General features: G+C 38.0%; 2 protein-coding genes across 2 annotated transcripts; both read right to left on the reverse strand.

Moving 5' to 3' along the window:
- Positions 1-1,084: 1,084 nt before the first annotated feature.
- Positions 1,085-7,196, reverse strand: LOC121328103 (leucine-rich repeat-containing protein 58-like). The gene is made up of 4 exons (XM_041272593.1): positions 6,515-7,196; positions 2,798-2,926; positions 2,314-2,591; positions 1,085-1,774 (listed from the first exon to the last, which is right to left on the reverse strand). Exons 1-4 carry the CDS (start codon positions 6,964-6,966, stop codon positions 1,581-1,583), a joined length of 1,053 nt encoding a protein of 350 aa, XP_041128527.1. The 5' UTR covers positions 6,967-7,196; the 3' UTR covers positions 1,085-1,580.
- Positions 7,197-9,342: 2,146 nt separating this feature from the next.
- Positions 9,343-50,160, reverse strand: LOC121327779 (follistatin-related protein 1-like). Its single transcript, XM_041271992.1, has 11 exons — positions 50,045-50,160; positions 49,869-49,925; positions 32,479-32,583; positions 30,153-30,282; positions 27,985-28,017; positions 25,456-25,586; positions 22,025-22,143; positions 21,128-21,240; positions 19,952-20,062; positions 18,987-19,093; positions 9,343-11,510 (listed from the first exon to the last, which is right to left on the reverse strand). Exons 1-11 carry the CDS (start codon positions 50,045-50,047, stop codon positions 11,466-11,468), a joined length of 954 nt encoding a protein of 317 aa, XP_041127926.1. The 5' UTR covers positions 50,048-50,160; the 3' UTR covers positions 9,343-11,465.
- Between the last annotated feature and the right edge of the window lie 21,929 nt (positions 50,161-72,089).

Here is a 72,089-nt window from a genome sequence, read left to right on the forward strand (position 1 = left end):
TTTTTTTTCTATTTACAAAAATAAAAATAAAAAGTGGGTGCATAGAAGGTTAGTTTCTACTAAGTTTTCCCCTTTAACATGCAAGGTGAAAATTGGCCACTGGAATGTTGAAAAACAAATTTCAATGGCGAAACTGGTAAGTAACGTCAGCCTTTACAAACATATAATGTATTGATATCCAGTGGTTGAGCATTCATTTGTGCCAGATGTAATCCTCGGTGGGATGTAAGTGAACAATGTAATGCGATACAATGACTTATCCTAGAAAATGTAATTATTAGGAATAGGAATAATAAAAACTAACTATCTCCGATAAAAAAAAAGGCATATTGTGCAGGATTGTAATGAAGGAGGATACACCTCCACTACCATTATTGCTCATACACGCCTCCCTCATTCCTTCCATTCACTCTGCCAGCTAAATAAATCGCTGTAATCTGTACCAAAGCGTTTTAACTACGACCCCACTGTGTGTACAATATTAGAAATCCTACAATTGTACTGCATACCTATTTAGATGCTAGCAGTAGTGGATCAAGGTATGGATACACTTGTAAAACCTTGTATTTGTAATGTTACTGAAGAGTAGCAGGGTTCCAAAAAAAAAAAAAAAAAAAAAAAGAGCGTTACACGTCCCTACCTGTTGCTACAAGTGTTTAAATAACATACCTGTCATTTTTCTTGTCATTGTTAACATCCTGACAACTTTTTACGCTTAGAAATTTAAAGTCGGTTTCGAAGCTCTTTTCAAAATGTCCGCTCTAGTGCACTGATAGTGTAAGGATTATTGCCCATATTGTGAAACAGGTAACACAGCAATAATGATCCATGATGTGGTATGGCACAGAAATGCCAGAGCACTTGTTATGCACTAGAGTGGACATTTTGAAAAGAGCTTGAAACAGACACTGGTACACAGTTATTTTTTGGAACCACCATTTAATCCATCTGGGTATGTACAGTACTTTTATTTGGCAGAACTGTCTGCAGCTGTTCTGTTTTGTACTTTTTTGGAAAGGAGAGCTTTCTTGTTTCTAAAGAGATATAGATAAACTGTTAGGAAAAATGCACCACCTTATGCACGTAAAGACTGGCCATGCTTTTACTCGGTATTAGAAAATTCTTTCTTCTGAGGGAACTTTCGACTGGGAATAAAAACAAAGAAAAATCATAAAATAATACTGTTATTTAATGAGCTTCATTTCATTATAAAATGCAATACTCTGTTAAATACTTGCCTAAAGTTTAACAAAGTGTCCCAAACATAGCTGGAAACTCATACTTTTGCATTTTGTGAACAATCACAGCATGCAATCTTTAACTGCAGTAGTACTATTTGAATAAAGCAGAAATTCCTTCAAAGCAGAACACTGTCACCCACTGATTGTTTTTTTTTACAGTTTGTTACCCATCAAACTCACTCTTAAACTGTTCTAAGTGAAAAAAAAAAAAACTAAAGGCATTTTATGGGAGAAAGAAAATGAACGACTGTAACACAATAGCAAAGGCAGCGCTAAAAAACTGGAACATCAAGCGAGTTCGGTGGTGGTAGCAGACCCCCCTGGTGTAACTTGTCCCCCTTAGCCGAGCAGCACTTTCTGCATTCTGTGAGCAGGAACGCTGCTCTCGTCCTCCGAGTCAGCGTCGCTCTGCGGGTTGGAGCTGCAGGGAGAGGAGCACTCAGGGGAGCACAGGTAGTGCATCAGGGGGAGCCGATACTTGCCACAGAAATCTACAAACTTGATGTGACGCACACAGGAGTCAAAGTAGACACCTGCAGCAGGAGCAAAAACAAACAAAAACACAAATTTGTATTATGTTCTATAGGGTCCTGAAAGACAGCTTCACGTATTTATAAAAGAGAAAGAAGCTACAGTCTAACATTATTAGTAAAAAGATGGTAACAGTGCATTTATTCATTTTTAATAAACCCAAAAAAGTTCAAAAATTGCAAGCAACATTGACTGGTTCATGAACAAATGTTAATAGCAAATTATTTGTATATAAAATCATGGATAATGGAGCTTATTCAAAGGATGCGTTTTATATGTCATCAACACATACACACCACATTATTTAAAATTTGGTTTAACATATACATATATTTTTTTTATGTGACATTTTTGGCTAATTTTGTTGTGCACCTCAAGTTTGAGTCATAAAACGACTGGGTCTGAACATTTTGTATTCCATCCATGCCAGTCATTCTATGAATTATATAGCCTTATATGCTATAGACTACAAGTCAGCAGAACATATGATTAACATTTAACATTGTTCCTGATTAAGAGCTTGACAAAAGAATGAAAATACCTCCACATTTTGGGTTGGGGCACTTGCTGGCCAAATCCAGGTACCTGACGAGGTTCCCTGGCAAGTCCTCTGGCTTGTAGGGGAGATTTCGGGATTTGACCGTGCGTCCTGCCAGCTCTAAGAGTGAAGGAGGGTCGTAGGTCATATCTTTGACAAACCGCACAACCAGTGGGTTGCCACGGAGACTGAGCTCCTGCAGTTGGAACAGGCTGAGAATCTCGCGTGGAAGATAAGTGAGCAGGTTGTTATGGAGGCTCAGGGACCGTAAAGAGTTCATCCTGCAACACAAACAACTGCAGATTGAGGATTTGGGACACATGCAACCTTACATGCTAAAGACGTGTAAATTATTATTATTATTACTATTATGCTTGTATACCTGGTTTATAATTAATTTTAGCAGTTATTGCATGTTGAATGTAAGTATGAAAACATTAAAGTGTACTGCAACACAAGAGTAAGATGGAGAGAGAAGAGGACTCACTGTGCTAGCTGTGGAGGGATGCTCTGTATTCTGTTGTCACACAGTACCAGGTAGCTGAGGTACGGGAGATTTGCAAGCTCTGGAGGAATGGAAGTGATGGAATTTCCCCCTAGGTACAGCAGCTCCAGGCTGGAAAAGAACAAATTCACATTATATTTAAGAACAGAAAGTACATTGGCAAAACAGTATATAAGATAGCAAACAACTGTGTTCCGTTTGCTTTTAGTTTCAGGTTTAGCAGATTTTACTTATTCGATATACGGAAACAATTCATGTTTGCCCGTTTAATCTGTGAAAGCTAATAAACCGTGTGTCTTGCTATTCCTGCTTTCTTTGTGAAAACAAGACCAGTAATGAATCCGACGTGGTCTCAGTGGCACCTCTAATATTTTCCAAACCAATTCCCCAGTGACTTGGTGGACCATTTGATGGGTTGGTGTAAAGTGACTGCAATACATACAACCCCAAGTGGACCATTTATTTTTAATTAAAAAAAAAACAAACAAACAAACAAAAAAAAACTTCCAGTCAACTAATATTTACTGTGTTTAAGTAAAAAATCTACATAATGTATTTCTATATATTAGTCGTGGCTATTTTGTTCTAAGGAATTACGTGTTCACTATCAATTGATTCTACTGTATTTTCAGACTTCTGTAAAGATGTATAAATGAACCACAATGTTAAGTCCATGCCTCTCTTGATAAATGCCCAGGTCAGCTTGTATGCCGTATTGTACATGCCACACATCTGTTTCTTTGCACTAAAATTAAAACAAAAAATAAAAGTAATAAAAAATAATATTAATAATATGTTCCCTCTGTTCAGTACCAGCTGAAGTCAGCAATAGTACAGTGCAAAGAGAACCATCTATGAAAATGCAGCCAAACAAACTGTACAGTACTACAATGCACATTGGACAAGCCGGTCTGGGCAAACACCCCAACAAACATTGATTGAAATGTAATGGCAAAAAGTACTTGGGTCTTGTACTGTGTACTTTATTGGTTAAAGATAATTCCATCATCCCACGTGATGCAAACCCTTTTGCAAGCAGGTACTTTTGTGGATTCGTACTGACATGTGTAACGCTGCATGCTTTAGTTTAGTAAAATCAGTTTGAGTCTGAATTATTAAGCTGAAGTGACGTAATATTACATTGCACATTAGACTAAACTGAAGTGCCAATTGCACTGTTATTTGCATATATAATTTGGTGGCACATTCAGGACGAAAGCCATGATGCACCAATACTTTTGAACCACTTGCCCAAATCCATCGGAGACCGAGACACAGTGCCCAAATCCATCAGAGACCGAGGCACAGTGCCCAAATCCATCAGAGACCGAGGCACAGTGCCCAAATCCATCAGAGACCATTTTCAGGTCCATACCGAAGACTTGTTTCCTCAACTAGCATATCACTGACGTAGACTGATAATACATATCCACACTTTTATATTATAATTTTACTTATAGCCTATAGATTTTATTAACAGCTGGTTGACCTTGGTCCTTAAAGCCGTGCCAAAAATCTAATGCTGCTGTTGTAATTGTTATCTATAAAAATAAAAAATAAAAAATGTATCTATACAAATAAAAGCTTTGTGGACATTCAAACATGAAAACATTAATGTTCCTCCAAGTACTTTTTGATAAATACCTGCTTACTGACAGATTTCCTCCTTCTAGAAAGGCATATAAACCTCTTGCTCTGTCTGCTCAATAATACAGAGCAGGTGGAGCAAATAAAAAATGAATACGTGTTGGAAGTGGAAATGTGCCAGTGCAGTATATACTGTACAGGAGCCATTAATTAAACAACAAGTTGTGAAAAGTTGGTTATCTTCATTTTGCTACAGTAATCATATGGATTAGTTGAACCTCAGACGTTGTTGTCGGGTAGTGATTCAGTACTACAATATACTTTGCAGTGTATATACTTACAAGATAAGTTTGAACCCTCTACCCTCATGCGGTGTTCAGAAACTGTGATCCTACAAAGGCTGGGTCCATATTTAGTACTGTAGTACAGACCATTGCCAGTTTTCTTTGTGTAATCAATCAATTAATCTCATCACTCTCTAGTCATAAAAGCTGTATGGTGACATGGATTGTCATGTCACGGCGATACAGACCTACACTATCAATTTTATGACTTTTATCAAGTATTAAAGTACAACGGCTACTATAATTGCACCAGGCATGCATGCCAATACCAGAAAGCCGTTTTTTAAAAGAACAATTAGATAAGGACACTTAATTTCTGTACTGATTAGAACCGATTCAAATGCTGCTACATGCTTTAATGCAGGGGTCACCAGCTCTGGTTCTGGAGAGCGACAGGGTCTTCTGGTTTTCACTTCAGTCGAGCTCTCAGTTACTTTTATTGGTTACAACTATTGGTTCAATTAGTCAAAATTAACAGGTGTTCCAGATCTTCAGCTATTGAGGACATAGACACATAGAAAACCCGAGGATTTAGGGCTCTGCAGTTGGAGACTCCCGCTTTAATGTATCAATATTGTTTCAGGGATGGAAATATGACTCCTATTGCACAGCAGTTTCACACATTCCAGTTTTACTATGACCTTGACTAGCCACATTGTATCTAACAGGCTCAGGTGTGTCTTATGAAACTCATGGCAAAACCAGGAATGGATCAAACTGCTATGCAAAAGGAGTCTTATTTCCACTCCTGTTGTTGGAGTGTCTTAAGTATGTCTTCATGTATGCACACTAGTCTATTTCATATATTGTAGTGTAGTACTGAACACTGCCAGTTTTCTATGAATTATCAATTAACATCGTAACACAGGGCTTATCAAATTCAGTCCTGGTAACCCCTTGTGTCTGCTGTGTTTTTTTTTTTTTTTTTTTTTTAACTTGTTTTCAGCTCTTAAACAGTGGCTTATTTCAAGTTAGCTATAACATTTTATAAGTAGCTTGAACTGCAACTGTTTAACAGCTGAAAACAAGTTTAAAAAAAAAAAAAGTTTAATTAAGCAAATTATCAGTTCAAAAGTTGTAATGAAAACCAGCAGACACAGGGAGTCCCCAGGACCGAGTCTGAGAAGCCCTGTCATAACTACAGTCATGGCGACACTGAAGTAGTTAATTACATTATTTATGGACATCCCGGGCTGTAATTGGACACCACTGTGCCTGATAGCTCATCATGTCATGGTGGCACAGACCTACTCTTACCTCGTGTATCATATATAAAAGTACAGACTGCGACTGTCATCGCATCAGGCATGAACTGCCAATACCAGCCACTACAGTTTGATCAGAACACTTCATTTAATCCAATGCTTCTTAGGAAAAGTGGAAGTGCTTAAAACAATCGTGCATTCCATCAATATGGTATTTAATGTCTTCCAAACAAGTATGTATAGCTAAGTCAAGCGAGTTGAGTGAGTCTTTAGTTTTAAAAATGTGTTCCTCTATGCAAAGTTATAAGGTAAATTAAAGTTTTAAAAAATAAATACTAACACGAATCGAAAAACAGCATAGTAATATGGTTAGATCTATTACCACAGCTATATTTAATTACTTACAACCTGTCCACTTATTTATTTATTTATTTTTTTTAATCGTACCTACCGTATGTATTCATTTGTCAATAAACAACATCTGTGTATCTGACACATCAACATTTGCAATCTAATTTCAAATGATAGCACTCCGGGTTGCTGTTTGTCTCGTTTAACTTTACCTTGTTAATTGCTCTATTTCTGCGGGGATTGATTTGAGTCGGTTTCCTCCCAGGGAGAGGGACTGGAGTCTTTGCAGATTGAGGAACTCGCTTGGGAACTCCTCAAATCTGTTCCCACTGAAGTTAAGCACCTCCAGGGACATGGTCCCGAAGTCCTTTGGAAGGGAGAACTCATCCAGCCTGTTGTTTTTTGCAACAAGGGTCTTGAGCTTGGAAAGCCGGAGGATGTCCTCGCAAATAAAGGCCAGTCTGTTGCAGCTGATGTCAAGAAAGACTAGGTTCGAAAAGTGACAGATCGAACCAGGAAGCATAATAAATCTGTTGTAAACCAGAAACAGCTGTTGAGTGTCCCGTTTCCTTTCTTCTCCCACATCATCTAAATCCAAGTTATCCAAATTCAATCGGGATAAATTCAAGACTTTCTCCCCTTCCAAACCTTCATAGACGTCCATTTTTTTCTTGAAGGCACGGGTGTTGAGAAAATATATATTAAAAAAAACAAAACAAACAATTAAATTAAATACATTAATTAATTAATTAAAGCTGGATAAATGACTGCTTTCCAAACCGAACAGTGGCAGCCTAGTAACAGATTCCACGAACAACTAAAACTATTTCAAGTTTCCTGGGAAAACCATCCCGAAACATGTGTAATTCAAAGTCAGCAGACCCCGATTCAGCAGTTTGTATATTCAGTGCGGGTTCCGGGGTGGTACATTTCCGCCCGGAATCTGGATAACCATCTGGAAGCGAGAGGCTCTGCCTAATATTCATGTTCAGGGTTATCCCTAGCTTGTCGTGCAGGAGGGTGTAGAAAATGTGTGCAAAGTTCAGCAGCATGAGGCACTGTTGGATTCAATGATTTATATTCTGCCACAGTAGAACTGTGAGCCTTTTGTCTATTCAGCAAAGTGCATTTTATTGCATGCTGTTGAATTCTTACATAACTTGTAACATATATCGTGCCGTTCCAGAACCGTAACAAAAAGAATGACCTTATGCAATCCCTGAAGTTGTTACATACACATACTACGGTGCACCAACCGCACCGCTTTAGGAGGGACATTTCGAAGAGAGCCGCCCACGTCATCGTGTGACGATCTTAAGGGCGGTATTGTTGTCATTGCTTGCTACAAATTAAGCATTGCCTATTATAATAAATACAAACAAATAAAATTTGTGACTTACTTGTGTGTCAGTCAGTGTACAACAGGGTACTTACAGTTTCTTTGTTCTGCTTGTTTTTCCTGTTCACAAGTATGTTGGGACAAAACGCTTTTATCCTCTCATAATTGATTCGCATTTGCTAACTTTTAAATCACGAACAACATCCAGTTGTTTAGACCCACTTTTGACCCGATCAATAGCTTTTCAACTTTCTTCTAAGACACTTTTTTTGGACTCTTTATGCAGTAATGGTACTCAGCAGTACCGTAACCATAGTGTTGAGTTCGACTGAAAATTCAACCGCCAAATCAAATGTTTAACTTTCTAATAAGGCTAATTATATTAGTGTTATTTTATTTTTCGTCACATTTAATTTCAACTAGAAGCGAACCGTGTATTTTTCGAAATTGGAAAACGTTGGTATCACCTACACACATAGTTTAAATTAGTTGCATTTTTCAGCTAGCCTTTGTACGTGTGGTTTTAATTGGTCGCATTTGGTCAGCTGTGTAAATGGTTTCATTGGGTGGAAGGGAATCGATGTTTGCCGCAGTCAGTGCCTCTGTACAGTACATGCGTAAGACTGTATCCTGAATTTGCAGTCGGTAATAGTCCAAAACATAAACAGTTGTAATTGCTAGGGGGGGGGGCTCAATGTGTGTGTGTGTGTCTATATAAATAGATATTGAAATGTTTGTCTACCTGACCAGTGTGCATAGTTTTCCTTGGAAACAATACACTGAGTCACCATGAGTAGAATATACCATTATGTTAGCATTTATCAGAGTGGATTCAAGATTTGGACATTAGAAACAGTGAGCCAAACACCAATAACAACCGGACAAATGGAAGGATTGTTGTTGGCTGCCTTAGTTTTCCAAATCCTTAATAACAGAGTCAGGTTGTGACCAGCATACTTTCAACCATTGCTGCTTTGTATTTAACCTGCCTGAGGCTATGCCAAAAATTGTACATTTGTTACACTAAGTCACTGAGATCAGACTAATTTCAACAGACCAAGTTTGTTGTAGTGGTGGATCTGTCATAAAACTTAGAAGTTTGATTTTTAAAACGTCTGGGGTTTGCCCAGTAGTAGATATTGAAGACTGTCAAATGTTACATATTCATGGAATAGCCCTTGGGTCCACACGCCTATTCAACACAGTCCTCTCTTGAATTACAGTGCCCCATTGACAAAGCATGGACTCTTTAGTAATCTTGTAGGTTTCCATACTGGTGTAAGGGCATGATCAGTGGTAAGGAACAATAAAGAGTCTTTTATCAAGTGTTTTTTATCAAGCCATTTTATTGGCATGTATAACAAAAACTCATGAAAAAAATACAAGTAGCAAAATAAAAGTAAACCTAACTAAATTAGTAATACCCTTTCAAAGAATACAACACAATTTAATCCTGTTCAAGTGACAAAAACAAAATGTAAAAAAAAAAAACCCAAAAAACAATGTAAGTAACAAAGATATACTGCCAGCTTCATGCTGTGCTCAATGCTAGTTTGATCGATTGCAGGGTGAAAAAACTACCGCTAAGCCGGCTAGTGTGGTTCTAGGTGTTAAAACACACTGAAGGAGTTCTTTGTTTAATTCCCTTGCTTTTACATTATACTTTAAGGCACTGATTCTGCAATAGTGGGTAGGGTGGTCAAAAACAAAACTGTTAAAATAATGAATGCCATGTAGCTGACATTGAGGCTAATGTCCATTGATATTAGTTCTTGTAAAACAGGTATATCGTTGTTGCTGGGTCCAGAGTAATGAAATGCCTGGAATAATACAGTAACACCAGCTAACGAATCACACATCAGGTTTTGGTTCCAACCTGAGCAGTTAGTTTTCAAGGTGAGATTTGTTTAAAATGTGCCAACTAGTCGTAACGAAAAATGAACATATAGTTTCCCATATTCTTCTAACCTACCAGATCAATCAACTGTCAGTAGTCATGGTTGTCCACCAACATAAACCTCTTACTTGCATTTAACCCATCGTTTTTGTTTTGTATGGTAAATTGCCAGTGCATGTAAACCTATGTCTCATAGCTGGTAAAAACTCTATCCTGTGTTGTTACAAGCTTCTGTTTCAATTCTAGCAATGCACACTTGCTTTTACTTCTGCTAAATCAGAGCCGCATAAGTTTTGAACATTCATTTAACTGCAGTTACAGACAACAGGTCAAATAGCACCATCAAAAATGTATTTTCACACACTACTGTAGACACCTCATATGCTGAAAACTGCCTACCTATGACATGCATTAAAAGAACAAGAAAAGGCTAAAACAGAAAATATAACGCTCTGTTATGCCTGCTAGGTGATTTATAAATGAACACCATATAATGCTAACTTGAAATCAAACCAAAGAATGGGACTTGTTAACTAAAAGTGTGTACATAATTGAAACAAAGCAAGACAACACCCACCACGGGTAAAACATGCTTTTTCGGTATATTTTTAGATTGCCCTCCAAGATACAATCAAATTTAAATAAAAAAAGACTAAAGCTATATAAAAAAGCTACGCAAAATGCAACATACAAATAAAAATATAGCACCTTTGTGAAGTGTCAAATGAGAGCCATGTACACTGGGAAAGACTTGTTGGTGACAGTTCCAATAATTCTTTGCATGAACTGCTATTAAAACCATGATCACAACTGTATACAGTATGGTACTTGTAACATTAGCAACAACATTTTAAAGAATACACCATGAAGTAATTCTTGTTCAAGAGACAAAAACAAAATGTAAAAAAAAAAAAAACAATGTGATACATTTATTATTGTGCTTTACATAAAACACATGGATTACTACCCCATTTATATATTTTTAACATATACATTCATATATTTCTGCATATACATTTGTTAGATGCTGGATATGTAATCCTGTCTTCCTTATGAAATGCCCACTTAAAATAAAGCATCCCAAAGACTATTTTAATACATTTTCATGTGTACTATTTGTAATATTATATGGACCTATAATGACATACACTAAACCTGTGCCTGTTTCAAATGAGCATTACAGAAAAAATAAGTTAAAAAATGTGCATGGGGGAAAAAATCAACTAAATTTTGATACTCTTAACTACACCAAAAGCTTAGTCACAAAACGAGTGTACTGTACTATCTTTTTTTTTTTTAACACAGCTTTGGTATCTGTTGTAAGTGGTTATATATAGCATAATCTATGAAGTAGTTAACTTTTACAGATTATGATTAGAGATATTAACACTGTTACAATATATTTTTGCTATGGCACTTTATGAGACTGTTAAAATATATTTTATTACAAGATTTCATGCATGTAACCATCTATAATGGAACCGTAGAGTAAGATGATAACAACACCTCTTCCTTCTATACATCTGCCTTTTGTTAACAGTTAAGCCATTGGTGCCATGGCACATATATACCAGTTCATGCAAAGCAGGAGAGGTACCTCAGATGGTATTTTCACTTTGCAGCTACTCCTCTTTTTTCCCCCTTCAGAAGATTTAACCTACAGCAACTTCTTTTGACAATCTGTATCCTGCAGTTCTTAATATACTCACAAAGCTTCGCAGTGATACATTGATTACTGTGCTTTACATAAAACACACATGGATTACTACCCCATTTATATATTAAAAAAAAAAAAAATACAAAAACAAACAACAAAAATGTTTTTCTTTCAACTACAGCGGAAAAGGTAAGCATTCGCTCGCTCTTCTTTACAAGAGGATGGGATGATGGATGATGCTCCTGTGTTCCTCTTTCAACTTCTTCATACTTAGATCTCTTTGGTGTTGACTCTCTTGGACTTCTCGACCGTTTCCTGAAAAGATAATAAAAACGTTAGCTGTGTGTTTGTTTTTTTAAACAGCTGGAAATGGCTAAAATCAGTTTGTATAAATGTCAACAAGAATTTAAAATGAAACAGCCTCTGCCAACTACTACTAATAATAATACTGATAACAACAACAAATAAATAAATAAATAACCCACTCATGCACTGAACATCCTGGATCATTGCATATATTCACTGCAGAAAAATGCAATCTAACGCTTATGTTGGTAAATTTTACAATAGAAAAATCCTTTACATAATTTGAATATAAAATGTCTTAAACTGTTCAGATTAGGGACATGTCATTTTCATAAATTCAGAGACTCAAATTCATATTGACTCCCTTCTGTGAGTCCTGTTTATTTCTAATCTCCCATTCCTATCCAAAGTTTTAGAGAAAGTGGTGGTTCATCAACGTAACAAATTTATTGTAGCATGCAACATTGTAGGACATATTCCCTGAATATGATAATACATGAACGTGTATTAGAAATGTAACTGGATTCATTAATGAAACTGTCTTGAGAAACAAGGCAAACTGCTGTGTCTTGAGAAGGGAGCCTCTGCTTTGCAGACATACTGAACTATGTGACCTACGGATTAGAAGACCGGCGATTGAACTGGATTAGGGTGAGCGCACAGTTGAATTATGTACAGATAATTCACATGTGCAACAACAATCGTTTTGACGCAAGGAATAAATAAACTGGCGATGTCCCAGTGGAAAAGAACATTACAACATCAAAGGACTGGGAGTTTAAAGAGGCAAGATACACAAATGACCTCATGAAAGTAGCTACTCAGCAGAGTGAGAAAAAATATAAATATCTAAGTGAAATTGAACATTTTGTGCTCCACATGCTAAACAAGGTGCTGTTGCTCTGCTAAGCAATGCTGCAACTACGGGACTCTGACCTAAAATGGAACCAAGACGGGACTCTGCCTGAACAGACCCAAGACGAGGAAACAAGCTGGAAGAGAGTCAACTATCACAAGCAACGAGACCGAGGCCCGGCTAGAAGACTGCTGTAAAACTTACAAAGACTGTTATCAGACAAACCAGTCTGGGTCTTCTTACACCTAGAAACTGTGCCCTGCTACTGGTGTAGCTAAAGATTCAGCGAAGAGGACAGAGCGGACGAATGCTGCTGTGGATCCTATCCCAAGGACTGAAGACTTTGTTGCAGCTGTTTGTTGATTCTATCGAGAATTGAAACTTTGTTGCCAAGTTTGATCCAACGTGGGATTGAAGACTTTGTTGCAGAGACAAGAATTTTGTACTGGACACTTCAATAGATTGAGCTTCCAAGCCAGCAGACCAAAAGTCTAAGCTTCAAGGAACCGCTGAGTATGATTCCAGTTGCATTTTCCTTTCATGGAACTAAATTAATTCATTGTAACACAATCACATAGATTTGAACTGTTATTTATTTAGTTTGCAAACTACATGTGAACTAACTTTTAGTGAAACTTGATTAAATAACTATAAGTAATCTACCTCTTACTGTTATATGAATAACTTTTTAAAGTTGCCATATGCTTAATCTATATACCATTAATAAGCTTAATGTGATATATTTTTAAGATTGTCTGCATTATCTCAGATGTACTCTGTGCTTGGATGTGGGTGTGTGTGTGTGAGGAGTGACTACAAAATGACTGTATGTATGTAGTCATACAAAAATGACTACAAAATATTTAGAAGTTAGTAGTTTTTCGAGATTTGCGATTATACTGTAAATACAGTATAACCGTAAATCTCGAAAAACTACTCACTTCTAAATCTTTTGTAGTCATTTTTGTATTACTTTAGTATAAATACATGTTAATTTGGATTCATATGTTGTTTTTTTCTGACTTTATGTGAACGAAAATTTTGAAATATCACTGTCCTGGTCACAAAAGCAAAGTTTGTGGGGAATAATAGCCATTTTCTACACTTTTGAGGCATAAGCAGTTAGAAAATAACACTTACTACCCAGGAACAAAAAAAAAATAAAAAATGTGTTACACAGTGTTATCAAGGACTTACGTGGATACAACTAGTGATGAACCTAATGATCCTTGCGAACCCGATCAGACAAACCAGCGCAAGAGAGAAAAGAACCTCAATGGGCACAAGCCTGGAGTTAAATGGCCAAGAGCTTGTGAGAAAACTACGTGGGACACAGTAAACACAGATCTCTGTTTTACTTTGGAAAGGTTAAATGGAACAGTTGAAAAGAAGCTGGATAAATTTGGGGACATCATCTACGCATATGGAAGCGAGAGGTTTGGAATTGAAAAAAGGAAGGAAAAAGTACAAACTATTCCTGGAAAGTCTAGACGGTAGCAGGAGACTGAATGCTTAGTTAGAGAAAGGAGGCAGTTGAGGAAGCAATGGAGATAAGCAGAACACAGTCAGGAGGGACTCCATCTGTTACAAAGGGTCATAAAAGATAAGCTTGCAACATTGTGCAGAGCTGAGCGCCTACGGAAACGCTACAAAAAGAGAGCATGCGAGAACTAACTTTTATAAATATCCATTCAAATTTGTAAAGAAGATATTCACCAGTGAGAAAAATGGCACATTAAAATCATCTAAGCTTGAGCTGGAGAGATATTTGGAGGAAACACATACAGATTCAAAAAGGCAGGAGCCTATGTCAATTCATTCAGACATCCCATCTATCAATCCACCCAAATACCAAATGGAGGACTGTGCACCTAAGTGGAAAGAAGTAGAGCAAGCTGTGAAAAAAGCAAGGGCGTCATCATCACCAGGGCCTAATGGAGTTCCATACAGCATGTACAAGAGTGCTTCTGGAGTTCTACGAATCCTGTGGAAATTGATGAAAGTGGCATGGGAAAAACAGGTTGTACCAAGAGCATGGCGCCGAGCAGGTGGAGTCTTTATACCAAAATAAAAGGATTCTACAAGCATCGATCAGTTTTGTCCTAGTTCCCTATTAAACGTAGAAGGCAAGATTTTCTTCAGCATTATTGCACAGAGATCGTCAACCTACCTATTAAAGTGCTGCTTCATTGACACTTCAGTACAAAAAGCAGGTATTCCAGGTTTCCCAGGATGCTTAGAACACATCAGCGTAATATGGCAACAAATTCAATCAGCAAAAAAGGAGAGGAAGGAGCTCCAAGTGACATTCCTGGATTTGGCTAATGCATATGGTTCAGTGCCACATGAACTTCTTTGGGCAGCATTTGATTTTTTCAGCGTACCGATGACAATAACAAATTTTGTGAAAGCCTACTTTGGAGATTTGCAATTTAGTTTTTCAACTTCACAATTCAGCACTACATGGCAATGCCTAGAATTTGGAATAATGGCAGGATGTACCATTTCTCCACTGGCTTTTACCATGGCAAAGGAATTAATTATTAGGGCATCAAAATAGGTAGTGAGAGGAGAGCGCTTGGCTTCTGGAATGCGAATACCACCAATTCGTGCATACATGGATGACACGGCAATGACTACAACCGTAGCTTGCACTAATCGATTATTGGGCAAATTAACCAATAACATTGAATGGGCACAAATGCAATTCAAGCCCACTAAATCAAGGAGCATCTCTGTAATTAAAAGTCAAGTAGTAGATAACAGGTTCTTCATTAATGGTGAGGCAATACCAACAGTGTCCGAGAAGCCAATGAAAAGTCTAGGGAGATGGTACAACGGGGATCTAAAGGACACAGTTTGTGTGGGAGAAGTTAGATAACAAGCAGTGGAAGGGTTAAAGAGCATAGACAGCAGCACTTTAACAGGCAAACTGAAACTCTGGTGCTTTCAGTTTGGTCTACTGCCAAGACTGCTGTTGCCACTGACTGTGTACGAGGTTTCCTTGACAGCAGTTGAGAAGCTGGAAGCTTTAATCAGTTCATACATCAGGAAATGGTTGGGAGTTCCACGCTGCCTCAGCAGAGTGGGACTTTATGGTAAAGGAATACTGCAGCTACCAATCTCTGCTCTAACCGCTGAGTTTAAGTGCACCAAAGTCCAACTGGAAATGACATTAGTAGATTCACACGACAAATGTGTAAGGGAAGCAGCACCTGTGTTGTAAACTGGAAGAAAATGGACGCTAAAGAAAGCTGTGGAAGATGTTAAGGCTTCCCTTCGAATCGGAGATATTATGGGGCAAGTTCAGCATGGAAAAAAAGGAGGTTTTGGTCTGAGTTCAGCTCCTCCTACATGTCACAGGGCAACCCCAGCTCAAAGGAGGAAGCTAGTAGTCAATGAGATGCAAAACCAGGAGGAAAGAATCAGGTGTGTAAAGACCATGCCAAGCAGGGGAATGGATGAGATGGGAGAGTGTAGAACAAAGCAAGATCGGCTGGCAAGATCTGTGGACAATGGAACAGAGCAGGATCAGTTTCCTCATCAGATCAGCATATGATGTTCTCCCATCACCACGGAACCTAAACTTCTGGGTGGGTGAGGATCTCTCATGTCCTTTGTGTTCATCACAAAAGACAATATTCCTCCGTCCAGGAGAGCAACCACCAAGAAAAGGTGTTAAAACCAAGCTTCGCCCAGGACAACTGGAAGCTGCTAGCGACTGGAAGATGAAGGCAGATGTTGGTCAACGGCTTATTTTTCCACCTGAGATTGCCACCACTGACCTTCAACCAGACATTGCCTTGTGGTCTGGATCAGCACGTCTTGTTCATCTAGTAGAGTTAACAGGGCCATGGGAAGATGCTGTGGATCAGGCATATGAGAGGAAGAAACTTCGGTTTGCTCAACTAGCTGCTAAAGCGGAACAGCGAGGATGGAGAGTCCGTGTTTACCCAGTGGAGGTGGGTTGTCGAGGATTTGTGGCACACTCTACAACCCGGTTTCTCAGAGACGTCGGATTCAGTGGCCAAGAGTTGCGTCACACAGTGAAGAACTTATCTGAAGCAGCAGAAGGGAGCAGCAACTGGCTGTGGTTGAGACAGAAAGATTCAGGATGGGGATCTCAAACACAATAGAAAGAAAGCAACGCTGATGTACAGGTAAGTAAGCTGGGCTGAGCTGAGTGGGGGATGGATGGGAGTGATGCTAGGACGCCAGAATCACTGTTGAGCCCTCTTGAGGTGTCATGGGCTAGTCAACGAAACACCGAGGATGGAAGCTGCCCACTTGAAGACCCCAGAGATGTTCCCTACTTAGCTCAATCCAGACGGTTGTAATGCTGATGCGCTGGGGAGACTGCACTTGGTTGATCCCCGGAGCAAGCATCACAGCCGTTGTGTGTGCTGATGCGCTGGGGAGGCAAAATGAGCTGATCCCTGGAGCCAGCATTACACTTCAGCAATCAACACCAGACAGAAGGATATCTACATCATCAGATGGAAAACAACGCAAATGGATGGAGATGCAGATGGATCACATTAGTTTACTGCAAAGCTACATCTTAGTTGGTGCTTATCTTGGCGAGAGACGAGTTCAAATCAGCATGAAGTTCAACATCTACTCTCATGTAATGGAAATCATTATTGTATTGTTCCTACATTAACTGATGACCCCGACGTGATAAGATTGATTTAGCACAGTAAATGCCAGGTTTATGAACATACAGACACAAAGAATTAAACTTGGAATTTAATTTGTAGTAGTTGTTTTTCCTTTCCAATTGCTTATGACAAACTGGGTTGTAATCGAAAACCAGGGTGCTATAAAATAGTTGTTTTTCCCTTCTAACAGTGTATAACAGTGTTGTTAGAACAGAAAATCATACAGCAGTAATCTTTCTGCAAACCACATTTATCAAATATTATTGCCGCAGTGTTGTTTGATTTCATGTGTATTCTTTTTTTTTAATTTAGTTGTTGCCTATTATTTTTGTTATTTTCTCCCAATTTGAAATGCCCAATTATTTAGGCTCAGCTCACCACTACAACCCCTGCGCTGACTCAGGAGGGGCGAAGCTGAACACATGTTGTCCTCCAAAGTGTGTGCAGTCAGCCGACTGCTTCTTTACAAATGTGGATTCACCATGCAGCCACCAGGAGCTACAGTGTCGGAGGACAACGCAGCTCCCGGGCAGCTAACAGGCAAACCCGCCTTCGCCCGGTCAGATCCTAGGACACCCTGGCAGACCTAAACACCCCCCGTCGATGCTCAGCCAATTGAGCGCCGCCTCCTAGGAGCTCTTGTCCATGGATGGCTGTGGAATAGCCCAGACTCAAACCGGTGATGTCCAGGCTATAAGGCGCATCCTGCACTCACACAGAGCGCCTTTACAGGATGCGCCACTTGGGAGCGCACTCTGGAGTGTATTTTTAACAGTGTATAAAGCAGGCTGTTTAATTTTGACTTAAACCAAGTTAGAAAGTATAGCCATGTCTGTAGTTTCAGATTAGACACTGATGCCATTGTGGAGATGCCTAAATTGGAAGTTGCTTCTGGGCAGGGGCTGTATGAATATTTGGTAGAGGTGATTAAACAGGAAACACCGGGGGCTCACGATCCAGGGGATCCGGTAGTTTCTCCCAAAGAGTTGAATCTCAGGAGGGCTCAGGAAAATATGTTTCAGCAACTTAAAATTAAGACTGTGACACTTGTGAGCGCAATTGCTACTATAGTATGCCTGTTGATTATGAGGCTGGACTTGGCACAGGACAAGAGGACATGAGTCAGGTAGTTTTGAGAAGCCAAAAATCAGGATTTGGTTGGAGAGGTTCAGGCTGTAACTGGAGAAAATCAGGCTTTGAGGCGAGAGCATACTAAGTTGAGGATTTGCCTGAATAGTTGTCAACTGCGTTGAACTTACAAAGCAATGTGTTGGAATAATGAAGTGAATGGTGTTTTGATCAGTGAGAAGGCTGCATTAAAATACAGAATTGAAGAGTTGGAACATGATAGAGCAATGGTAACTTGGGATACACTGCCTCCCCAAAACCCACGGCCTAGTACTCTGGGTTTTCAACATCCCAGAGATATTCGCAATACATTCGCAGAGGAGCCTGCATTGTCAGTGCTGTCTCCACGAGACCAGCACCCGAATACACCTGGCTTTCTTAACACAAGAGACACACACAGAACACAGTTAGGGTCTAAAACGACATTCAGTGAACTGTTAAGCAGGACTGTAAAATTTCCAGTTTGACTCGACAAAAAAGGCTAATTATATAGAAGACTTCATCGCTACAACTAGAGGTTTTGTTAAATCGTCTGGAATTGTAGACAAGGAGCAAAAGTCATTTTTTCTTAAACAAAGGTTAGTGCATGCTGCTTGGGTAAATAATTTACTGGAGGAAATGCAAAATAACTGAGAAATGATGTCTTAAATGAGCTTAAGTGCACATGGTTTTTGTTTGATGTTTAGCGATTGAGAACCAAAGCATTGCAGAATACTCTGACAGGGGCGTACACATTTGCTGTCTGGGTCAAAAGCTGTTAGATATCTGACATAACTTTTGTGCTCTAAGTGCACTGCTGCTCGGGGTTCTCCCCTGTTACTGTGGTGTTAAAAAACGAACCTGGTGCTTGTTGAGCTCCTCCACACGTCGGGTCCACTCTTCCTCAGTCATCTCCTCCTGTTCAGTCAGGTCTGTGTCCTCCTCGGGAGCTTCCTTCTTATCCTTAGCTGGAGACAAAAGAAAAAAAATAATCAATTCGGCAATTCATTCACAACACCGGAACTCCTTGGTACTGCTATAACGTGGCAACAAAATTGAAACACTTTATTTAAATGTTATTTTATCAGAGAAGTTGGTCAGTCAGAAACCAAGATTGACATGGGAGCAGGCTAGGCAGCACTGCACTTAGTTACTCATTCAATTACAATGACTTCTGCCCTTGAAAAAAATATATCCATCCGATCAATTCAGACAGTGTTTTCCATGTCATGTTTTTATCATTTACAGCATTAGGAAGAGCTAGAAACCCAAAACTTACAAAAGGTAACCAACAATGGCTATTTTTTAAAATGGACTACAGTCAAAAGTGAAAAGTAGGTGCAAAATAGGCATTATTGTTTAGTGAATCAGGCCTTTTGTACTACAATGGTTAACTTCAAGGATCACACTACAATAAGCTCTGTTCACAAAACATGTACTGTATGACCTTTAAGGTATAGAAGTTATTGAAGTTCCAAATCAGCTCAGAGATTTGACATGATTCTGAAAGGCAGAGCAACATGTTGCGAGTGTGCGCTTAGGCTTGCAATTCCATGAACATTCCAGCCATGAACATTCCATCATTCTAGGACCACACAGCAGCAGGTCTTCCAAATCAACAGGGGTTTGAAACGCTGATAGAATATTTCTAATTAATTCCAGATTAAACCAAAAACACTGCTCCCAAATAAATGAAGTAAGCAAACAATGTTGCTTTTTGTTTGCCATTAAAGTCAAGTAAGAATTGACCACCTGGCATTTCATGTTTGACTGCAATTTAAGAAATAATGAATTTTACAATAGCGGAGTGTAGCATGTGTCCTTACCATCGCAGGTCATGGCAGTGCACACCCAGTTTCCACAGGCACAGACACAGCGATTACACTCCACTTGAGTCTCCGCTCCATCTTCGTAGGTCTCGTCCTCAAGGGCACACTCTGAGGAAACACAAGGAAGTGGTGTAGCAGCTGAGTTACACTCACTTTCTTTAATATGTTAATGCAGTAATGCCATATTACACATATTTATAATTTAGTCCTGGTCTTTATGAAAAAACAATTAATACAGTAATTAATACAGCTTTGTACAAAGGCCTTCTACACTGGTTGTATATTTTTGACCAGTGCATTTTTACATGACCACGGTTATTATTAAGACAGGACATGGCTACAAACATAATTGCTTTACATAGAAGAGGCTTGGTAGTCCAGTGAGAAAAGGGCTTGATACCAGGAGGTCCCTCATTCTAATCCCCGCTCAGCCACTGACGAACTGTGTGTGACCCTGAGCAAGTCACTTAACCTACTTGTGCTCTATCCTTCAGATAAGACATAAAACCGAGGTCCTAGTGTAAGTGACTCTGCAGCAGCAATTGTGATGAATAGTTCACCCCCTATTCTCTGTAATAGTAATAATAATAATAATAATAATAATAATAATAATAATAATAATAATAATAATTAAAAAGTCTATATATATATTTGGCCCTATTGTGTGTGCATTTTGGTCATATAACAGTTAAAGACATTGTTTCCTCCTCTTTGTTGATAAAGGCTATTGCAATGACCCATCCAGTGTTTACAATTAGAATTATATAATATCCTCAAACAGAACAGAATTCCTATTAGTTGTTCAACCAGAGACAACTCAAATGGGAATAGCTTATCTGCTTTGTTTTAAATGTGTTTAATGTTAACAAAACCATTAGTAGGGACAACCCATAGGACTTGAAAAAGCAGGACAACTGTCAGTTGCCTCATCAAACTACCAACACACATCCTACTGGAGACATTCACTGGCTACGCTCTGGAACTGAACCCCCACTACTTGAGCTATCATATGGAATATGTACAGGCTGGTAAGTCCTGTCAGAAATCCTACTTTCAATGCATGCTTTGTTTTATGTTTCATTAGGGGTAACATGGATTGGGTCTCTCTGAGACAATAATCTTGTGAACAACAAGTCTCATTACATTTAATAATTTACAAGGGTTAATACTCACTCTTCTCAGTGGGGTTAAACCCTGGCTTCAGGCAGTTGAGGAACTCATTAAAGCTCAATTTCCAGTCGGCATTCTCGTCAGAGAGTTCAATCAGGGCATCAACACATAGGCTCCTGATAAACAAATACACACAAATCAGTCTTCACCCAAAGGCAACAAGCAGCACTATTAGATTGTCCTCGTTAGTCAGCTCCATTGAGCCCACAAACAATTTAACAAAGCTAGAGGGGGCTTTGCATTACTCCCTTTTCAATGATGCTTTTTTTGGGTGGCAAATTAATGTCACAATTAGGTGGCACTGTGCCGTGGAAAGGCACTGCTGTATTGTTCAGAGAAGGTGTCATACACTGGAATCGCAATGCGGCAGTTTTTTTTTTTTAAATAGCTATGCATCACTTTACCAGGCCAATAATGGCAAAATACTCGGTAGCTAAAACAGGACATTAAAGGGTCTGCACTGTGGCTGTATTACATGCATTGCAAGTGCTGAATGCCAACAGAGTGGTGTAGCAGACAAGTATTGAAATCAATAAAGAGCTAGCTGCTGCTTGGCTGTTTAAACCGCATGAATACATTCTGATAAACAGGTTTTAAACTAAAGGCCATTGCACTGTGGATCTGTTTTTTTATTCAAGTTTAACCTATCGTACAAATATGATTTCAGACAAGTGCATTTCTGATCTTGCATGCCATGCCCGTATTTTTCGTAGAAGAGAGATGTGTTCAGAGAGATTCCGTTTGTGTTAGGTGTGTTAAAAGTTGTGCTTAATATACAATTATGATTACCCATCTGGTTCGCAGTCAACCTAATAAAAGATTGGGAAACAGATTGCCAGCTATCCTCAGAGGGTCACAGAACCTCATCTAAAGTGGGAGCACAGCAGGAGATATGCATACCTGAGAAGCCTGTTGTTCTCCTCATCCATGTAGTTGGTGATGTTAACAGTTGACTCGTTGTGCTGAATGAACTTCAGGAACTCGTTTGAATCCAAATGGGAGTCCCCATTGTCGTAGTTCTAAAGAAAACACACAGTGCATTGTTTTTAATGCAATTGTTTTACACATAAATTATAAGGTTAACAGGAAGTCCTATGCAAGCATATTGCTGTTTCACAGAAGACTGCAACAACCCCCCCCCCCCCCCCCCCCCCAAAAAAAAAAAAAAAAACATGCAGACTGCTGCATAATTAGAAGTAAAGGGTAAAGATAAAGCTGTTGATTAGCACACAGCTGTTGATTAGCTCAGTATTAATAAACGGAATATCACCTGAGAAGAGGTCACAGTGATGTAGCCCCATCTATCTAAATCACTAACATTAACCCCAGTCCCTCACGATAACACGTTATCTACCTTTCTCCTAATGACATACATGTACTTTGAGATAGAAGGAATAGATTTAACAGGTAAGTATCTTTACCTTATACATGTCAGGAATCTATACTGAAATATGTACACTAGTGTATGAACCACTATAGCCAAAATTTTGAATGAGTTTGCCAGCTTTTATTTTATTACTAAACATGTAATCCACCCAAGACAGATATGTAATATTGTATGTATTCTCCTCATCTTTCTATGCATTCGTGAAATTTGTAACACCACCATTTGCGTGTCAGGAGAATATGCACTGTATGTGAAAATGCCGGATATTCAGCTGGATAACAAAACACCCATCAGAGTGAAACGAGCAGAAACAAGTGTCTCAGTTTCTTAAAAAAAGCCCTCAATTCAGCTTCCAGTTGCTGTTTTTATAATGTTCACAGGATCCAGAACAGTTGCCTGGCGACGGACATCATTAATTTCAGCCCTGCTGACAAGTTTCCAGCTCAACCTTTTTAATCTTTTGTGTGGTCTACTTTAACGCTCCACGTTTTGCTTTGGAGAAATAACAAAAAAAAAAAAAAAAAAAAAAAAAAAAAAAAACTAAAATAACAATTTTTTTTTTTTTTTTTACACCTAAACAAATACAAATTAATGAAAAAGGTTTTGAAAGACTGCATTTCTGTTCCTCAGAGACTGTTAGTGTGATTCCTTTTGTTATAATTTTACAATCAGATCCACACATTGTCCTATCTTGTAGAATTATGGCCTAAAACCTACTGGTACACAGATTTACAAATGTTTACAATGGTTACGTTTCCACTACGAAAGTTGTTGATGTATCTCAGCAATAGCTATATTATTTAGAACAAGTCAACCTCTAAAAAAAAGGATAGGTATTGCACTGTAAAATACTGTAGATCCACAGAATTGACCAAGTCTGTTTCGTAGTCTTATCACCATGACAAGTGTAATTCTGGAGCCTGGCCCGGACTTCAGGAGAAATGCAGACTGCTGCCCAGAAAAGAGTCCCAAAGGTCATTAATATCGGCCACTAATTAACTAGCTTATTAAAGCCGTGAGCCAGGCAAGCAGTCCTGTTTTTAGAACTCAAGTGTTTTCTTGTCAGCATGACTCAGATTATTCTTTTGTTTTGGTAATTCATTTTATAATTTTGCCCTTATTAGATGTGTGGATGTGGGTGTCATCCTAGAGACCATCTCTTATAACCTGTAACTTGTAAGTGATCATATTCTAAGAGTACAGTTTAAAGTTCTAGGAAGTTGAAACTCATCTTGTAAAAGTGTCAAAATTTTTCAAGTTAGTATAGTACAGTATCATTTAGTAATTATTTCATATTTACCACAATTGTATTGCCAGTTTTTTGGAAAGCAGCCTGCTTTTATAACCCCATCTGTTCCTCATTATCTATGTCTAACTGCTGAAAACTATTGGTAAACTTAATTTTCTTTTGGATTTGTGATTTTTTAAAAATCTTTAAAAAAAAAAAAATAATAAAATAACTAGAAACGATATAGCTAGACCACCCTTATAATGTACTCCCTTTTAATTCAGTTGGGTAATATTCATCACAGTGATCACAAATGATTTTGTAGCCATGTCTGACTTTCTTTTTAGCAGTCTCTCTTGGACTGAACTGCAAAATATGCTTGCAAGGGTTAAAAATGGTAAATTGTACTTTGTAAATTGTGTTTCTAGTGTGGAAAATATTAGACTGAGGAGACCAGGTTCAGCTGCACTTTACCTTTAAGAATTTCCTCCTTGATGCTGAGTGAAGGCAGGGTCTTTCTCAATGGGGTAGCCCACTAATTAAAAATAATTGTGGGTGTCTATAACATGCCTGGGACGGCTGTCACACAAATAATCTAGCAACAAAGAAGGCTTTAAGAAGTTAGAGAAAGTAAACCTCAGCACTCTGAAATGAGCACAGCAGACGCCATCCCCTATGAGGGGCATTGCCAAGGTAAACTCACAATTAATAATTAACTCCTGTCATCTACCATTGAAGTCATAATCAGAACCTTCCTGTAGTGGTCTACTCTGCGGTCCAGGTGACCAACTACCCACTGCTAAAAACTCAGCGGCCTGCCTATCATTTCTGGAATATTATACAACAATGAAACCTGACACCTCTACTACATCTGTAGTGCAAGGCATGCTGGTACTTTCTAGAGCCCTTTATTAGCCTTTGTGTAATGCGCCATCCTATTCTAAGTTATCTTTTACATAATGCAAAAATGTCCTACTCAGTCCCCCCCCCCCCCCTACAGATCCAGTGTCCGAGTGTCATCTTGTGCCCTGTTCCTAACCAGAAGCCTGGTCCTGGTCATTCTGGCATTTTGTGTATATATATATATATATATATACACACACACACACACACACACACACACACACATATGTGTGTGTGTGTGTGTGTAGTGTTCTTAGTCTTATTATTAGGGCTACAACATTATAATAACTGTTGCTTTGACTAGCATATGTGTAGACTAAATATTATCATTTAGATTTGTTTTGCCTAACTGTGGTCGGGACCATTGGTCTTTAATATGCACCTCTTAATAAATAACAAGTAAATGTTTATAACAAACATAACTCTAAAACCTTATGTGATTCTTAGTCATTTTAGACTCCTCCACTGACAAGGTGGCAGTATTTGAATGACAGGTTACTGCTATTGTTGTGAGCAGATAAATCTTGATTGCTGCAGTCTTTTGAAAACAACTTGGTGTGTAATCAAGTAGCAAACTGAAAATACACAAAGGATTTGTTCAGGAAACTCAACAAGGAGGCAGGTCTCTCCGAAATGGGAAACGAGAGAACGGCAAAACACAGTACGAAATCGTTTTCAGGTAAGGTAACATTTTTATAAGGATAAACTATAATAGAGAACCTCTCTGCTCTTTTATTTACTGCCACTTGGTAGAAATACCCCAGTTTAAAATATTATACAAAGACACACGCTCAGAACAGAACTGAGCCTCACCTTGAAGTATCTGTGCAGAATTTCAGTGTAGTTGGAGCCCTTGGAGAACCAGCCGTCGGGGACAACTTCAGTCTCCAGCCACTCAATGACACGGCTACGCAGCTCATTACGATCGGCCAGGTAACACACAACTGGAAAAACAGAAAACAGGAATCCATCAACACAAACCCATTACTTCATATATCAGAGGCTGGGCTACTATAAATGCATTCTCGTCACAGCCGGCAGTCAAAGAACGCCACCCGGCAGTATTATAGCATATAACAATATTGCAAACATTTTTAAACATTTAATTTGAATCAGTTTATTACCAGAGGCGAACATTTACAGGCATAGCTGCAGTAAACAGTACATTTCCAGCTCAATTATAAACTCTGTTGACCTAGTTGTGCATGCTTACTTTTTATCCTTAGAGGAAGCATGGATTGATTTCTGATTTTAAATGACGTGATGCAGGCTGGTCATCAGGAAAGAATGTTTCTCCAACAGCGGGAGCATTTTTGCGGCTAAGGGGGAGGTGTCCACAGACTGATGGTGCCAGACATAAGGCATGGCTGAAGAATCTATGACTGCTATGGCTAGTTACAAAATGATGTTTCTTCTGTACAAAATAAAGTGTGCCCTATGGAGTTCGGTGGCAATGGGGTATGGATTCTAAAGTTTCATTTCTGCCCGTGTTTTTTTTATTTATTATTGTTTAAAAGCCATATCAGCTGTTGGCTATGTATAATATGCTCTGGGAATTTCAGTCTCATTTTTAGGGGACAAAAAAATAAATAAAAATAAAGATAAAAAATAAATGCTGAACTGTTCAAAAAGGGTATTAAATCTGAATTACCTTTTTTTTTTTTTTTAAATGGCTTAACGCTTAGATACAAATAATTCCTTTTACCAGTTATAAAATTCAGTGCTCTAATCCGAGTCCAGCTACTGTTTCAGGATCCCTGTCTAGAATGTTACATTCTAGCTGCTCTCCCATCTCTTTCCTGGATGCTGTATTACTCAGGAAAAGACAGCAAAGTGGGTTGCTGATGTATGCAAACACAAGCAGTAACAGTGAAAGGTGGAAAATGAGTCATGCTGAAATTGTCATGTAAAATTAGCAATTTATTTTTCCTGTGTGGGTTCTCCTTTCCTTTTTGAAATATGTTTTAATGGGCACTGGATTGTTTGTGAAAGGGCCCCTCTTTGTCTATTTGCACAGAATTCATGTCACAAAGTTTTTTGCTATGACGCTTGGTTTTGCAAAATCAACAGAAAAGGCAATGAAGTGGTGTTAATGAGTGGCAAGCTCTGGTTGCTGCAAAAAAAGAAACGATAATTGGCTGGGTGGATGCACTGTGTTTAAGCTTCTCACAGTATATATGCCAGTATGTGTTTACTGTATCCTGTTCCTAGTGGACACAGACAAAATGGAATACTTGAAGTAAATTGGGTTAGTTGGGAGCTGCACATGTAGCACAGCTACTGTACTGATGCACCATAAACAGTGAGCTTGTATTGCCTGGGAAAGCACTATGGCAGAGTCTTGAGAACTACATACTAGGGGCTTGGAGGACATGGTGCTAAATCCTAGCACAATCATGGATTCAAAGTCCTATTTATCCTTCTGCCATATTGGTCTAGCCAGTTTGAATCATTGAACTCTGTTCTGAAAAGCACAATACCTCAAATTACACTTGAAGCAATGCAATCAAATTCAGTAAAAAAAAAAAAAATAACACTTTTCCTAGTATGTGTCTGTGTGTGTATATATATATATATATATATATATATATATATATATATATATATATATATATATATATATATTGAATATATTCTACCTGTTATATTTCATAGATATACATATGTGCTTCCCCCAAGGAAACTTAAAAAAAAAAAAATCCATAAAGTGAATATGGGATTACTGTTCCTTATAATAGAAATGAATGATTATGGCTCGAGAAAACTATGTCAGCAGTCTCATCATTTGGAATTGGTACCGACAACTAGCCTCAGGCTTGTTTTATAAAAATCATTTACGATGACTCACAGTTGCAGGCACCTCACAGATTAAAATGTGGGTTTCATAAAACCTTCGCAGAGCTGTGACATCAGCGATTTTCACCGACACTTGCGAAAGCCAGACAGCAACCACAAGTAGCAATATTTTCAGACGCAACTTCTGTGTCTCTCCAATTTCTCGCAGCCGATAACCCACACCCCTATTACACTAACCTCAAATGCATTTAAAAACCTACTTTTTACATGTTTGCTTTCTGAAGACAAGCAAAGTGAAGGCATACTGTTAGAATTATACCATGATATTATTATCAATCATGCTTGAAGCTACAGAGTCCCACAAGCCCCTCCAATATCAAGTTGACAGCTTGGGCTTAAAGATTAGGAGATGATGCAACTTGAGTATTTGGTGATGTCTAAACAGTGGTGGTTCAACAGATCGGTTGGTTGCTCAAATAAAAACAGTGCACACATTTCCTCGAAATAAAGACACCTTATCATATTTGACGACAACCTGTTACTTACTTGGGCTTGCTGCTGCCTTGTCAGTTTTCTTCTCTGGAAGAAAAAAAAAATACATCAAAATATGTTAAAAGATATTGTATATCTGTGTCAATAAGAATGGGTGGAATGTGCACTGCGTTTTCGTAGCTTGTATTTATTGTTCTGCTAGTTGAGCTACTGCAAGTACAGTACAATATCATGGGTATGTTTATATATAGAATCCCAATCCTAGTATTTTTCACAAGGATTAGTGGGACAATCATGCCCCAGTACAAATCTGTCAGTTATAAAAACAATATATGGAGCTGTGCTATGAACACCTTGATAGCTCATCAAACACGCCATTACATGAATAAAGGCAGAGTTAGTTTAGAAAAATAGTTGTGGTACCACTGTCTGTTCAGGAGCGTCACAGCAGTTGGTGTTTATTATCCTGATTTGGGAGCCGAGTCAGTGATTAGTATTTTAGTCATTGCCCAAGACACGCTGTACAAAAGGCAGCCAAAGCATAATGAGTGATAGTTTATATACTAAAGCAAGTCCTGTGGCATCCGTACACCACAGGCACACATCAGGGAGCTGTCAAGCAGTGTCATGGAAACTACATCAAAGGGACTGCTTTTAAGCCCAACAGATGACCACATTTGCAAGTAAATCATGGGTTAGTCAAAAAATGTATGAAGCTGGTCGCCCCTTAGACTGGTATACTGAGTAAGTTATCAGCAGCCCCACCAGATGTCAAATAGCCCCGAATGATCCATTGTGGAATTCATGCTGCTAAATGAACTGTATTAACACTAGGCAAACAGTACACTTGAGGATACTATTTTTTTTTTACTTTTTTGATGACCATAAAAGGGTTAACATTTACATATGGAATTGTCAATTTCCTTTCTGAACTTTCTTTGTAAATAACAAATGAGATACTAAAATGTGAGTCATTTCAATGGGTCTGTGATAAGCTAGAAGTATTTCAGACCACCTGAGAATGTGTCTTTCAAAAGTGGGAAAACATCCGTAAACTTTCAGTGTTTTTTAATAAAATAAAAGGATATCTTCCAAAAATAAATTGTACTTTAACCTTGGTACTTGATGATTATGCAATTCCACCACAAGATACTATTTTTGCCCCCAACATACACCCAGGATTCTCACTGGTAAGCACAGAGCTCCTCGTCACTCCGTGATGGGTCTGGACTAGAACAATCTAAATTGTGAGATAACACCAGGCACCAAGTTTAGTGGTATCCAAAGAGCCCAAATGTAAAAGAGGCTCATGCTTCCAGTTCTATGTATACTCTCTATACTGCAGTATCTCCAGTCCTCTCATCAATTCAACTTTTAATAGTTAGACAGCTTTGTACAGATCTGTGCTTAAACTGTGGTTCAATTGAAGGACATGTAGAAACAATTCATAAGTCCCACCCGGTCTCTTAGGGTTCAGAAAAAAAACAACACTCATTTATTATTTCTATGAGGGGCTCGGCCGACATTACATTCTCAAAACAAACAGCTTACATTCCCAACTCACTACTGTTAACAATACTATCCATTGTTTTCTTAGCCAGCCACGAGAGACTTGGGCGAGACTCCCAGTTTCATGAACACCAAAAAAAAAGAAAAAGCTGCTGTCAATTGAATGCATGTTCTGCAGCAAAGATATGAATTGAAGCATTCTGTGAACAGTGAGCTTTTGTGTTTATTACTTTATTAATTGTAATCAGTTAACACCTCAATGAAAGTATAAAATAATAATGCCCTTTTTACCTAATACCCAAGTCATTCACTCTAAATATGCCCAATCCAGGCACTTTAAGGGCATCATGGACTATTCTTTGCTATAGCTTCAAAGAATATACAGTAACCGTTCACTGTGATGTAGCTGACCTATCTTGGCATTATAATGATATTCTCTGCACCAGAAAGTCAAATGCTTGAATCCTGCCAAGGGAAAATCTGATCCTGCTCCCTCTTAAGATGTAGGTGTGTCAAGAGAGCGCTAATGAATTTGGAAACACATACACAAAGACGCCAATTTGCAAGATTCTGAGCCTAGCAAAACACAAAAATAACATAAAAAATGTTTGAGGTTGACTACATAGCCAGACATTACATACACAGTTTTATGTGTGTTTATATATTTGTGTAGGGATGTGTACAAATCTACCACATGCATTCCTCTCAGTTACCTTCACAGTGTCCATCATGGGAGACCTGGATCTTTAGGCCTGTAAGGCAGGCATCACGGTGCAGCTCACAGTGGTTACGGTAGGTCTTCCCATTGCTGCCACACACAGGTCTCTTGTGGGGTTTACATTGCTGCACAGCAAAGAAGGGAACATTTTCAATAACTGCTAAATGAACTCTTAACACCATTTTGTATTGTTTAGCCACTGACACATCACATTAACAAATGCCTCTGAGTGAAGATTTTAGCCAGCAATCCAAAAGGTTGTAAGATTATTAATTGAAAGGTATTTTAAGAAATGGTGCTTCTTTTTCCTGGTTTTATTTTTTTTTTTTTTTGCGCAGTTATCCTGATCGCTGATCTCAAACGGTCGCTGGCAATGACAGCCGCTCAAAGTTCAGTTGTGCTGCCAACTAGCAGACCCTGAAACCTCTTTAACCAGTGATGCTTTTGTTTTTAATTTCTCAACTTCCTGAGGCTAATCCAATTATAATTTGACATCTTTTAACGCTTTGATGTTGGAAGTTTTAATAACCCCTCTTTGTGGTGTGGCTTTACCCTGCCACACAGTCAGCTGCCTCGTCCCTTAATGGCTTTCCTTGGGAATTTTAACAGCTGTTTTACTTTCAATACTCTGAAAAATGTTCCAGTGCAATGTGTCCCTGTAGTACAAATGACATACAGTACAGTGGTTCCCATCAATAATATTGCCCCGAGTATATAAAATAATTGTGGGATTGATAGAGTACCTGTAACAACGAGGTGTCAATAATATGGGCACCAGTTTATTTATACATATTGATACATCATTTTGGTCGTCATGCAGGTTTTTTTTTTTTTTAATCAAATAGGATCTAAATCCAAGTTAGGCAATCATAAAAAAAAGACTTGTACAGTTCATTTCCTAACATGATTAGTTGCAACCAGTCTTGTAGTCTTCAAGGACGGGGTGTTTCAAATTGATTACTTATAATTTCTCATGCATGAATGTAACTTGTTGGCTTTCTTGCTTCAAAAAAACAAAACAGATCTCATTGAATTTGCACAATGATTTCTATTCTGACGGAAAAAAAACGAAACATTTACTGTCGTTTTTTCTGACCGTTTTTCAAGAGGCAGTAACCAATTGTGTGAATTTGATGAACACTTTACACATTTACTCCAGCTTATCATAATAAAAACAATTGTATGCTTGAGTTTGTCTTCTATATGTTTGCAACACTGACATCTAAATTGACAGTGACATTTAGCTAAAGGCTCCAGGCCTGAGGATCCCTTCCTCAGCCTCAGCCGATGGGGTTTTGGTCTTGAATCCTTGACGCTGTCTGCCACTGTCCAAGTTCATTTTAACAGCATGTGCAATAATCAGGGGACAGCTATGGAGTGTATTAACTGGCAAAGTCATGCTTAATTCAATGACTGAGGCTAAGCATTGCTAGATGTTGTATGAAATGCAGTGTGACTAAACTCTCGCCTTCTGGTCCAGCAGGAGCCGCCATCAACTCAGGTGCAACCTCCGACATAGGTAAGAGGTCAACCAAGGCCAGGTGATGCAGGGCCACCAACCCCTGGAAGGGATACACAGTTGCAAAGGTGGCGGTGACAGATGTGAACAACATTTAGTGAAAGGCAGGCTTGGTCTAGACAGGATTGGGTAGTCAATAGGATTAGTGTAGCGGGCTGAGCCTCATCCCTAGAACTAGCCTAAAACAAGTTTCTGAATAAATGTTATATTTTACTGTTGTCAAAAAATCAGGTCCTATGATAAAAAATGGTAGCTAGTACATGAAGTCACTCACCACTTTGTCAAAAAGTACTTACAAAAGGTTTAACTGTTATGAGAAGTCTTTCATACGAGGGCTTTCCACACAGCAAAGGTTCAATATGATTCTAGAATGATTCCTTGCATACTGCAGGGACACATTTCATAAAGGAAATGTTTTTTCATTAAACATAACTTTTCCTGTGTGGAAGGAAGGCCACTGCATAAATCACTGCTGGTTAATAATGACACATCAGTACAGCGGTTCTAAACCTCCTCGATGATTTTATTTTATTTTTATCTTGCTGCAGCTGCTTACTGATTTGAATCTCAGGTAAGCCCTTAAAATATTTTCAAAACACAGCATTAACTCCCTGTTATGACTAACAGGCTTGAGTAATATCATATGTTTATAAGTATTATGATTAAAAAGCAATACATATACTGTAATGTATGTACAAAGGTTAAAGAGGTCTCTTCTTTGATAAATCTATTTTAATTACAAGAAAAGTTGATTTCTAAATGAATTAAGTGTTCTGTAGCACAGCCACTTTGAACGACTTGCCTCAATGCAGAGGCAGGTGGGCTCCCCCTTCTCTGTCATCGCACACTCCCTTCCAGCACCGCAGAACACATTGGCACAAATCCTGGACTTGCTCTTCATCTCCTGCTGTATAAAGAATGGATAACAGCACATTTAGTACAGTATGAACCACATCATAACCGTGCATGACCAACACAACACTGTACAGTCACCTCAGTGCAAAGTAGAGGGACTTCATCAGATTAACAATTAGTTATTTTCTACAGCATGTAATGTAGGATACAGGGTTAGTAATGACACACAAGCATGCTGTTGTGAGGAAAGCCCAGCTGTTTCTTGATGCCCACTCATAGCTAGAGTCTTAGCACCATCTATTGGTGAGACTCCAACATAGCTAATTCTTTTCAGTTTTCAACACCTAGTTAAGTTTCACACGCTTTCTGGAATGCAGGGCAGAGATTGATCTCTGGTACCACACTACAGTATATTGGATATTACTAATTTCTTGGATGGCTGAATTATGATTTTAGGGTTGATGTGGAGGCAGCTGTGGAATGCAAAGTGATGCTTGACCAATACAGCCAAAAACAGGTTTCTGAATAAATGTTACGGTTTCCTGTTTTATATACACAGACTCGTATGAAAAACTATGGTAGCACAGTTTAGCCCTTCCCTAGTAAGCTGACACTAAACTGTGGAACCACAAACACTGAGTAAAAATGTTTAGATCCCCAACCTTAATTATATCAAATACTGCGTTCACCAAGAGATTGCATTCATATGTACTTTACAAACGAGGACACACAATATGATACCCTACTTAAAACAAAATATTAGTGATCTTTACATAGATAATGTTTTAGAAAAAAAATGTATTACAGGCCCTGCTTAACATGGTATTTTATCTATCTATTTATTTATTTATTTTTATGCAGTAACCAGGAAAGACACAAGGTGGCTCTAGCTGTCTTTTTAAATGTCAAGATCATATTTTTATTTAAAAAAAAAAAAAAAAAAACTGTTAATGGGTTACTGTTAAGCTTAAAAGCAGAACACAAAATGCTTCACAGTTCTCACAATCAAAGGTGGTTCAGTAGTCCCTTTTTTCCCTTCAAACATGCAGATGATTACAGACCCCAGATAGCTTTTATCTTGGTAGATTACAGGGAGAAAGGTTTGGACCTGGTTTGCCAGTAAGCAAGCATTACATGAACTTTTTATCACAGGTAATCATTACCTCTCAACTCCCCCCAAGAATGCTTACAAAAGACTGAAAGTAATAGCCAAGTGTCTTATGCTCTTAAAAAATAATCTGTTTGATGCTCTGTAGAACACCAGCTGCAGTTTGCTACTTTGATGATTCACTTCTGAAAATAAATCTAAGGCATTCTGCAATGAAAGTCACTTTGACAAGGTTTTAAAGGGAAAGGCCACAAAACATTATGAGAGGGAGTAAACCGCTAAAGAGGTCTGTTTGATGGCTCATATCTCCATGAAAACATTTCCTTTCTGCAGTCGTTCCTGTCTCCCTGTGTGAAGATTACAGATGGATTCTAGCTTTCTCTCTTAACCTCTCCTTTCTTGTACTCGCTGTTGGACTCTGGCTCTGCGAGCACTGCTGTGTCGTTACATAACAAAAACAAAAAAGATGCTGTTTAAATTTATGGTTGACAGATGGTTACTCACACAAGCCACAGAAGACAACTACAGGCCATGCACACCCTATTTTGGCAGCCATAGTTCCCACCTGACCTTTACTCCCTGTTAGAAAGTGACACTGGGATACAAAAAAATATATATACTGTGCATCACTGGCAGCTGATGGCAGTGGTTCTCTTAGCACACTCTCTTAGCACTGAGGGAGAAACACCTGTCCCTCATATCAGATGATTTTGAATCTCCAATGCTAAAAACGCTTTCCAGTGTTAACTGAGGACACGGGACTTGGGAGACCCTGGTGTTGTTTTAATGGTCAAAGCATTTCGTCTCCTCCTCTTTTCAACATAATGCTTGCATCTGCTACCTGTGCACAAGGGTACTGCAGTGCATTGCCTTTAGGAAATAGACAAACAGGAATTAAAAAGGTCACTTCTGCCAGCTTTGCAGAATTCCTGTTGCTTCCAGCTTGTTCTGGAGTTTCTCAGGATGAACTGCCTTGATAACTCCTGTGTAGGCATCACTGCACTGGCTTCCAGTGAGTTTTCGAATTGATTTTAAAGTCTTACTATTGACTTATAAAGAGCACTAAATGGCTTGCCACCGGATTACCCAAAAGATATTCTGTCCCCATATAAACCTCTTGTGCCTCCCAAAGGTAAAATTGCAAACGAGAGAAGGAAGTGCATTAGTTACAATGCCTCCAGACTGTGGCACATATTGCCCTTTTCTATTAGAGATGCTGCATCTGTCTATATTTTTAAGTCAAGATAAAAGACTTACTTCTTGTTCTCGTCGATTGTTTTATTTGCTGCTATTGATATTATTATTTTAATTATTTTGTAACTACATCTTGATAGTGCATACTTTTGTTCTGTTTTAACTGACATTTAAAGTGCTTTGAGATACAGTGGTATGAAAGGCACTATATAACTGCCAGCAACAGATGACCTTGGATGTCTTTTTTATATCACAGAAGGCTGTTTCACCGGTGACATGTTAGTTTTAAAAAGCAGTCATTGTTACCCGAGAAGGTAGTTGAAAAAAGAAAAATCACAAGCAAGGGAATTTCAGTCTGATAGATACTTTCTCTACTGAAGTCCCAGGAGACCCTGGTCCTTCTGTTTCTATAGCAACGTGGAGCTCCTATCTCCAGGGTGACTGTGAGCTGAGGGGCTACCTCAGAACGCAGAAACATTTAAAAAAAGTAAAATATAAACTTAAAGGTTATATAAAAGATAAGTTTGTTTTTTTCTTTTCTCAATTCTGCTAAATGGTCTCTAACTATCACCACAGTGGGGGCCTTAGTTAAAACTCACAAAAGTAATACACTGGTTGAGTTTTGTTACCGAGATAACAGCCAGTTCAAAACAAAAGGTTGTTCCCACAGGTCTGTTAAACAACGGTATTTACAAGGAGTGTAAATTATTAGCCAAGACGTTAGTTTTTTATACTTATTCCTTTAATCTCTCCATTCTCATGTATTGTATTATCATGCCGTCTACTGGCTCTACTGGCTATGTAAAGTTTTAAATATGTGAAATGGTGTTGTTTTTTTTTTTTTTAAAGGGCTTGTTTATATCAAGATAAAGGGCTAGGACTCTCATTGCACATCAGTGTGATCCACTCCATGCTCTGTTGTGCATTCAGAAGACAGAGCTGAACTTGTTACCTATAAAATATGTCTGAAATGCTACCTAGTGTGCAAAAAAAAAAAAAAAAAACCATAAAATCTAACTGAATGGAAAATACAGTAATTAAAAAAAATAATAATAATAAATAACTTTTTCTGTCCTTATGAAATAAAGTTTTGACATTTAACACGTATTGTATAACATGGATAGTGTCTAGCTATAATATAAATGCAGTATACAGGTAAATCCATCTCCCAGAAGAGTGGTAAAGAGCTGGCTGTTTAATTGCAGACATTGCTGACCCAAATATTTCTGCACAGCACATCTGTAGAGAGGCTGGAAAGGCAAGCAACTGCATCCACCAGTCACAGCCGTACATGTAGAACAACCGACCAATCAGCAACTGCCAGATACAACCCAAAAAATACAAGAGAGAGCCCCATCCAATTAACCCCCCTTCTCCCCCAAGCCATTTCCAGCACTAAACCCAGACAGACACCAGTTAATGTAATGAAATGCCATTCCATCCAGCTCTAGACTGCTGGCATCTTAAAAGTTTCAAAACTATTACTAAGACAGGAAACAGTTTTCTGTTTAAAACATTGCAGTATAACGCATAATAACTTAAATTATGTAGGAGTAGCATAAAACGCCTGCCATAAGTACTGTATGTACAGTGCATATATTTGAATGTAAAGTTTGTCAAAGCTTAATGATTGAGAGTTTAAAGGACAGGTTAGTCTATATATCCCCAGCTTCTGATACTCTCAATAACTTGTGGTAAGGAATGTTGTACCTAATTTTCTAGCTCTATTATAAACATCTGCGTATGAACAAGTCTTGGGGATAATAAGTGAGGTAAGAGCTCGAGACAGCAGTTGTGTATGAAATCTCTTTTTACAGGCACCTTAACCACGTCAGAGTTCCTTAATTGAGCCTGGATATGCAGGAAAACGCGGTGTTGAGAAATATCATTTTTAAAGTCTGATTCTGCAGTCCTCAACTTGATTTTATGATGTCAGGTTAATCTAACTCCCATACACAAATCAGTCTTTGGGGTTGCATACAGTATAACTGCCTAATAGTGTGACTGGTGAAGGTTCCTTTAAGGCTTCACAAATGGATTATTCCAACATAGGACTGCAGCCTATGGCACTTAAAACAATCAACTGTCATTATCATTAATGTAAGTGTCAAAGCCTACTCAGCTAGCAACACAGACACATACAAACAAACCCCTATTTCCAAACTAATCTATAGCTTTGTTCTTCCCACTCAACATCTGACCTGAGATTTTCAGTAAACTGAGATCAAAGCAGCTTTGGCTGGCAGTAAAATTGAATTGAACCCTCTAAACACTGTGAGCCAAATATGAAACTCTCAGACAACAGCTAGGTTGTGGACAAACAAAAACTGTTAGGCAATTGCTTGTTTCTTTAAAAGAAGGCCACATCTGGCTTCTCAGTCATGCTTTCATTGCTCAGTTCCCACAGACACTGTTATTTCTGTCTCCCTCCCTCCTCTCTCAACCATCACGCCAGTGCATTAGTCATAAAGTCTCCCATCTGATAATGTTAATCTGAGTGCAATTATTATTTCTGAGGCTAGCGGTTCAGCTGGGCCTTAAGGATAGATACTTTAATGGATTTTCAGTAAAAGCTGTTTTAGGTTAAATTATTTTTAAACTGAGCAAAGACACAAATGCTTGTACTGTGAAAACAGAGTTAGAAATGGAAAGGGACCCAGTCTGCTCCTGGATGTTTTGAGCTTTCATTCAATTTACCAGTAATTACTATTGACCACAGAGCAACAAACGCACGCTTATTATCCCTCCTCTGCTGCAGGTTTATTATTTAATTACTTCTGCAGCTCTGGGGATGCAGGGTTTCATTCTTTAATTGTGATCTCTCTGTGGCAAAATTGCCGCCTCAGGGTTAATAAAAAAAGTGGCCTTTTAATCCAAGTTAATTACAATGTATTGAATTTGAATTCTCAAATTTGTAACCACTACCATTTTGTTCTGAATTAGCTGATAATATTAAACTTTGGCTTTATTTATTGAAACTTTGCAAATAATTTGGCAGCTCATTCTGTATTGCATTTTGCTTTGGAAATACAGGTTTTGGCATTATTATTAGCATCCTGTCAGACTGAATTAGAAACTATGATGTACTGATGTTAACAAACGGAGACACTTTCTCTTTGATCTAAGGGGTATTGAGAAAGACTAAAACAAAGAAAGATCTGAAGATGGGCAGGCAAACTCCATGAAGAACTGCAGATGAGACAGCAATGACATCCTCTCACTTTCTGGAGAGGCCATGTGGGATTGCAGTCAATACTAAATCCTTGTCCACTGCTCGTGGCTGCAACAGCAACCCATGTTTTCTTTGGAAATCCCTGGAGTGCAGGATGCTATCCAGCTCTGGTTTCCTGCCTGGAACCTCCAAGGAGCAGTGATAAGCAGTGAAATTGCAAGCTCAACCCTACCTCACTGAGTGTCTGTGTAGTGTTCCAGAGTCATGGGAAGCAGGGCAAAGTATCTAGTCTCCTGGAGAGATTAAAGTCATGAAGGCATTTTAGTCACTATTTGTTTTTTGTGCAGATTGATACTACTGCATATTTAACTGCAATATTGTAGTTCCAACAAACCGTACAATAATATCTTTAAATGAAATGTGTCGCTGAAAGAGCACAGCTGTTGGTGCTGTTTGCCCTTTGACCTGGAACTGAATCTTCTGCACGGCAGGACATCTCAAAGGAAACATTAAAATCATCATACAAGAAAACTGAGGTTCGCTGAAGAGGAAATGAGAGGCTGCCTCCTGAGCCTAGCATAAAACCATTTAATGTGATAATGAGTTGTGCGCTAATCCACAAAAGCAAAAACTAACTGTTCGAATCGTACTCTTAAACAACAAATGAGATCCATGATGGCTAAAACACTTTAAATAATAAAAAAAACACCAATAGTTTTCAGTCATATAGCTGTTTTCAATCAAGTTCACGATAATTTGCTAAACAAAGCTTCTTAAACAAATAATTTAAAGGAAGACATTAGTTTTTTGTTTTCTGTTGTAAATGACTTCAAGTGACATATACAGTCCTGTATAGTACTTTGTTTCAAAGGTTTTACAAGTGGCAGTACACATCCTCTTGTTTTTTTTTTTGTTTACAATATTATGAAACTATGCAACAATGCTGTGTATTGAATATTAAAAGTTCCCTGGTACTGCTGTTTTTTAACCACAGGGCTGCTTTTGAAAAGAATCCCTAAAGTTGAATTTCTGAAGGGTTTTAAAAATACCGTGTACAGCTGCCCCCTCATGCATCTGTGTGCTAGTAAAGCTACAGACAGAATTTACAGCTGAACACCTCTACTTGGTCAAGTTCAGCTTTTGGGAGTCTTTTCTGAAGCAGTCTAGGTGTTTGAAGCAATTATTTTTTCCTGGAATAAACAGCATGCTAAACAACTGTCTAAGAAGAAATAATAATAATAAAAAAATAATAATAATAATAATAATAATAAATAATAATAATAATAATAATAATAATAATAATAATAATAATAATAATAATAATAATAATAATAATAATAATAATAAATAAAATATACATGACAGAGAACACACATTATAGGATAATAAGAATACAGAATGAAATATTCTGATATGAATGCTATACTGGCTAACAAAACTCAAGGCAAAATTGTATATATTATATATATATATATATATATATATATATATATATATATATATATAAAAACACACACACACACACACACACACGTAGTCCAAGTAGTCCTCACACGTAACAGATACAATAAAACAAAAAAAAAAGAGAACCACTCCTTGTATAACTGTTTCCCACAGAGGTCACACAATATATATTCCAATATATATTCTAACACAGGAACCCCCCTTGCGTCTGCAGTGAAGCCAGTGGTTGTACAAACATGGCTAATCTAGAGCAGATGGAAGTGCACATTCCACTTTAATGACAGTGTGGTGGTAAGAGGCACTGATATGTAAACTAAAAAGAAAGGCAGCAGGAAATAAAGCACTATAGTGTAGGCCATTTCTCCAGCAAAAGGCTTCTTCACAGGCTGAGCTTACACAGGGCCACAAAACACGCGGCACAATTAAAATGGGGTTTAAAACCTTGTTTATTTTCAGTGCCCCCTGACAGTCTTTTAATATCTCAGTTTATTCAGGAATATTTTACTTGCATGGTACCATTAGATGTTAGTAATTTAAGGAGAATGTTGGGAGAGATGAAAGAGGCAACTTAACTCAGCAACATGAAATACCACCTTAAATGTTATTGTTGTGCACCTCTTGTATTAGCCTATGTTATAGGTATGCATGTAAATCACATCTGTGTTGTGCTGCTTCAGACTCCCCTTGTGTGTTGATCTTTTCAAGCCAGACGTGGCAATGAAATGTAAAAGTAAATTGCAAAATGACTCTTTTCTTTGTGAATTGCTGTTAAGTGTCTTTGAAACACATTAGGAGCATTTAAACAATCCAAGTGCAGCACTTTTGCATTTCTGCGTTACCCTGCAGTCATAATGAAATTGATCAAGGTCACAGGGGATGTGGAAATACATTGAACCTACAGTGACCCACTGTCAGGCAGACATATTATATCTTTTGTGTGAACAAGTTATTTTGGAGGTTTTTACTAGGAACATATAGTACCTAAAAATACATTTGTTGTAAAAGCAGCGAATGTGATTCTCCACTATCAATTTAAGAGAACTTGGGGAACAATTTCCAAATCAGACGTCTCCATTTACACCCAGATTCTGCCCTCACAGTGTATATGAAAACCAGTGGCTCAGGAGATATACATCAGCAGTACAGGGGACAATAAAACATTCGCATTCCAGTCGAGAATAACTTCTACACCAAGTCTCAAAACGACACCGTTCGATCAGACACACACATCATGAATTATTCCATTTCCCAACTACTGCGCTTGGCATGACTTGAATGTTCTTTTGCACCAAATTATCTCACAATTAATGATTTGTGCCCGATTAGTCAAGTAAAATTGATTTTAAATACGATTGTGCAATATATTCTGAACACATACATGGTTATATCAGCATACTGTACATATGAATGAAAAAAGGCAAATATGTTTCGGGGATAGGGAGATAAGAAACCTTTTTTACTCCCTTCCAGTGAGTACTTCTGTAAAATTAAACCCTCCCACACAAAAGAATCAGGCTCCTCTCTGACAGTTCTGATGTGATGAACATGGGCCTTTATAAATGACAAAGAATCAAGTCTGGGATGGATGACCTTTCAGAAGATGCGCTTGTTGAATAAGAAATTACTTTGATTGGCTTTACAGTTGCGATCTAACTTTGAGAAAATAGAAAGGCTAGTTATCATAAATTACTGCTGGTGCTGGTTGCTTAGCAACGCTGACCTGACCTTTGTAAACCACTTTCCTTACACAGTCATAAGCAGCTTTATTGCAGGTTTCACGGTTATTGGAAATGTTCTTATATTTTTCCAACCGACTGCACACATAATGTTTTTATAGGTTTACCGTTAAATGCTCTTTAAATGGTTGGTAAAACAGCCATTGTAATTACCTTCTTACCACTTTTAACCCTGAAGAAATATTACCTCAACTACTTTATTTGCCTAATAGTATAGTTCACAGCTCTCAACCTGTCAATTTTTTTGCATTGGACGCTCATTAGGTATTTACCTCCATTACAACAAATTCTTTCAGGACTTATTTCAAACTTTTGCTGTCCCAGATCAAACTGCATTGAAGCAACTCATCTACAGCTGGAAAGAAGAGGATTGATTTCAAATCACCGTCATGTCCATCTCAGTGATTGATGGAAATAAAACATTAGTCATTTAAATATTCAACATTTCGTTTTAACCAAGGTTTTGGTTGACACTCTAACAAACAGCATCACAAACTTAGACTACGCAAATAACAAAACTACTGAGAATAGAAAGCATCTGGCCTGAAAAGTTAATATAACACTAGGAAGCCTTGTAACACTGAGCCTAATGTAAAATACCAGCCAGGCTCCAAATCAGAGAGTGTACAGTGTAGCAAGGAACCTGTTCAGTAGTCTTTCAACACTGCCCTTTCTGCCACTTCAATCAGTTCCACCAATAAAATAGCACCCACACATATTTCACGCTCACTAGTGCTGAATTGAAATGTAACTTTTTGAAGATATAGAAGAAGACCTCTAGTCGAAACATTTGCCATCAATAAAATAGAAATGTTTTGCATCCTTCTAAATTAGAGGACCGTTAGCCAGAGTCAGACTTTTTACTTTTTTGATACTGCTTTGGTATCACAAGTGCATCTGGGCAGACAGGAAAAGATTGATTGTGCGCACCAAAGGTCACAGACAGACACTAACCCTCCCTGTAAGGTAATACCTTGATACAGTTACAACTCTGTTCACTTGATTAATGTGAAGCTGTATTAAGAAATTTTCACCTTGAAACCAAGATTCCAGGACTCAGTTCACTAAGAAACTCTATTCACAACGTTTATATCAGCGTGCACAATCTCACAACAGACACACAAACACACATAAAGATCCTTTTTAACAGTTAGACACCTCAAAGGAGCTATGATCTATTTTTTAAGATCATCCCTGATACTTTCTTTTATAAACAATATAACCCCCCCCTCCAAAAAAAACAAACAAATAAACAAACAAACAAACAAACAAACAGTAACTATTCCAAGAAAAACATTGCATTTGCAGATTAAGTTATCCCACTAGTGAGTTGGGGGGTGGTGATCTGCAGAGAATTTAATTGCCCTGCCCTAATGTACTGACCTTCAACTGCAGGCACTAGGGTTGCATTTCATCCAAACCCAAATTGTTCAAAATCACTCAGACGTAGTGGTTGAAGCCAAAGAAGCAAGTCCCAGATTAAGGGTGGGCCTTCTGCAGTCATTAGTTAGAAACACACTTAGAAGGCTTTTGACGACTGAGAATGAACTGGATATATAACTTAACATAAAACAATTACAATGCAGTGCACAAGGTTAGTTAAAATATTTGCAAGTGGAAACATCTGAAGAAACTGACATCTTGTTTCCAGTTTGGTCCTGCTCCTATTTACAAAGGAAAACACCACATATGTCAGTAACCAAGTTAGCATTTGAATCCAGCATCCTATACATGACAGTAGCTACAGATTAATTCCAGGTAGACACAATTGGTAATTATAATCCTAATAGAACGCTGGACACTGCCTCCACAAATCAAGACGCAACATTTCAGGTAGTTATCTGCCAGTGAACTCTAGCAAGTGTAAACAAAAAGCCTCATTACTGTGTTTTAAACAAGGCCTATCAATCCGCTTTAATTAAAAAAATAAACAGAGGGGCTCCCGAGTGGCGCATCCGGTAAAGGCACTTTGTTCAAGTGCAGGATGCACCCTATAGCTTGGAGATTGCCAGTTCAAACCCAAGCTATGCCACCACTGACCGTGGGTGGGAGTTCCCAGGGGGCGGCAGCCTGGGCAGGGTAGGGGTTAGGTTGGCTGTGGAGTCCTTGGGTCACCACACACCAGCGACCCCTGTGGCTAGCCAGGCGCTTGCAGGCCAGCCTGTATACAGTTCAGAACCGCATGGTCCTCTGACACTAAGTTCTGATATGGCCACATGGCAGGCTTGCAGAGCCAACAAAAAAGCGTTCAATTGACGGCACTTGTTTCAGAGGACATGAGTGCTTGGCCTCACTCTCTCGAGTTAGTTCAAGGGCTGCAGTGGTGAGCCAGGTTGAATAACTAACTGGACGTTCCAAATACTTCAGAGAAAATTGGAAAATTAATTAAAAAAAATAAAAGAAAAAAACAGTAAACAGAAAGGTATACCAGAGATTTTGGTGTGAGAAGGTTATTATTTACAGACTCGACAGCTTCGTTGTTAAATGTATTAGAATTCGTCCCAGACCCACCTAATCCATCTTCTCTTTACCTCCTTGAACTGCATTCATACAGTTTGCATGTCCCCAGTTTAACACTTATACTAATTGTCCTGGGTTGATGGAGTCTCCACATCACATTGCGGGAGCTTCTACATGTTAACATATTTAAAATATATTTAAAAGGTAATATTTTCTGTTCAGTGTTGGTCTCTAACTGCCAGATAAAGACCTAAAGAAAGTTTTGAGTGCTCATCCCTTCAGGCTTCAGGCCTAACCACCCCCTTAGCTCATTATCTACTACTTAGAGACTTCCACATTTTTAAATTAACTTAACACTTAATTAGGCTGAACTTTCTCTAGCAGTTCTTAAGGTTCAGAAACTGTGTTCCAGCTTCACATCACACCCAAATTAACCCAAGGCATTATCATAAATCAAAACGATAGAACCAATTACTGTTATAAATATGTTGCTGGTATCAGCAACATTGTGCCTGCTTTAGAACACCTCAGCACAAAAAAAAGACATGCAAAATGAAGATGTCAGACTATAGAGTTGCTGAGTGCAGAATCCATTGATTTGGTCTATAATAATCGCCAGAAGGTCACTTTACCAGCAGCTTTAGTTTTTCTGAGATAAAAAAAGAACTGGAGGTAGCAGAAAATGTGAAATGCTATTTTTCAGTTGTGACAAAATTATTTCCTACCATATAGAAAATGGAGAGGGTCTACCAAGAAATACCATCTATTTGTAGAGTGCAGCAATTGCTAGCAAGGCCATCATGTCTCAGCATTTATATCAGCTAAGGGAGCTTTCCTGGACTAAGGGGAAAAACAGCAACTGCCATTACATTGAAATAGAAAGAAAGGCAAATATTTGAGAAGAAAGCACAGAGCACTTTCTTCATCCAAAAGAATTCAGACCTAAGCAAAGGCTGTCTAGACTGCACCCTTCCCCAGGGGACACTGAGTAATGGTACAGGAACACATTCCCTGCCCCTTTTTCACTGGTATATACATTATGCTGCTCTTGGAAGCCATTTTCTTTTGTCTTAAGGAATGCCACTGCAAGAATTCCAATCTTATCCCATACATTTAGAACAACAACAAAAAAATAAATAAATAAACATGCCTGCATTTTTGAGGATTTTACCTGGAACTGCCCCCCTAATATTTTACGTCAAAAAATATGAAGGAAGTAATCCTTCACTGAAGACTTGAATGCTGTAGCAGAAAATATCTTGAACATTACTACGCAAGATTGAAAACTACAACTGTAGTCATAGAAATATATGCATGTGGCAAGTTTTCCATTTCTGGAAAAACAGTAAATTATGAAATGCACTAGCCATAACTAGGTAAAAAAGAGAACACATGTGGATGTTTTATAAACCCAACCAGCTAATCCTCTGAGTGGAATCGTTTTTACATAATATTAGTGGAAGCAAAATCCAAAGATTTTTTTTCAGAAAATGTTCAGTGATCTGGTTTATTGATTTGAAGGGAATTGCCATGCCAAACCTGGTGAACTATCTAAAGGCTCAGCATTTCTATTATTGCTAGGAGGGGAGTTGGTGTATTCATTTACACTTGTAAACATTGGTTCGTTTTGACAGAGGTGGTGTGGGGAGAGAGGTTCTAATTTTTATAAGAACAACAGAGTATTCAAATAGGTTTTTAGAAATATAAAAGGTATATGAAAATAACAAGTGATTTGTACTAAATGTAATAAGGACGTTACAACACCTTTCCAGCTTTGCTCTTGGAGATAGACAAGATAGAGAATGATGTGAATCGCACATGCAGTACATTCACAGGCTGTGCCATGGAAACCAAGAAAATTAATTATAGAGACGCACACATATTCAAGCAAGAGCTTATGTCAGTTTTATTGTTACGTTTCTTGGGGACTTGAAAGTATATGTCTGTTAATGAGTTTTCCCTGTTTTTGTAAGCACGAAAAAATGTACTGACACTGATAAAGGCAGTGGTCTCCTGTGTCTGCTTCTGTCATAGAAAATAAAGAGTTTTCTTTATCACTAGAATTCACTCTACGTGGGTGAAGAGAAGAGGTTTTAACTGCTGACACTGCTGGAAGAGTTGGGGACCGCACGAACAAAGCAATTATCCAATATTCTCAACAACAATTTTGAATCTTCAAAGATTCATGTTCATTACTGTGTGGACATGGGGGAATTGTTGGGGCTATCCAGGCTGGAATTTGGCCAGGTCAGAAAGTTTATTAAGCTTGTACACATTTTTCAAGTTCCCTTAGCCGTTTGCCTGCCAAAGCCTGCAATTCCATATGTAGTTATAGCATCCTGGTTTTTGAAAGAACACACACAGTATCAAGGTAAATGTGGATATAAAAATAATTCTGGAGGACAGCTACGAATACAAGTTAAACCCTTCCTCCCAGAGACTGCATTTAGTTCTTTATATGAAAGAAAGAAAAAGAGACCCAAGCTTGCTTGGCCTGCAACAAAGACCGAGCACATCTGCTAACAGTTAAAACAGCATGCGAAGCATGCCAACCTCCAGGCTACAATTACTGGGGCCTGAACAATGAGGCTTTCTCCCAGTTTCTGTGCAAACGAGAAAGAATGGTGAACAAAAAAAGGTGTATAAATCTTCAGCTGTAATAAAGACCTAAATGTACTGTAATTGTAGAGAGTATTTCTAAGCCATAATACTGTTGTCTTTTTGTACTAAGGACTTGACCTTTGGGACCCAACTGGCAAGTAGCCAGGTGATATGGGGGTTAGGCACAGGGGGTTGTTTCAGCATTGTCGTTTTACTGAAGACAAAAGTTATTAAAATTGGTTTCAGAAGTGAAAAATTGCGATAAATAAACAATATTTTCAAAACAATGCAGATTCATTTTCAATAATAACCCTTGTTAGAGGGATTTTCTGTCTGGTAGCTGACCACTTTGGAAAGGTACTGTAGAACTACGAAGGTAAATAATAAAAGTTTGATTGGGTTTTGAAACCATTAACAGTGCGTTTGTTGCTGAAGATTGAAATCTTTAAATTAAAGCTGCTTTTCAATGTTTTTTTTTTTTTTCTTTTAAGCTAGACATTTTGTTTCATGGTCATCTTCCGTAAAGGCTGTGCCATCTAATAGAGCTTTCTGATTGGTGGATGAAAGTTGTAAGGGTAATAATATAAGCAATCTGACATTTGACTGTACTGTGTATACTGAACTTGAGGATGGAAAAAAAAACTGTAAATTGAAAAATGGACTTCTCATAATCTAGAGCAAGCCTTTTGAACCACAGTACACAGACAAGGCCTTTTTCAATGTTTTATTTTTGTATCTTGTCAGTAACTACAGTACAGAGGACCAAGGCAAGCTGTCTCTCCGATTGCTAGGCCTCCCATCAACAACATTAGCATCAGCTCCACGCACGAAAATGGCCTTTTTCAGATAGCTCTTTCTCACTACTCTGATTCAACTGCATTCTGTTGGAAATCTTTTCAGACAATCATACTTGCTACATTCCCAGCTTATTCCAAATGAGCTGAACTCTCCTTTTAATTTTATGTGTGGCAATTTTAGCTGTAGGTGGGTTCATGACTTTGAAGCACCATAATCATGTGAGCAACAAAAAATGAGGTAAGAGAGGAATGTCTGATTGGAATTTCAAATTACACCACATAATTGTAAAATAGATCTTATCTGCCCCACAGTGAAGAAATGATGGGTTCCAGCTGTGTCAAGAAACTGTATGTACATTGTGTTGTTAATTAATTTCCTTTTCTGTTAGCTCTACAGAAGATCTTATACAGTACCAGAGTATTAATCGCAGACGTTCCTCTCTATCCAGACTTGAAGCAAGCACACAGCTTTGAGCATCAGCAGTCAAACTGAATACTGTTCTGCAAGTTTACGAATTTATAACATTAATACGCTTTAACGGATGAGTGACACCTAATTAATTTCGCAGAGATTTTTCCCCCATGATCTAAGTACATTAATTTACTCATGGTCCTACCCTCAACCACACTGTTTCAGTTAGTTTATCCAAAACAGTCAGCTTTTCCAGAGAGGGAGGTGTGCAGTGTGCAGAGCACTGTGAAACAAACCTAGATGAGCTCATTTCTGGCTGAAACTTGATCAAAAGTACCTCTGATTTATATTTATAATAAACGGACATTATTAATATATAAAAGTATTGGGCATATTCATTTTAAGTTTGGTAAAAGCTGAAAATACAGTAAAAACAATGCGTTGACTATAGGCCTTATGAGACTTTTCGGCATAAAAGCTTTTTAAGCTGTGTACTTTTTGAACTACTTCTATTGCACAGGTTCAGTTGCTAATATAATCCGCATTAATATTGAATGCTTTTAAAAGTAATTATATTAACATTATATTAGACATCTGTGAGATATACAAAGTGATTTCCAGCAAGTTGACTCGAAAAGCTTGACTTATGTTATCTAAAAGCCTTTGCTGCCTTTAAAGGCTCAGTTTGTTGCCAGGTGTCCAGCAGCTTTATCTAATGCTAGCCTGGTATTCGGTGACGAGACAGCTACAGTATATAACTAAACAGCTGACCTAACACCTCACTTCAGTGCATGTCTTGTTTGTCAGAGGCTTTATTTGTATAATCAGGGAAAGGACAGTGTGAAGTGCCACTTAGGTGGCCATGCTTTGTCTGGATGCATTGCACACAGCAGATACCTATCAGAAGACAGCAGCTGTGTTTACAAAGAGGCGTCAGGACCTCATGTCCCTTTTCTGTTACATTTTGCCAACTAGCAAACAACAACAATCTTTGTTCTATTGTTATATTTGTGTAATAGTATAGCACAATGTCAACACCTCTTCAAGGATGTATGGCCCCTACATAGGTTCAAATACAACTATATGTTAAACATAGACAGACATACTGTAGATATACATATGTGTGTGTTTATATATATATATATATATATATATATATATATATATATATATATATATATATATATATATATATATATATATATATATATTTTTGGGTTCATCAACTGTACATGACTGGGCTATAAAGCAACTCAGGAATGCAGAGTGTATCTTAGTGCTGTATTGTGTCAACTCTTTTGCCCGAGAATGGTACTTTCAATTTCAAACAAAATCGCCAGTATTTCCTGCACAAACATTTGTGTACCAGTGACCCTGGCTTTTTGGGTGGGCTGCTAATTGTAGCATTAAGACATTAAAACGAGACACTGTCCTGTACTAGCAAACATTTTCTAAGCAACGTAGAGTAACTATATATTGTTTGCTATTTTCAAAGCTCATTTTGTAAGGAAGAGTTTTGTATTGCTTATTTTTATGACACATCAAGGCCAAATTTAATAAATGTTTTAGGAATAACATGTTTTACAGTTTCAGTCCAAACAAGTATCCATTGTTAAATGGTGTTGAAGATTAATATCAATATTTAAAACATAATTTACAGAATTCACCAAGTAGGTATTTCAAACTAACGAAACTTTAATTACATTTTTTTTTTTTTTTTTTTTATGTGAATAGTATTAATTTATGATATGTGTATGTTTTTTCGTACAATAATATTATTATAATATTATTTTCAAGATTTGAAGATTTGGTACAATTTGTAACATATATAAAAGTGCATTACTGAATGTTAAATATACAATCAACAACCACTGAAGTTTACCAGAATATATCTTATATATATATATATATAATATAATAATAATATATATAGATATTATATATTATATATATATATATATATATATATTATATATTAGTGTATTCTGTGGATTATGTAACCAATCTCAATTTTGACATAGTAACATTGGATTTGAGCAAAACCAAATGTAGGCTACATTACATTTCCATTTACAAGAGCAAGTGTAGGCTACTCTGCCAAAGAAAAAACATTTAACACTCAGCTACAACGCCCAAATCTTCTGACTGTTCTATCAGTTCTGTCTTGTTACTTTGGACTCCTTGCAAGTTCTGTTTCCAATGAGTTCTCAAATTGACGCTAGGCAACTGAAATTCGAATTTAAAAAGTCGCTATGTTTTCCAACAGTAAAGAAAAAAGTATATATAAACATGTACAGTTTTTACGGTTACAAAAATAATCTGTAACATGTTGCCTACCATTCGTTTTTTTTTTAAGAAAGAAAGAAAGAAAGAAAGAAAACCATGCAACATACCTCAGCATGCGCGCAGGCGATGGCAAGCAGAATAATTACAGGGATACTTTTAAACATCTGCGAAGAAAAACAAGATACAAGGTTGAGCGATAAAATGCTGTCTAGCAGAAACACTACATTCAAGGTTCAAAGATTTTTTTTTTTTGTTCACCAAAAACGCATATTTTCTCCCATACCATTTTGGAAGGCTGCAGTTTTGAAGAGGACAGAGAACAGCAGTCTGGCTCGCAGTTAAAGGAGGACTGAGATTTTAGGAAATTTGAGCAGAGCTCAGGAATGTCAACCCGTTCTCCCCCCCTTCTGTGACGTGGCCGACTGGAGTGAACAAAGCCGAGAACGGATCTGTTACAGATGCATATTAAGAAGTTATGCATTAATGGGAGAGGCTATTCTGTTATTTATTACACCTCAAGAACATTTTTAAATTGGTTTCTAATGTTCGTAGACCAAGGGGGTATTAAGCTAGTATAGTAGGAGGGAGGCTGCTTCAATACACATATAGCAGCAAGAAAAAAGAAAAGAAAAAACTTTCATTGGAGAAAAAATACTGAATGTCGTCGGCTGTTTATTTTTTACTGTAGCGATCTCGGTTCCCCCAGGCAGATGCATCACACAGGGCGAGGTAATCCACACACAAGCGAAGGGTGGACGCGAACCCGGGACCTCTCGCACTAAAATATAGCGGTGCAATTACAAGGAGCGTTATATCGGCCTCATATCTTTGTATGTGATTACATCACCTACCAATCCAGTTACTGCCTATATATACATACAGGTAGTGGACAAAAAAAATGGAAACACCAATGCAAAGTCACTTAATAGGGCGTTGGGCCACCACGTGCAGCCAGTATGGCCTGTATGGGCGGTGGCATAATCTACCAGCCTCTGGAATTCTGCAGGAGGGATGCGGCACCATTCTTCTACGAGCAAGTCAATCAACTCACGCCTGGTTGATGGAGGTGGAAAACGCTGTCTCAAGCGTCGTTCCAGAATATCCCATAAATGCTCGGTTGGGTTCAGATCTGGTGACTGAGAAGGCCATGACATATGGATAACCACATCTGGCAGTTATTGCTTTGTTGTTTTTTTGTCCCCTCCCCCAATTTGAACCCTTGTTCCAAAATCGTTGTCCAGCCCAAGGGGTGATTTTATTAGAGGAGGTAGTGTGGTCCAGTGGTTAAAGTCCAGAACTTGTAACCAGAAGGTCATCAGTTCAAATCACACCTCTGCCACTGTCTGACTCACTGAGTCTGAGTCACTTAACCTCATTGTGCTCCATCCTGCAGATTAGATGTTAAATCAATGTCCTGTTGTAAGTGATTCTGCATATAAAGAGCTTTATGATTGTGATCCAATGTGAAAGGTGCTCTTTATCAATAGCTCTAAAGATATTATTAATAATAAAACACAAATTAGCCTGTGTCTAAAAGTGACTTAACCTGAACAATATGTATATTATCTCATATACCTAACCTGAACAATATCTATGTTATCTGATATTACACTAATAAATTTGATGCCATTTTGGAAAAGGTTCTTTCACTTGTAACAGAATATATCTTTTGTATTTTACTGATTTACATGATAAAATATTATTATGATAAATATTGGGAGACATCACACAATGTCATAAGTACATTTATCACCATATTTAAAGAAAACATAGTGATAGTGGGTTATTTCCACTATTAATATTCTCATCTCTCTCCCCAAACTTCAAACAGTGTTGTGTTATTTTCAGGTACGCGCCCTGCGCTTGCTCTCACTGCCTAAACAACTTCCACTAAGAAAGCAAGGAAGTGCCCAATCAAATCTGGTACGTTATGTTGTTTTTTGGTCATTTACATCTTTATAAATGTATCATATTTTTCCACCATTAAGAAAATAATATCTGAATACTTATCGTACGTAATACACTGGATCTTGTGCATTTGTTTTGCTCCTGCAACTTCGCGGTGGACTTATCATTGTGTTGTTCATCGTTAATCGTTTTTTTTTTCTTTTTAGAGAAATTCACTGTCTGTTTTCAGTACATCACATTGCAATTGATTGCACCTTTACCAAAATCTCACAGCGTACCACTTTCAATGTGAGAGTGTACTATTTTATAACATTACATGGGTCAAGTTTTGGTACTACCACATTGTGACGATGTACTACTTTTGTTTTTTGGGGGGGACAATGCACCACTTTATAACATTACACCAGCTGTCATCCCCTCATTGTTGAACATGGTTCTCCAATCTATCTGAACCCATTGTTACACTACTTTAACCATAGGCACAGATCACGGGGGTCAAGTCCCACCCACTCTTCGTAGTGGGGGGGACAGTACATGTATTTGTCCTCCAGTCCCGGCCCCCGTCCCCCTTACACCAAACACACACACACACATACACACACTTTTACGACCCCTTAACAATATTTTTAAACGGTTTTATGATTCAGAATGGTTAACTTGTTTTGTTGGGAGTGGAACGCGCCAGATTCTCGACCCCTCCTTTTTTTTACACAATGAACTAGTCCCAGCCTGTGAACCTGACACGCCTCCGTGCTTGCACACGTGTCACTACGATGAAGTTAATGCGTTCAATTTTTTTTTTAAATTTTATTTTAGAAATGGAAATTCGGTTTTAGGAAGCTACCTGCAAAACAAGCATTGATGCATTTGTTTTAATACAGGTTTGGCAATATCGACTACTTCTTTGAAACCTGCTGCTCCAGGTGTAAGTAATGAATTAGTTGGTAGCAAAGGGAATTTAAGCATCATTTTGCTGCAAAATCAAAAACAGCCTATGCCATTTACAAGTATTATACCAATTTTTAGCAATAAAACGGTGTTTTCAAACCGACCGCTTTCACACGCTCTGGTTACACTGCGATGAGTCAAACAAGGGAGTACAGCACTGTGCTTTTTCACAAGATAAAGTGTAAACAACATATAGTTGTCTTTTAGGCAACAAACGTGTGTGTGGGTGTGCCTGGTGGGGGGAGGGCGGTGGTGCTGTTGTAAGGGGCGAAATTACAGGGATTAGCATTAGGTACATTAAGAACATTTCTTATCGCAGCCGTTTCAATACTCGCCATGTTTAGAAGAATTTGTCGTGACAAATCGATATCTTAATTTAAATGCAGATCATTGTTTTATACAGCCGGCATCTCACATCCAGAGTCTATGCTCACATTTCTCTGAGGTACCTTTGATTTATTTATAATCAGATTTGCAGCTAAACTATGTATCTAGTCAATGTATTCTCTTTTTGAGGTTGAAATGTATATAAAAAGTTGGGAGTTCAGCTTTTGCAGGGAAGATTGGCACATTTTTCAGGCTGCTTTGAAATTGGGTTACAAAATCCTGAGGGATAATGTTGAATCATTACTGTGGACCTGAGCGCTGTAAATGTGTCATTTACTGCACTAAATCCTCAATCGTATTCTGCCGCAATGAATCCAATCTCGCATACAGCATGTGCTGGCTGACGATCTGTTTCTCCCAGGGGCTGACTGCTCATCTTGCAGCTCTGAATAATTTGTGAGAAAAGCCACACAGCACCTTCACTAAAACTGCACAACAGCTGACAAGCGATGCATCTTGCATGAGGGGCGACAGATGTATCTGTTTTCCTCATCTGGTGTGCATTTCTCTAAACCATTCAAGTGAAAAGGACTTATCCTCTTTTCATTTATCCGGGAGCATTTATATCAGAGGTTGATGTTAAATGTATTGACAAGGAAAATTGAACTTTACTTCTCTCCAGTGCTGACTGAAATGAAACTCAGGTGTTCATAGATTATAAATAATGTATATCTGATGTTAGGGAAGCAAAATACCCATACCTAATGCCTACCTGATTCCAAAAGGAAAATTTACATTTCGTCAAAAAACTTACATTGCAGCTGAGTAAGCAGGTAGGGTAGTCTTTTACTGGTGTAACCTATGTCTGGAGATAAAAATACTGATCTGGTATTCAAGTGCATAGGCCTTGTTTTATGGCCATAGTTAAAATATATTTGTCGCTCCTGAAGATTGTATTTTATCACCCATGGCATCTTAGTTTACTCTCTTGATGGCAGAAGATGGGCAAGGAGGTTATTGTCTCGGAGGCTGGCTCCTCACAGACAGTACAGCGCTGAGGGTATGAAGGCCATCACTTTGAGATTCTGCCCTGTTCCCAACTAGTATGAATACAGTATGTTTAGAAGCAGGTCCTAAAGGGTTTTGGGAGATCAATGACTTATTTAAAAAAAAAAGTAAAAAAGGGCACACTGACTGCCCTGCAGTGAATACTTCATTATGACTATGTATTAAGTATTCTGACTTTCTCTTTAGATGTAACTGGGATTGTCCAATCAAATTGAATTTTCTGTTGCTTTACTGTGATTAAAAGATTGAGGGACAGTATTGAGAGAATATAAATGCATTATGGAACGACTGGACTCTTTGGCCCAGGATCTAACCTTCTGGTCCATCAGGAGCCAGTCTCCATCGAGGTGCCACTTCAGAGGTAGTGGGGCAGTGGTGGAGAAATAATTTAGTGAAAGGTAGGCTTGGTCTATATAGGAATGGTTAGCCAATATGATTAGTGTAGTGGGGTCAACCTCTCCCAATAAATGGTGAGGTACACTATAAAGTTAAATCTATGGGCATTGTAAATAATGTTTTCTTTGTGTGTTGGTGACTATAACATGTAACCTGGAGTAAAACATACAGGAAATAGTATAACCATAAATGGAATGATTACAGTCGAGTACTTGCTGTGAGGGCAGTCTGAGGAAACAGCTGAATATACAAGGTGCAGCTTACCATTGGAGGATGTGACTTTGGAAAAACCCAGGGTTATCACCTTTCCGGGGACCAAGTAGGCATGTACTGTATAGTTGTGGTATTGTGAATGATAATATAACAGTTACAGTAGATGCCGCTGTTTAAGATACTATGCTGTGTGACAGTAGGAAGAGGAAGGAGACTAAGAACGGAAGTTGGTCTTGTTTATGAATGTTGTTCCTGAATGACCATTAAAGAATGTTTACTGCATGTGCTTATTCTTAATACACAACAATAATGTAGAAATGTTTTAAAAGTAATAAATACTTAGATTATTCTGCATATTCATTAAATGTTTCCCAGGGAGTGTACAATCCAGATTTATGAATAAGTTAAACATAGTCTTTGCCTAACTTTTTAGGCAATACATTCTATATTGTATCTGTAAAACTTTTTTTTTTTTAAATTGCCCTGCACAATTTTTATTTATCATGACTGATTTTGCTCAAGCATTCAAATTATTATTTTTCATAGAGCGTGCATATTTTGGCAAGTTCCTCATCAGAATTTCTTGAATGAATGAATGACCCATATGTGGTTACAGTGACAAACCATTGCTTTACTAAAAAACAATTATTTTCTGTTTTGTATTTGTAATTAATTTAGAACAATTTGTAGATTTTATTTTTCACTTTGACATTATGGACTTTTTTTGTGTTGATCAGTAGCAAAAAACTCCTAATTAAATCCATTTTGATTCCATGTTGTAACACAATAAAATGTGGAAAAGTCCAAGAGGGGTGAATACTTTTGAGAGCCTCTGTATGTCTAAGATTTTTGATACGCATTTTTCCTGCCCCTTTTTTCCTATTTACTGACATAGCTGGTGGTGCTGTGGGGTTTTGGTTTTATTATTTCTTTAGCTTGTGTTAATGGCACAGGAATTAATTCAGCCTATTTTAAAAACCCATAATAGCATGCATATGGTTAATGATGGTGCACTATTTAATGACTGTTGATGGTCATCGTATATGGTGCATGACATGTGAAATAAATATGATTCAGAAATCTTTGTGCTAAACAAAGTATTTTTACGTTTAATAAAAAATGCTGTCACTATCTCTTGGATGTTTTTGAAGATTATGTTTACAATAGTAAGCATAGGGTTTGAGTGGGGGTAAAATGAGTAACCTATTCACAACCTTGGTTGTTCTCTGCTTACTCATTTGTCCCAACATTTGTCTGAAGGTAGTGTACATGTGAAACAAATGCACATCAGACACAAAGTTCTGTTTTACCTGGATATGCGGCATCTGGAGAAAAAGGGTTGCTGGTGAATGATGCTTGTGGTGGAACATGTATTTCCCATTGCATTAAATCCACTCAGACAGCTTGTTTATTAAATATCTTGGTATCTCTGAAAAGACAATCATCCTCCTCCTCAGGACCCCATGTTAATAAACAAGACATCCCACAAAGGCAGTGGCCTCCCAGATGCCATTAATGTATTACCAATACAGAAAAACTAGGTGTCACATTTGCTCCTCCTTTTACCTCAAAACACCCTTTCCACAAAGATGACAAATAAGACAGGTGTCAAATTATATGATACCCATCTTGGCAGTTACCATTGCAGAAATCATTTTTTGGGGTAATATGATGAAGAAATGTCCTACAAAGTCCTTCTGCAGACATACTAAATATTTTATAAGAAGGGATGACTATTCAGGTATATTTAGTTCTCAAGGGGTGAGTGTGGTAAAACAAGCAATAAACCCCAAGAACCCCAAGCTAGCAGGGGTGGGCCAGCAGTTTTTAAAGGAAGCTGTACAGTGCTTGTAACTTTAATCAGTCCTGAGTCATGTTTCAAAACTGTTCAAAAGCATGCCTTGGATTTTCACTACTCTTGGACCGCAACCCCCTACTGTTACCTTAGTTAACGTATTTCTAGGTTAGTACTAATCGGGGTCTGTGAAACCAGACTTTGGTATTTTTAAATTCAGTATGGCCAATTCGTAGGATTAAAAGCCCCCCCTCTAATATTCTTACCAGCGCCAAAAAATAACTTTTGCTGTAAATTGAAAATGAATGCTTCAACTGAATCTTTTCCTTGAGGAACCATAGCACTGAGCTTTAAGCAAGCATACAAAAATGTTACTTTTTTTTTTTATCAATAAGTATAAACTAAAATGGAAAGTAGCAGATAATAAATTGCTATAACATATGCTACTATTATTATATTATGACACACATGTCGACTTACAGATTTGAGTATATCAAATAAAAGCTATTGATCACATGATACAGTAATGATACAGTAATGTAATTTTAGAGATGAGTGTTGGGTACTACTAAGGAAACTCATATTTACTAAAACATATATCACAAGGACTGGTGCCTTGTCTATCGTATTTTTCTTCCAGAAGTTACTATACTGCACAGACATCAACATGCAAATATCATTCATAACACTTTATTATGTGAACATAGCCAAGTAATTAAGCCAATTAAAAGAGCACTTTGTATAGAGCTTCTATTTAGAGTTAAGGCAGATGGAGGTGTGTAATAATAAAACATCACAGTCTTTTTTTTTTTTATAATGGAAGAAAAGTTCATTTTAAAAGGCAAGAAACCCATAAAGAGAATGAAATTGTTACTGGCAGTGTACCAGTATGACCTCATTTAGCGTCTGGAAGGGTGTAGCATTCAGACAGTTAGCTGCAACAACATGCTGCCTTCTCAAATGGATTGAAAGCTTTATGCCTGGTAAGATGGTGAAATACATCTCTCATGTTTTGATTTCAGATTTAATTTCTTTCATTATCAACTTTTACATGTGTCTTGCATGCTTTCTTACTGTTTTAAGCATGTATTTGTTAATATGGCACTTTTGATTCCTGGATTGAACAAACAGCCTTTTGTGTGGGACTACTGCAGAGGAAATGTGTGTTGTTTCTAAAAAGCACTGCAGATAAACCAATGAGAAGTTAAACAAGGTTGAATAAAATGTTTAGATTAAATATTTAGAATCATTAACCAAAGTGGAAAACGTACATCACTTGTCTCCCACTAGATGGCATTAACAAACCTCAAGGGCTCTTTTAGACTGGGAACAAGTTCAGTCTGCCAGGGTGTATATGACGTTTGGGTCCCCATTAACTGTCAAATAAGTTCAGAGTAATTGTTTTCACAATCAGTAAGAATGGAACAGGTGATATTTAAAAATCCTGCAACTGGGATATCATGTGCAGTAATAGTACATTATTGCATTTGAAAGGGTCAAATATAAGGCAACCAAGATGAGGCTTTCAAGATTTCATTTATGCGGAAAAGATAAGGAAGTTGCTATTATTCTTATTAATAAATTTGACCTGAAGGAGGTTTAAAATATAATTAGAAAAGTGTCAGAGCCAAATTGCTAACACTTTAATAAAAAAAAAAAGTAGACAGCTGTTTCAGTAAGCACATTCCTGTTTAAACTGATTTAAGGTGTGTCATGAAAGGTAAGTGTTGATATTTTGTATTTAGTTTTCACGTTATTAGGTTTCATTTAACTTAGATGAACAGATTAACATCACATTTATGGGGATGTTTCTCATCGGTAGGGACTGGGGCACTTGTCAAGATAGAAGGGAAAATGAATGGAGCGAAGATTGCTGTCCATAAATACTCCCCAAGGAACTTAACAGAGCTTGAACAGTTTTGTAAAGAAGAATGGTCAAATATTGCCAAATCTAGGTGTGCAAAGTTGGTAGAGACCTATCCCAACAGATTCACAGCTGTAGTTGCTGCCAAAGGTGCATCCATCAAGTATTAACTCGGGGGTGGAGACTTATCCAATTATAACACTGTGTAACACAATTTTTGTTCCTGGGTAGTAAGTGTTATTTCCGAATTGCTCATGCCTCAAAAGTATAGAAAATGGCTATTATTCCCCACAAACTTTGCTTTTGTGACCAGGACAGTGATATTTTGAAATTTACCTATTTCCAATGAGAAAATGGTCTTTTCGTTCACATAAAGTCGGGAAAAAAACAACATATGAATCCAAATTAACATGTATTTATACTAAAGTAATACAAAAATGACTACAAAAGATTTAGAAGTGAGTAGTTTTTCGGGATTTACGATTATACTGTAAATTACTTTCACGAATCAGCCCCCAAATGTCGTCTCCCATCATGTTCTCGTTATACTGTCCTTGGTAGTGACGTTCAAAGTCCAGTATATCCTAGTGGAAGCGCTCGACTTGCTCCTCCAAGTATGCTCCCATGTTCTCCTTGAATTTATCAAGATGAGCATCAAGGATATGGACTTTGAGGGACATCCTACAGCCCATTGTGCCGTAATTCTTCACCAGTCTCAACCAGCTCCACATAGTTTTCGGCCTTATGATTGCCCAGGAAGCCCCGAACCACTGCGACAAAGCTGTTCCAAGCCGCTTTCTCCTTACTAGTGAGCTTCTTGGGGAATTCATTGCACTCCAGGATCTTCTTTATCTGTGGTCCGACGAAGACACCGGCTTTGACCTTTGCCTCAGACAGCTTAGGGAAGAAGTCCTGAAGGTACTTGAAGGCTGCCGACTCCTTACCTAGAGTGCTGACAAATTGTTTCATGAGGCCCAATTAATGTGCAGTGGTGGCATCAGCACATTCTGGGGGTCCACCAGTGGCTCCCACTTGACGTTGTTCCTCCCCACGGAGAACTCGATCCGCTGTGGCCAGTCACGCCTGTGGTAGTGTGCCTTGGTGTCCCTGCTGTCCCAAAGGCAAAGATTGCAGGAAAACTTGGTAAAACCGCCTTGGAGACCCATCAGGAATGCCACCATTGCAGCCTCTTGATGCCATCTCAGAAAAAAGCAGATATGTATCCATTTAGGCAGCTGGAACTAAACTGAACTGGTTGGCTTAAGGCCCCTGTATTTATACTACTATTTATATTACTGGAAAGTTCTAGAAAGTTCTAGAAGTTACTTCAAGTTTACTTAGCACTGAATCTATCTGGAATGTTCTGGAAAATAGGTAAATTTCAAAATATCACTGTCCTGGTCACAAAAGCAAAGTTTGTGGGGAATAATAGCCATTTTCTATACTTTTGAGGCATAAGCAATTAGGAAATAACATCTACTACCCAGGAACCAAAAAAAAAAAAAAAAAAAAAAAAAAAAAAAAAAACTGTTACACAGTGTAATCTTTCAGTTTTTTGTATTTTTAATATATATTTTTTTCCTCTTAACAGTGTGGAGTATGGTGTGTAGATAAGTGGAAAAAAATCCTCATTTAAATGCATGAAACTCAGAGGCACTGACACAACAAAATGTGTAAAAATGTTCAAGGGGGTGTAGACTTTCTACAGGCACTGTAGTAGGAATAATGTGTGTTTTAATGTGGGTGTGATCAACACTTGAGATGAGATCCCTATCTGCAGGTAAACTAGAACATATGGTTGATGAGGGTCGGTCTTCTGTCTGTGATTCCATCAATGGACCCAAGGCTAAAGTTTATTCTGTTGGCCCAGGCTTACTGTATTTTTGGAAGGGGAAATAAAGGGTAAGAGGTTACACCTTTTGATAGATACTGATGCTCAAGTTTTGTTATTGGATTACCGGTATTGACAGAGTCAGTATACAGGGAGTTCTGGGGAAATAAAGGGGTAAAAAAAAATATATATATACTGCAAGTGGGGGTCAGTTAGAGATTGAGGGGAAAATGGGAGGTTTCCTGCAGTTTTTATGGGTTGTTACTAAATATTGATTTTCTGGTTGCTAAAAACTTGAGCCAACCTGCTCTGGTTAGAATGAACTTCTTAAAAAAATATTGTACAAAATTGGATTTAGTTGGAGATTGTTGCTGTATTTTGGGGAAACTGCTCCCTCTAGTGTATGTCTCTAGAGAAACATGTTAGGCAAGTGGTTATGGGAGAGAATGTTACTATTACAGAAAGGCATGATGTGCTAATGGCAAGAGTGATGACTAAATTGGATCAGGGTTATACTCCCCTCTCATTAGTGTAACTGTGGAGCTGCAGGTATTACATAAAGGAAAGAAAATGGGTGAATTCCATAGCTGAGCTGTGATTATTGATAAGCTGATGGAGGATCAACAAGGGGAGATCCTGCATGGTTATGCTGATGTCCTTATGCAGGAGTCTGGCTTATATAAGCGGGGACTATCAAGTAGTGAACTGAGGGCAGCAAGGGGGCTGTTGCACTGTAACTATAATGTGCTTATTAGAGGGGACCATGATCTGAGTAAGACTCTGTTAGTCTATTGTAAGATAGGAACTGGTGATGCACAGCCGATTAAAATGTGCCCTCGCCATGTGCCAGTCCTCTTCCAAGGAGAGGTTAGTGTTCACCTTAGGGAAATGCAAGCCAGTGGAATTGTCAGGCCCTCACGCAGTGATTTTAGTCCGGAAGAAGACTTTGGGGGGGGGGGGCTTTTTCTCAATTATAGACATTTGAACGAAGTAACCAGCAAAGATGCATTCCCACTCCCCCCTATTGATGGCACACTGGATGGGTTGACAGCAGCAGAGTGGTTATGTACCCTGGACCTGGCCAGTGGCAACTGGCAGGTGGAGATTGACCCTAGGGATCGAGAAAAGACCAGCCGGCCAGGGTTTATATAAGTTTATTGTTTTACTGTTTGGATTATGCAACGCTCCAAGGAAATTTCAACATCTTATGGAATTAGTATTAGCTGACTTACAATGGGTTACATTCCTTGTCTATTTGGATGATATAATTGTTTTTGGAAGAACTTTTCAGGATCATTTAATATGGCTGAAGGATGTCCTTAAGAGGTTGAAGGCTGCAAACCTGAAAGTAAAGCCCTCCAAGTGCCAACTGTTTGCTGATCGAGTTCGGTACCTGGGTCTCGTCATTTCAGATAAGTGTGTGGTGGTGGACCTGGATAAAATTATACCTGTGGACGATTGGCCAGAGCTTACTGTGGTGATTGAGGTCCGGAGCTTTTTGGGCTTAGCGTCTTATTATAGACGGTTTATTGGTGGGTTTGCTGAGATTGTCTGCCCGTTACACGGGTTGACAGAGAAGGGCACAGCGTTTCAGTGGACACCGGAATGCCAAGAGGCCTTTGACAAGTTAAAGATGTGGTTGGTGAGTGCACCCATTCTGGCTTTTACAGGCCCCAATAAGAGTTTTGTCTTAAACAGTGATGCTAGTGACTTAGGGATTGGGGCAGTCATTTCTCAAGTTTGGGAAAGGAGAGAACAGGTTGTCGTTTATGCAAGCCAGGTTTTAACCCGTCAAGAACGAAATTATGCAACCACGAAAAAGGAGATGTTGGCTGTAGTTGTTTTTACTGACTATTTCAAGCACTATCTACTGGGGAGGAAATTCTTCTTGTGGACAGACCGCAGTTCCCTACGATGGCTGCATAATTTCAGCCAGGTTGAGAGACAGTTAGCCAGGTGGCTGGAATGACTAGCATCATTTCAGTATTACGTTGAACATCATCCTGGGAAATTTCATAACAATGCATATGCTTTATCCCAGCGGCCCGGAATGATACCAGTTGAAGCAGAGGAGATGAATCAGGTTTTGCAGATACAGGAACCAGGGGATAGTAGTTCAGAGATCAGGGAGGCTTGGGACTTGTGTAAATCCCAGCAGGGAGTTCCTGAAATACAACAGCTGATCCAGCGGAAAAAACAGAAAGGGAATCCCTCTATGGATGAAGAGCCTATATTCAGCCGGTTGATGAAGTTGTGGGAACAACTGTAGGTAGTGAGCGGGTTACTGGTGAGGATAATGGCAGGGCAGCAAGAGGGGAATGATGGGCAGGTTGTTTTACCCAGGTCATTGTTACCCAAAGTATTATGCCCTCTTCATAACAGTCGGATTGGGGGACACCTGGGTAATAATAAATTGAAGGAGAAAGTAATAGCATGGTTTTTTTGGCCTGGGTGAGTATGGGATGTAAAACTGGGTTAATTAATGTTAAATATGTGCCACTCAAAAGATAAAAGGAGCTACACCCTGGGAGACTGAAAGGTGAAATAAATACATATTAGTAATTGCAGACTATTTCTCAAAGTGGGCAGAATTCTGCGGTTGGCAAATATGCGGTTGACAGATAAGTACACTGAAATGCTGAATTTTGCATTATTTTGAGATGTGTTTAGATTTTTTAAAAGTACATCTCATTTATAATACCGAAAGTTCACATTTTAAATATTCATTAATAACAGTATAAGTAATTGCATGGAAAAGATGCAATGAACCACACTGACACATATGCATAGCTCAAAATAATCCCAATAGTGCTTGATGCAGCATGAAAATAGCATTTGGCACCTTGTGAGCACATTCTGAATGGAAGAAAAAAAAACGACACACATTTTATGTAAGATTACTATAATATTTCTGTAGTTGAACTATATGATTACTATTTAAGTTTATAGTAATCCTACAGGATTACTACAGTACTACAGTGTACCTATATTTCAACATTGCCAAAACATTCCTATATGACTCAGGCATTAGTGTAGTAATTCTGCAGGAATATTTCATTATTTCTAACAAACTCTTAATGTCAATCTGTAGCTCTTAATGTAATTCTGCAGGATCTGTAGTGTTTCCATTACATTGCAACCCAAACAGATATCTGCAGTATTATTGCAGGACTAATATACCTTTACTACAGTGTTCTTCAAATTTACAAGAGGGATTATATAAGTTAACCTTTTCCTTCGTAAATGATTCAGATATGTCCACATCATCACTACAGAACTGTTGTAAACATATTATTGCATTCTTATAAATCATGCTTGTGTACAGGACTATGTTCTATATTATCACTGCTGAAAATATTTGCCATAAATGTATGTTTACTATAGTTTTATTTTATAACTAGATATTCTATTGAATTTGCTGATAAGAGTAATACTATCACATAACACAAACTATAATGTATTTTGCATTAAACATTTTACTAAAAAAACAAGGTATGCAAATAAATTGTACTAATAGTTTATTTAATAAATTAAGCAAACTGAACTGTAAACAAGTGATTTTGAATAATAATAATAATAATAATCAAATAATAATAATAATAATAATAATAATAATAATAATAATAATAATAATAATAATAATAAGTAAAAACGAATAACTCCAAGTACATGTCCTGCTGATGTTTTGGAACCGGTTCATGACAAATGCTGCAAAAAGAAAGGTTTGTGTCATTGTATATCTGATGATTTGTCATAGTTCCTAACCAACTTTGGTTGCAGAGAATTTGAGCATTCGTCTCACGAGTAGTTATACTGCATACAGTGTGTTCCTGTTCATTTGTACAGCTCAGGACTGAAAAGATCCCAAATTAGAAAACATAGAATAGCAGTGAGTGAGAAATTCCTTAAAACATGAGAAATGCCCCACTGTTACAGTTAAAAATAAACAATAAGATTGTTCAGAGGTTGTTGTCTACAGCAGACAGAGCTGGTTTAAATCCTAACTGTTCAGCAACTTTCTTAAGAAACCAAATTACTATATATGCACTATGAATGTCTACCCAAAGTAGTGTGTCTGATTTGATAACCAAAATACAATATATTTATTAGAACCAAGAAAGGTATTGTTACTGACAATTAAAATCTTTCAACTTACAGCAGATTGCTGACACTGTTGTTGGATTGAGCTGTGCATATCGCTCTTCATTTATTTTAATGAGACTGAACTCACATTGATGAAAAAATACTGTAGCAGAAAAGTTTCACAGTAGAATAATTTTACAACAGCAAAATATCGCTAGCCGATATTTTGCAGCCGAGACATTTTCTCGCAGTGGCAACTCGAGCTCTAACCAATCAGATGTGTGGTTTGCGACTGCATGATACATCATACCTGGATGAAAAATAGATCAAACTATTGCCCTAACATCCTTACACCACCGGGCAATAGTCTCCATCTGTCATGTGATTGGTTCACATCACTGTCAGTCCGCCCCTTTTCAAAAGAGCGTATATCTGATGATTTGTCATAGTTCCTAACCAACTTTGGTTGCAGAGAATTTGAGCATTCGTCTCACGAGTAGTTATACTGCATACAGTGTGTTCCTGTTCATTTGTACAGCTCAGGACTGAAAAGATCCCAAATTAGAAAACATAGAATAGCAGTGAGTGAGAAATTCCTTAAAACATGAGAAATGCCCCACTGTTACAGTTAAAAATAAACAATAAGATTGTTCAGAGGTTGTTGTCTACAGCAGACAGAGCTGGTTTAAATCCTAACTGTTCAGCAACTTTCTTAAGAAACCAAATTACTATATATGCACTATGAATGTCTACCCAAAGTAGTGTGTCTGATTTGATAACCAAAATACAATATATTTATTAGAACCAAGAAAGGTATTGTTACTGACAATTAAAATCTTTCAACTTACAGCAGATTGCTGACACTGTTGTTGGATTGAGCTGTGCATATCGCTCTTCATTTATTTTAATGAGACTGAACTCACATTGATGAAAAAATACTGTAGCAGAAAAGTTTCACAGTAGAATAATTTTACAACAGCAAAATATCGCTAGCCGATATTTTGCAGCCGAGACATTTTCTCGCAGTGGCAACTCGAGCTCTAACCAATCAGATGTGTGGTTTGCGACTGCATGATACATCATACCTGGATGAAAAATAGATCAAACTATTGCCCTAACATCCTTACAGCACCGGTCAATAGTCTTGGCGTGTCATGTGATTGGTTCACATCACTGTCAGTCCGCCCCTTTTCAAAAGAGCGTCTTTCTCCCCTCTGTGCTCTCCTCTGTGCTGAACACAGATTCTATGAGTTAATAAAAAATTAATCACAAAACATCCTACAAAAGAAAGATGCTCCAGACACTAAAGTGGTGGTTAAAATGCCACTGTTTTCTGACTTTCTGAAATTCCAACAAATTCAACTCGTCTAGTGCTTGAACTGCAGCTCCCTTATCTCTGAGTTTCATTCCTGTCAATAGCCTCTGGGCCCTGAGTGCTATCCTATCACAGTTTAACGAGTTTAAGGGTAGCAGTATTTTGATATGGCACTGCTTTGTTGATTCAATAAAACTTTGTACAGTATATGTATATGTGCTTCATTACCTCCAAGACATAGACGCAAACAGAAAAAAAAAACTTTGCTAACAATACAGTATGAACTTAAAAAAAAAATGTTATTTATTTATTTGCTTATGCTGTATCAGCTATATTTAAACACAATATCATATTTACTATCCAACCTTGCCTCACTTATTTTCTTGACTGATTCATATATTTAATATGTACTGTAGACTCAGACATAGTGGAAAATTAAATGCTCCTCGGGAAAATTATTGTTACCCCCAGCGGCTTTATAGTATTATAAAGGCATTATAGCTCACTGTCGGTAGCAATAGTCTTCACTCAGGGTGATCATTTTCTACTATAGCCCTCCTCTCAGAGGCCTCTCCTGTATGTATGTGTGTGTGTGTGTGTGTGTGTATATATATATATATATATATATATATATATATATATATATATATATATATATATAATTGTTATTATCACTTCAGTGATAGTAGGCTACTTGCTACTTGCTCACGTGCAACCCTGTTTGCTGTGTTATTCTAATAACCCTGGCAAGTACAGATGTGTTAAAAGTAAAACCTCATAGCGTCTTGATTTTAACCACAATATAAGTTTTAAATTGAGCAGGGCTGGGAGACTGCTGCCACTGCACAGTTTAATCGCTAGGTGGGGCAGTTTCAGCTTTATAAAGATACATTCTGTGTGGGTCAGAAGTACTTTCAAAGCAGCTTGATCGAGTTCTTAAAACAGAGAGTCCATATCAGTTTCAGGGCTGATAATAAACTCTCTAATTATGTGACAGCAAGGGAATCACAAATAATGACATGCACATTGTAGTGTCGTCCCATTTATAAACTCAACAGGCAAGGATTGTAGTCTACTACTCCTACCTACATACTTTCAGACTAGAGAGGCCAATATAGATAGAAAATATATTTAATATAAAGTACAGATTTATTCCCCAAGCGTGGGTATATCTAGCACATGCTTATCGTGACTAGTTTCAAAGGTATCTTTTCTTGTATACGAAACTAGTGGTGTACTGCTGAACTGTTGAAAGTAAAGATCTGCCAGGCAAAGTAATCCCTGGTAATATGCATTGTATTCATATTCATAATTTACCAGTATAGGTTCTTCTTTACCATTAATGTAATTAATTATCAAATGTTCTACAGGAAAAGCACTATATAACAATACAAGGGACTGAACAATACAGTAGGGACTGAAATTAGATCAGAAAAAAATTGTAAACCTGGACTGCTTTGTCAATAAATCACTACCTAAAGTCCTTTTCACACTGGCACTCCTACCTGGGTCCTGTCCCAGGTTCTGGATACCAGGGTCACACCCACTTTGACCCGGGTCGAGCGCGACAAAATGCATGATGGGCATTCATAAGCAAACAAAGTAACAAAGAGCTACATAGACATGGAAGTTTCACTTCTGTAAGGAATGTTCCTGTTTCTTCTGTTTAGCCATATTTCTGTTGACTGAGACACACCATGAGCCGGATTGCATTTGCTCTAATCAACATTTGGGCCGACGGTTCAATCCAAAGCAGCTTGGATAGACGTGTGCATAACAAGCATGCTGTCTTGAAAAGGTGGTAATGTGAATGCTGGCATTGTCCAATTGCTGCTGTTACCCAGGTCTACCATGCTTCATCACAGCTTACACCATGCTTACACAGGGTCGCGGCCCAGGTAGAGCATGCCAGTGAAAAGGGCTTACGTTATTACAGATGCAGTATCATCAGAGAACTCGGCTGATCTGACTGATTTGCTTTGAACTGTGTCCCAGTGGCACAAGGAAAAATGGCATCTGATGCTTTGCAACGAAAAAATTAATAAATACTGTGTGTTTCACCTGGTTCTCAAAATTGCAATGTCTGCTGTGACTTTTTTTAAAATCAACTCAAAGTTTTATCTGATATGAGGGCTCCAAAGTCCAGTATCGTTCATACAGTGATACAGTAACTCGAGCAACTCTGATGCATAGAAACTGATTGACCTGCAGGCAAGACCAGAGGAAATTGGGAGGAAAGGAAAACCTTGTCCAGGCTATACATTAACAGATGTGCAATGCTGAATAGACTGGCAGCTACAAGCACCTGAAGTGAGGGTGACTGTGGAATGAATTGTATAGTAGAGTATTTATTTCTAACAGCATTTAGGTTTTTATACAGCAATATAGTATACTAATTTAACCAATCTGATTGTTCTTTAGTAGTTTAGTCATAGATTCTGTAGTTTAGTCATAACCAACTGCACTAGCAGTTGTCAACTTGACTTAGAGGTCAAGTTGACCAACAAATACTCTGCATAGGTAAGACATAACTGTACTTTATTAGAGCATTTTACAGCACTGGTGAATCCTCTTAGATTGTATGATTACAGAAAATTTTTTACATCTTAATTAATATTTACTATAACCTACGTTTTTTAACACTATGATAAGCACATGAAAGAAAACTGTGTCAACCACGGTCTTTATATCATAATGCAAGAGATTGTTTATTTGTCTTAATTAATGCCAATTTCTTCAATAATTGATACAGAATTTCAGTGATTTCATATTTAGATACCATTCTGTCGTTATTATAACGTGGGAACCAATGGGGATTTCATTTCTGTTATGCAAGATTTCACTTAACGAGCAGTTTTCAAGGAACGAATTACGCTTGTATAACAAGGAATTACGCATATATATATATATATATATATATATATATATATATATATATATATATATATATATATATATAGTACCAGTAAAAAGTTTTAGTACACTTGCTAGAAACTAGTTTTTTTTTCATAATTGACAATGTTTAACGTCGTATACATTTCTGTAAATACTTGAAAATGAAAACACATGCCCAACTAGCTCATGCACTCACCCTCTCTGGGTCTTACAAATACTCGGCCGTTGGACCCAAATATTTCAAATTTTGACTCATCGGTCCATAAGACTGACTTCCACTCCTCAAACATCCAGTTTCTGTTTTTTGGCCCAGGCAAGTCTATTCTTCTTATTTTGCAGCAATTCTTCCAGTTAGGCCAACTTCATGCAATCTCCTCTGAACAGTTGATGTTGAAACATCTGTACTTCTAGCAGCATTTAGCTGAGCTTGTATTTCAGGGGCAGTTAATTGCTGGTTTTGCAGACTTGTGACTCAAATGAACTTGTTCTCTGATTCTGAGGTCACCCTTGGCCTGCCTGACCTTGTTCGGTCCTCATGAGTGCCAGTTTCTTCAAATCGTTTGATGGTCTTGGCAACAGCAGTTACAGACACTTGCAAAGTTCTTGCGATTTGTCTTAAAGATTGACCTTCATTTCTTAAAGTAATTACAAACTGTCTTTTTTCTTTGCTTAACTGAGCGTATTTTGCCATTTTCTGCTCCCTTACATTCAGGAATGACAAACTTGTGCTTATGCTACCTATATTTATAGTAATCATGGACCCTCACCTGTTAACAATAATTGATGACAAAAGGTTAATTAGGTAACATGCTAGTTCACTCAGAGAACATCTAACAAAGACACTTTTATACTTAGGCCAGTGTTCTAACACCGTGTCATACACATTTCAGACTTTTAACTGACTTCAGCTTCAGACCGAAATCCCCTTGCTTTGGGTGAGGATTTCATTGAAATTGACAAGATTTACATTTTCATTTACATTTTTTTTAATGCAATTCACTTATGATTATCAGCTTATATAAGTACACATATCATATAATGAAATATTAAGTATTTATAGACAAGTTTATACAGTTAAAAGCATAGATAATCATCAAAAACCTGGTAAGAATGGTAAGACTATTTGGGGTAGGGTGAGGAGATTAATAGCGATATGAAAGCAAGGGCCAAAAGCTAGGTCAGGGTTGGGCAGGCAAGGTCATAACAGGAGGTTGGGGGCCATCAGTAAAGGTAGGATGGGCTGAAGAAAAAAGATGGGTTTTAAGGGAGGAGTGGAAACTATGTAAAGTGGGTGACTGTTTATGATGAGTGGGAATTTATTCCAATGAAGGGGAGAAAGAAGAGAGAAGGAATGAAAATGGGATTGGGCACAGGGCGAGGCTGGGACAAAGAGGGACAGTAGTGATTGGGAGCGTAAAGGACGAGGAGGAATATAATAGGAAATAATTGTAGCCAGATAAGGTGGGGTAAGGCCATGGAGAGATTTATATATTAGTGTAAGGAATTTGATCAGGCAACAGTGGTAAACAGGGAGCCGGTGTAGCTGGAGGAAGAGAGGTGAAGTGTGGAAGGAGTGGAGGAGGTTTAATTTAATATGGGCAGCAGCATTTTTAATTTGATGAAGTGGTGTAAAGGCGTAGGAGGGGAGACCAAGGAGGAGCAAAAGTCAAGCCGGGTGAAAATGAGAGAGTGGACCAGGAGTTTGGTAGTGGAGAAGGAGATGAAGGGGCATATTTTGTGGATGTTGAATAGGTGAAAACAGCAGGTGCGTGTTATGGCTGAGATATGGTCAGAAAGGGAGAGGGTGGAATTGAATATGACCTTGAGGTTATGAGCAGAGAGGGTTGGAATGAGGGGGGACACGGGGGGACACGGGGGGACGGGATGAAATGGACAAGCACAGACTCCACAATCCATATATATATATATATATATATATTATATATATATATATATATATATATATATATATATATATATATATAATTTTGGATAGAGTTGGCAGGGATAGACTCAGAAAGCTGCAAGGTTAAATGAACTCTTCAATAAACAAAATAAACTAAAATAACATGGCAGAACAAAACACATGTAACAAAACAAAAGGTTTTACAAAAAAATCAAGAAACGCAAACAAACAGACAGCATAGCACGGAGAAGGAAACACAGACCTCCTCCTCTATCACCAACATCAATTGTAATAACTCCCTAACATCTGTCAACACCTGTTGTATTCAGTTGTCTGCTCCAGCCACATTCCCAACATACCAACAGACCTTGATTGTACTAACAGTAGAAGCATACAGTGAAAGTCGCAGACAAAAGTATTGACACCCTACAGTTAATATACGATCATTCAAGAAAACATGTTAAATACAAGCATATACTGAAAATTAGCCACTAATTAATATCACAAAGGCCAAAATACAAAATGTCTGGTCATTTAACAAACAATCTTTATAAAAACACAAAGCAGTTAAGCAAAGTGCACAACAAACCCCGGAACATCAATGAAGCCTGCCTTTTATGACGAAAGTACCTTTTTTTTGTTAAAACACAAATACTGCACATTTGAAAATTATTATTGTGATACCTACTTGATGGAGGCCGAGCTGTTGAACTGTTCTCCGATTCCCCTTTTGTAACTGAAAGTTAAGAAATACTGGTACGGTATATCAGTACCCCAACTGATTACACATTTTGAATTGGATGACCAATAACTAAGAATTAAATATATCTACAGTACAAATTGCTGCAATAACATAAAAATAACTATATGTTTAAAAAAAAAAAAAAACTACATGCTTCAAAAACACATGATTTCCATTACATGAGAATAGATGTTGAACTTCATGCTGATTTGAACTCGGCTCTCGCCAAGATAAGCACCAACTAAGACATAGCTTTGCAGTAAACTAATGTGATCCATCTGCATCTCCATCCATTTGCATTGCTTTCCATTTGATGATGTTGATATCCTTCTGACTGGTGTTGATTGCTGAAGTGTAAAGCTGGATTGAGCTAAGTAGGATACATCTCTGGGGTCTTCAAATGGGCACCTTCCATCCTCAGTTTTACTTTGACTAGCCCACGACACCTCAAGAGGACTCAAAAGTGATTCTGGCGTCCCAGCATCACTCCCATCCATCCCCCACTCAGCTCAACAAAGCTTACTTACCTGTACATCAGCTGCTTTCTTTCTATTGTGCTTGAGATCCCCATCCAGAATCTTTCCGTCTCAACCACAGCCAGTTGCTGCTCCTTTCTGCTGCTTCAAATAAGTCATAACAGGAGGTCAGGTGACGCAACTTTTGGCCACTGAACCCGACGTCTCTGAGAAACTGGGTTGTAGAGTGTGCCACAAATCCTTGACAACCCACCTCCACTGGGTAAACTCGGACTCTCCATCCTCGCTTTTCCGTTTCAGCAGCTAGTTGAGCATACCAAAGTTTCTTCCTCTCATACGTTTCATCCACAGCATCTTCCCATGGGACTGTTAACTCTACCAGATGAACAAGGCGTGCTGATCCAGACCACAAGCCAATGTCTGGTCGAAGGTTAGTGGTGGCAATCTCAGTTGGAAAAATAAGCCATGACCAACATCTGCCATCATTTTCCAGTCTCTAAATAGTCCTTGGCTGAGACCCACCTTACATCCTGTACCAAAATGTACCTTAATGTTGCAGGT

Source organism: Polyodon spathula, chromosome 15 (assembly GCF_017654505.1).
Source record: "Polyodon spathula isolate WHYD16114869_AA chromosome 15, ASM1765450v1, whole genome shotgun sequence".
NCBI lineage: Eukaryota > Metazoa > Chordata > Actinopteri > Acipenseriformes > Polyodontidae > Polyodon > Polyodon spathula.

What these genes read in the sequence shown, in the direction of transcription:
- LOC121328103 (XM_041272593.1), bottom strand. Translation starts at nt 6,966, where the DNA reads ATGGACGTCTATGAAGGTTTGGAAGGGGAGAAAGTCTTGAATTTATCC. An exon ending in ATCCCTCCACAGCTAGCACA is followed by an intron (nt 2,592 to 2,797) that starts GTGAGTCCTCTT and finishes TTTGTGTTGCAG; the next exon opens with GATGAACTCTTTACGGTCCC. An exon ending in CCCCAACCCAAAATGTGGAG is followed by an intron (nt 1,775 to 2,313) that starts GTATTTTCATTC and finishes CTCCTGCTGCAG; the next exon opens with GTGTCTACTTTGACTCCTGT.
- LOC121327779 (XM_041271992.1), bottom strand. An exon ending in TTCTGCACAGATACTTCAAG is followed by an intron (nt 22,144 to 25,455) that starts GTGAGGCTCAGT and finishes TGTTTTCTTTAG; the next exon opens with AACTACGACAATGGGGACTC. An exon ending in AGGAGCTCAACAAGCACCAG is followed by an intron (nt 11,511 to 18,986) that starts GTTCGTTTTTTA and finishes TTATCTTTTCAG; the next exon opens with GAAACGGTCGAGAAGTCCAA.